Source organism: Cinclus cinclus, chromosome 11, assembly GCF_963662255.1.
Source record: "Cinclus cinclus chromosome 11, bCinCin1.1, whole genome shotgun sequence".
NCBI lineage: Eukaryota > Metazoa > Chordata > Aves > Passeriformes > Cinclidae > Cinclus > Cinclus cinclus.
This window is the reverse complement of record NC_085056.1, coordinates 13,724,805-13,782,863: the sequence shown is the minus strand read 5'-3', so window position 1 is coordinate 13,782,863 and position 58,059 is coordinate 13,724,805. Positions and strand designations below refer to the sequence as shown.

General features: G+C 41.2%; 5 protein-coding genes across 10 annotated transcripts in view; 3 read left to right on the top strand and 2 right to left on the bottom strand.

The window, feature by feature from the left end:
- Positions 1 to 5,216, bottom strand: part of C11H16orf87 (chromosome 11 C16orf87 homolog) — a 12,073-nt gene extending 6,857 nt beyond the window's left edge. For all 3 annotated transcript variants that reach the window (XM_062499832.1, XM_062499833.1, XM_062499831.1), the window contains exons 1-2: positions 5,078 to 5,216; positions 1,377 to 1,473 (exon numbers count right to left, since the gene is read on the bottom strand). In XM_062499832.1, the coding sequence (XP_062355816.1) occupies positions 1,377 to 1,473; positions 5,078 to 5,143 (163 nt within the window). In that variant the 5' untranslated portion in view covers positions 5,144 to 5,216. The remainder of the gene's footprint in view (positions 1 to 1,376; positions 1,474 to 5,077) is intronic.
- On the top strand, positions 5,142 to 6,239 carry LOC134048138 (uncharacterized). Its single transcript, XM_062499737.1, has 2 exons — positions 5,142 to 5,502; positions 5,915 to 6,239. Exons 1-2 carry the CDS (start codon positions 5,142 to 5,144, stop codon positions 6,157 to 6,159), a joined length of 606 nt encoding a protein of 201 aa, XP_062355721.1. The 3' UTR covers positions 6,160 to 6,239.
- A 6,192-nt stretch (positions 6,240 to 12,431) lies between these two features.
- Positions 12,432 to 36,114, top strand: GPT2 (glutamic--pyruvic transaminase 2). The gene is made up of 11 exons (XM_062500129.1): positions 12,432 to 12,758; positions 22,828 to 22,917; positions 24,382 to 24,490; positions 28,088 to 28,221; positions 30,156 to 30,399; positions 31,098 to 31,177; positions 31,733 to 31,869; positions 32,591 to 32,765; positions 33,541 to 33,696; positions 34,713 to 34,825; positions 36,024 to 36,114. Exons 1-11 carry the CDS (start codon positions 12,432 to 12,434, stop codon positions 36,112 to 36,114), a joined length of 1,656 nt encoding a protein of 551 aa, XP_062356113.1.
- A 4,647-nt stretch (positions 36,115 to 40,761) lies between these two features.
- LOC134048312 (borealin-2-like) lies at positions 40,762 to 48,257 on the top strand. Of its 3 annotated transcripts, none has more exons than XM_062500017.1 (10): positions 40,762 to 41,028; positions 41,465 to 41,593; positions 42,555 to 42,595; positions 42,955 to 43,015; positions 43,636 to 43,703; positions 44,524 to 44,591; positions 45,248 to 45,286; positions 46,333 to 46,465; positions 46,658 to 46,744; positions 48,018 to 48,257. In XM_062500017.1, the coding sequence occupies exons 1-10, from the start codon at positions 40,869 to 40,871 to the stop codon at positions 48,099 to 48,101; spliced, it is 870 nt and encodes a 289-aa protein (XP_062356001.1). In that variant the 5' UTR covers positions 40,762 to 40,868; the 3' UTR covers positions 48,102 to 48,257. The 3 variants fall into 3 exon arrangements, with proteins under 3 accessions (XP_062356001.1, XP_062356004.1, XP_062356003.1); XM_062500019.1 differs by lacking the exon at positions 48,018 to 48,257 and adding an exon at positions 47,511 to 47,686 and having other exon boundaries at positions 40,766 to 41,028; XM_062500020.1 differs by lacking the exon at positions 45,248 to 45,286 and having other exon boundaries at positions 40,763 to 41,028; positions 48,018 to 48,255.
- A 946-nt stretch (positions 48,258 to 49,203) lies between these two features.
- The window catches only part of DNAJA2 (DnaJ heat shock protein family (Hsp40) member A2), a 10,416-nt gene continuing 1,560 nt past the window's right edge, over positions 49,204 to 58,059 (bottom strand). For both annotated transcript variants that reach the window (XM_062499706.1, XM_062499707.1), the window contains exons 2-9: positions 56,673 to 56,732; positions 55,469 to 55,689; positions 54,140 to 54,220; positions 53,684 to 53,817; positions 52,310 to 52,506; positions 50,787 to 50,931; positions 50,487 to 50,614; positions 49,204 to 49,979 (exon numbers count right to left, since the gene is read on the bottom strand). In XM_062499706.1, coding sequence (XP_062355690.1) covers positions 49,791 to 49,979; positions 50,487 to 50,614; positions 50,787 to 50,931; positions 52,310 to 52,506; positions 53,684 to 53,817; positions 54,140 to 54,220; positions 55,469 to 55,689; positions 56,673 to 56,732 — 1,155 coding nt within the window. In that variant the 3' untranslated portion in view covers positions 49,204 to 49,790. The remainder of the gene's footprint in view (positions 49,980 to 50,486; positions 50,615 to 50,786; positions 50,932 to 52,309; positions 52,507 to 53,683; positions 53,818 to 54,139; positions 54,221 to 55,468; positions 55,690 to 56,672; positions 56,733 to 58,059) is intronic.

Here is a 58,059-nt window from a genome sequence, read left to right as displayed (position 1 = left end):
AGAAGTTGTGGTTACGTTAGGACACAATACAGACACACACAGTCTCCTACTGTATCTCTCTGGGGAGCTGGTTTCCTTTGGCTGTAGTTGTCCCATTAATCTTGTACAGACACAGAGTACAAGCTGGACAGCAGACTGCAGTCACTAATCCTCATACAGAACCTGCATTTCAGTGTCACAGCCAGGGTGAGGTAACAGGGGAACCTCTTCAGACCCTGTCTAACCCCTGCTCACGCAGGGCCACCAAGAGCCAGCTGCCCAGGACCACGTCCAGAAGGCTTTAGAGTACCTCCAAGGATGGAGACTCAACCTCTTGGACAACCTTTACCAGTGCTTGGTCACACTCACAGTAGAAAGCCCTTTCCAGAGCTGCTTTCCAGCAGGATGGCCCCCACATATATTCATTTTGCCTCCCCTGGTGCATTTCCTCTGTACAAAGCTGAATTGTACAACCAGATTATAGCCTTCAGTTTCATTTGGTAACAACTTTATCAAAAAAAGAGGAAAGAAAATTGACCAACACTTCCAATCTACCACAGACATTTCTTAACCTCCTCCACCTTGAAAGTTCAGTTCATAAATGCATAATGTCACCTAATTCCTACAAATGGTAATCTAGAGCTATCCTTCAAAACACTGATACAAAACATCAAATAGCTGACTTCCATTTTGTAGGTCTGGTAGATGATTTTAAAAAATATATATTATAGATCAGATATTTGTTGGGTTTGGGTCATGTTTTTTTGTTTTTATTTTTAGTATATACCTTCCCTGTCAGGCTATTTTTCTGACTAATTTCTGCTGCTGGAGGAAGTGATATAAATGAACACAAGGAGAATGTTATTCATGCCAGAAAGTACATTCAACTGACTTCTTACTGTGTCCATCAACAAATAACACGCAAGTCAGGCACAAAAAAAAGCACTATTTAATTTCATCATGGAGAGAAGCAAGATCCACCCAGTTTTAGATTAAACATCATGACCAAATTTTTATTTTCAGAAAACCTGGCTTCAATCAGTATGTGCTTTAAAATCAGATCCTTTTGGGACCTCTACACATTCAGCTTCAAAACAGGATTAACACAAAGCATTCTGTAAGGGGTTATTTTGCATAGTGATCAGTGTGTGCAGCTAGAACATACACAGAATAAATGCCAACATCACGAGTACAAAGGAAGACTGAAAACACCAGCTTTCCTCCTCTCCTCAAAATTCAAGAAAAATTAACTTATTCGAAGCCCACCATGCACAAATTCAAGGGAAAGTGAACTAACAACAGTCAATTTACACAGAGAAGTAAATCACTATCTTTTGCCTCCAGGGAATAAGGGGAAGGACTGTTGCTTCCTTCTCCCCCCCTGTTGTAAGCATTACCTGTGATGGGTGGTGATCTCTCAGCACGTTTAGCATGCAAGAGTTTTCGACTGATAAATATGTAGCCACAGGGACATGATTTGCATGCAACAGGAACCTGGGAAAACAAAACACATTTTTTCAGATAATTTCAAATTATGACGAAACTCCTGTCCCATGAAGAAAAAAAACACATTTAGTAACTCACATTTGGTCCTCAGAGATAACTCTTCAAACTCAGTCTGTACTGCAAACTATGTCCTGTTACTGTATTTACACGTAATAAAACCAGATTCTGCTGTAAATCACTCACCAAGCCTTTTCTTTATGCAGTTGTTAAAAATCAAGCTTGAAATGTACAGCTGTTGTGATTGCTTTGCACTACTTTTCCCCAGACTGACAGGAAGGGGGTGGGGGGAAAGTAGAGCATTAAAGGAAGGCTGAATTAAAACAGAATTACAATTTCTCTTCAGAGCTCTCAAATATCAGCAGTCAAATCAGTCATACATTTCCAGTTTTGCTTCCTCTACTTGAAAAAAAAAACCATTATGAGTTAAAACCGTCAGTAGGTTGTGAATGCATTCACTTTCAGCAGCATTTGAAAGCAGCTCCTTTAGAGAGGAGCAGCTTCAGAGGCACAATAGAGCCTGAAGCAAAACAGATGCATTTGTAGCACACTCTGCTCCAGCTCTGCAGACAAGGCCGGGTGGGTACAGAAGGACCTCGTTAATTCAAAATGCAAATAACCCAGCCCAGCCAGGCAAGAACCGACTGAAGGCCCAGGAGTTTGAGAGAACACAGTGCCTCTGATCAGCTAAGCAGACAGCAGCAGAATGCTCCCCCAGAAAATAACAATGTCAAACAAGAAATGCCATATTTAATATGAAAAATAAAAATCCACGCAGAGCAATTTAAAAAAAGCAACACGGCCAAATTACAATACTCATTACCATAGTGCCAAGATCTGTTGAGATCTTTTAGAGCAGTAAGGAATGCACCATGTTGCTTAGATTAGGTTTAAGACTGAAAACACAAATCAAAGCAAGTTTAGGCAGAGATCTGGAAGAGATTAAAAAACACACATTAAAGTGGAGTCATGCTGAAGCCTGACAGTGGTGGGAGAAAGGCAGTAGGTAATTTCTCAAATGTAATTCTTTAAAACAGGTCACTACAAGTTTGCCAATGTCCACTGAAAACAGACAGGAGCACTGAAGCCCAACTGCCTCCTCAATTTAACCAGACGTGGAGAAGAACCCAGTTCCAAAGTTCTACTGACTCAAAAAACCCTGCCAAATTAGAAGGTGAATTTGCAAATGGGAACTTAACTGCTACTGAGAATAAACAAATTATTTTGCTTTCTGCTGCACATCTGAACTCCTGCACTTCACCGACAAAAAGCTTACAGATAGACTTTGATACAGGTTTTGCATAAGTAGAGATTTTAATTCCCTTTATGAAGACAGTCACATAATAAAAATTAGTCCAAGAGAGGTTTATTGAACTTTAAAGGTCAGAATTTAGCAGCCTCATGTGCACGTTTGTCTCCTTGCTCATGTGTCAGTGTAACAGTCCTAAAGCTCCTCTATCTATCTATCTGCTATATTAGCTGGCTATGCTATCTATTAGCAGGTAATTTGTGTGTTCCTAAGGCCATACCGAATTCCAGCTAAATCCATTTCTGAACACTTGGGTTTCTCCAATAATTACCTTTCCAGGCTTGGCAAAAAAAAAAAAAAAAAAACAAAAAAAAAAAAAAAAAAAAAAAAAAAACAAAAAAAACCCCACTTTGGCAAAGCCACCCAAGGGGATTGGAACAGAGTCAGTATTTTTCAAGGAACTCAAGTGCGTTTAGCAGAACAATACTGTTCTCGTGTTACAGGTTTAGCACGAAGGGGTGTGCACCATTTGAGGGTGGGGGGCCTGGGGGAAGGGGTTTATCACTGAAACCTATCACTTAGCCTTTGAAGACCCACACTGATAAACATCCTGCAACATAATTAAGGCAACAGAGTCCTAAACACTATTTTGCACTGCTCAACATTTTCGCAACAGAAATTTTCTCATAGAAGATATTTTACCTGATGCTAAATTAAGAAGTGATAATTATTCTTCAGAGTACTTCAAACTCCCCTGGTTTAATGGAGCTGTGCTTGGATTGTGAAAATACTGAAATATGATATATTATCTAAATTACAACAGAAAAATGTTTTGAAGTCTAAGAAGTGTTACTCAATATTTCGCTCCAATAATTGTGGCTAAATATTTCCATGCATGCCACTTCTACTGAAAAAAATCTGAAACAAATGCTAAGCCCTTGCTTATGAAAGAATTTAAGAAAGACCAGTACAGGACACAGTTAAGAATTATATGAGAGTTTCCTCAAAATCTGCAAAGGGTTGACTTGTATTGTAGGCCTTAGCTCCTCGCTCCCTCAAATATTTGGCAGTGGAAAACAAGATCCTATGAGGAATGTGTGCCAGGACAGGACATATAAGCACATAAAATCCATGTAACCCACAGAAGAGTTGCTAAAAGAAAATCTATAATGACAAAAACTTGAACCCATGATATGCCTGTAAGTGCAGAACAAAGTGACAGTTTTCACCTCAGCTTAAAAAGACTACAATATTTGCTTACTTATTGTTGGTAGTTTGACATTCATTACATTTATTTTAAAAACTCAAAACAAACAAATACAGCAGCACTCTCATAGATGACTTCTCCCTCGTTTTCGTTTCTCCTTTCACCATCTGAATAACCAGAACTTGGCACACGATTTCTTTCTCAGAAATAGTATTTCAGTGACGTGCTTAACGTGCATTTGCAGCGGTTGATGTGTTGGTTAAAACACGAAAGGACGCCCACACACAGCTCAGCACTCCCAAATGCGCCAGGATGAGTAGGAATACTGTAAAAGCTATGCAAGTCAGAATAAAAAATGTGGGGTTTTTTTAAGCTGTGCAAGTAGAGAACAATTATATGATGCTATTTATTTTTTTTCCTAAGTATGGCTAAACCAGTGTCTAGGGGTGACTTCCCCGGTCACACCGAGCGCCCATGTCCCCGGGAGTGCCTGCGGCAGGCGCTGCCCCTCGGCCGAGCCCCAGCGCAGGGCCGGGCCATTGTTCGGAGCCCCGCTGGAACCAAATCGCCTGCTTCCAACACTCGCATCATCCCCCGTAAAGGGAGAGAAAGAAGCTCCTGACACGGCAGCGGTGCGGAGCAGCCGTGTGCGAGTGTGAGCAGCTCCATTTTGTGCACACCAGGAGCCCGCAGAGGGACACGAACAGAGGGACACGAACAGAGGGACACGAACACTCGGGAACCGGGCAGGAATTGCACCAAACGTCTGGATTCCGCTGCTTCCGAACCAGCCCGCGAAACAACACCACCTCTGAGCCCTCTCCCACCCAGCCCTGGGCACATCAGCCATCCGAAGGGCAAACCGCATTATATAAATCACCCGGTTCATTATGTTTCTGACAGATCACACACTAACTAAACAACAGCAGCACATAAACCAGACGTTCTGCAGCCGCGCAGAAAGCCCTCAGCACAATACTACTCCTCCACCGCCCTGCCAGAGGGACGCGGTGTTCAGCCCACATTCCGTGCAGAAGCTGCAAAGGCAACAACCATTTAATTCACACAAACACCGACTCGCAGCCGCACGGAGCCCGCTCCGCCCTCCGCAGCCCGGCGCTCCGCCGGCAGCCGCTCACCTGCTGGTCGCACTCGGGGCAGGACTTGGTGGCCATCTTCACTTTCTTGGCCCTACTGGAGGACATGCTCGCTGCTGCCGTGGCTGGGCTGACACGGCCACGGCCGGAGCGCCCGCCCCGGGAGGAGCCGGCGGGAGGAGCGGGAGAAAGGAGGTGGAGTGAGGAGCCAGAGAGAGGAGCGGGAGGAGGCGGCCAGAGGAGCAGGGGGAGGCGGTCAGAGGAGCGGGAGGAGGAGGTCAGAGGAGGAAAGAGGCGGCCAGAGGAGCGGGAGGAGGCGGTCAGAGGAGGAAAGAGGCGGTCAGAGGAGCGGGAGGAGGCGGTCAGAGGAGGAAAGAGGCGGTCAGAGGAGCGGGAGGAGGCGGTCAGAGGAGGAAAGAGGCGGTCAGAGGAGCGGGAGGAGGCGGTCAGAGGAGCGGGAGGAGGAGGTCAGAGGAGGAAAGAGGCGGCCAGAGGAGCGGGAGGAGGCGGTCAGAGGAGGAAAGAGGCGGCCAGAGGAGCGGGAGGAGGCGGTCAGAGGAGGAAAGAGGCGGTCAGAGGAGCGGGAGGAGGCGGTCAGAGGAGCGGGAGGAGCAGGAGGAGCCCCGCGCGTCCCCGACAGAACAAGACACGCCCACCCCCGCGCGCGAGCGGCCGGCCCCGCCCACGCCACCGGATTGGCTGCGCGAGGGCGGCACTCGGAGCCCCCTGGCGGCCGCGCTGGGAACGGCCCGGGGAGTTGGAGGAACGGGAATGGGGAGGGGAACGGGAATGGGGAGGGGAACGGGAATGGGGGAGCCCAACTGAAATGTCCGTGCTGTCAGGAAGCAGCAAACACCACTGCTCCAGTCTCCCTCTCAGGACAGAGAACACAGGCCAGAAGACAGGCCTGCAGCACCGGGGGTGTTCATGGCCTGCTGCACCGCTGCCTTTGGGAGCCTGGCGCCTGTCCGACCGTGCCTCTCCGTGGGTTACTGTCACTAATGGGATGTTCTCGAGTACAATGTCCTCGGACAACTGTGTGCTGCTGCCAGACCGCTATCAGGAGCAGGGCCAGAGCAACAGGAACAGCTCTCTCAGCAGGGCCTGAATTTTCTGACACATAAATTGCATTTATGTGCTAGCGAGTATCCTCCAGATTGTCATGCCAGCCCTCTCCATCCTTACTATCAATGTAGTATGATGAATAAAGAGTCAAGCATCATTTGCAATGTCCTCTCCTGTGGCAGTACAACCTACCGAATTTTTTCTTCCTCTTCCACGAGTCTCTGCCTTGAGCCTGGCTCCCACACAGGGCACGAGAACGTCCTGCTCCGTCCTTGCGAGCACTGGGCTCCACGTGTGTGTTGTGGTTTCTGGTTGTGTACACAGTTACTAGACTGGCTCATTTGCCCTTTTCCTTTCCTCCTCAGCATTTAAGTTATGACTCAGAGAGTGGATTTGTTTCCCTGTTCTCACTGAATATTTTTTCCAGCCTACTCCATTGGCACAGGTGTTTCTCCAGAGATACACAAAGACAAGACAGGTTTATTTTCCATATAAACCGTGACTTCTGCCAAAATGCAAACGTGTTCTATGTAGGCACAATATCCAGATTTCATTCCTGAATCCAGAAAAAATCCATGCACCCGGCTCCTTGAGCTTGCATTTGGATTTTTAATCTTTTTCCTTAATTTTTAAGGTCCTGACATAGCAAAACATAGAAAGGTATGTGAGGAGGATTTATAACAGCAGGGGGCTCCGCTGAGTATAGTAACACTGCCTAGTAAATTAATGAATATTAGAAGACAACACCCTGCTTTTCTTTATAGAGCAAATTAAGTAGTCAGGGACAGCTGTTCAACTACTCCATAAAAACAAAAATGTTTTACTTACTGAATCCAAACAAGATTGTTCCTAGCTAGAAAACTGGTTTACCAGACATGTATTTTTCATGTTATTCTAATTTTTAACACATTAGTTTTGAGTTCTGAAAGTCCAAGACTACTTCTTTTACATAATTTCAGAGCTTTAATCCAGCACCGAGATAAAAACAACAAATACCATTTAAAGGGTACAGATACTTTCTCTCTTAACAGTCGAGGCACTTTGCAGGACCAAGCCTTATTCAAAATGTGTTTTATACAAATATAAAATAGAAAATAACAAAACTATGTAATTTTTCTATCTTATGAAAAGCTACACATGACTTTGTAAGTGCCTGATGGCTTCTTTTCTTTGCTGTTGTCACCACAGGCTCCAGCTGAGCTGAATGGCCTGAGATGTTTCCACTGCCTGATACATCAACCGCCTGCACATGGCAGTGTTTTGGTGTGCAGCTATAATTTTACAAGGAAACAAAAACTCCAGAGTAGGAACAATTCACACATCTAATCCACCTTAGAGTGGGAGAGAGGAGTACTCCTGAGTTGTATTTCTGCTCAGCACTCCAGGCAGTTTGGAAGCATCCTACTCTCCTGCAGCGTCCCCTGGGAGAGCTGGCACCCTTGGCCCTGTCAGCCCTGTCAGCCCCAATGTCTTGATGGAACACAGCAAATTGAGAAATTAAATTCCTAAAATGCTGTGCAACCTTATGTCAAAATGTTATAAAATACATCCTGGTTAAGCAACAACTTCCTAATTAGTCACCTATTGTCACCAGGGGTATTATTCTTTCCACAGCCAAAGTACTATCCAGAGAATTCTTAAGTTATATCTAAAATACAAGATTAGGATGCATGACAGCAAAATTACAAATAATAGGAAGGGCTAGATGATAATATTTGCAATGTTACCATGAAGGAATTTAAGTTGTAATGTGACAATATTCAACTGGAAAGAAGAAAGTACTGCATAAAAATACACTGATTATGCAGACAAGCTTCAATCCTATTTCATTATTCTGATTTGGTAATTTTGAGAAAGACAATGATTTGTGGTACTTAATATAATGTTATTGTGCTTCTCACCAGTAGGTTTCAGGGCAGTTGTAATCTGAGTCCCCTCTGAGTCCTTTCATAGGGAATCAAAGTCGTGCCTAACAAGTCCTTTGAGATCCCATTACTCTGATTTTGAGCAAGACCAACACTTAAGTGGCACAAATGTTGGCTTTGTTCTCCAAGTACAGCTACATATCGAGTGTTTCCCAATTACAGAGCATTTTTTAATTCACAATGTTGTTAAGCGTTGATGCCTCTTGGTTTCAGGAAGCCCAGGCTTACGATGGCTCCTGCCTCTGGCTCAGCTGGGCACATTAAAACTTGCTTAAGAAAAAAAGACCACAGCCTCAGATTTTAAAAAGAATAATTTCTTAAAATATCAGTAATTTAAATTATTTAACAGCAATAGCACATTCTGTTCCCTAAAAAATTTTCATTCAGCATTGTTTCAATTAGTTGTTATGAAGAGAATTTGATAGATTACACATTGCATCTGAGTTTGGTTTTTGGGTAGGAGGTTGGGCTTTTTTTGTTTTGTTTTTTTTTTGGGGGGGGGGGTTTGGTTGTTTTTTTGGTGGGAGGGGTTGTTTTTTGGGGTTTTTTTGTGTTGGGGTTTTTTTGTTTGTTTGGGGTTTTTTGTTTGTTTGTTTTGGGGGTTTTTTTTGTTTTGTTTTGTTTTGTTTTTGTGTGTGTTTTTGTTTTACCATGAGATAATGAGAGTTGTTAAATATTAAGGTTTAAGTCACTTAACTGGCACTTTTGCGGTTGATTGCATTGAACCTTGCACCAAATCTTAAAGTTTTATGTTCAGTTCGAAGAACAGTAGAAACAATAATTTCTCTGAAGGTGCTCCTTATATTCTGAACTGCTGCTATGAGCAGTAGTCCACAGGAAAAAAACATCCTCCTTACTTGTACAACCCAGATTACAGAAAACCTTGCTCTTCTTGTTTGAATAAATCTGGTTTCCATAGTGTGGTTTCCACTTACTTAGTGTGCTCAAAGATTCCTAAATATCGTTTAAAACACTTTGGCACTTTAAGCCATTGAGAGCAGTTTTCTATCCAGTGTCTTCATTTCAATGAAATGGCAGCAGCAGAATGAATGCCCAGTTACCACATGTCATTATTGTGATCATGGGGTTTAAACCACGCAACTATTCATGGCAGAGCAGCTCGCTGGAGGTCTGTCAGAACGGAAACATGTGAGAGCAGCAGTTACCTCTGTTAATCACCCTTATTCTCCAAGCCCCCATCTACCTTTCTATGTATTTATGCATTTGCTGCTGTTCTGTATCTAGCTCGGCACCATCAACATGAAATTTATTATTTTAGCTTCTTATAACTTCAAGAAAAGCAGCCTGTGCCTCTGTGACTAGAAGTGGAATGCTGCAAGGAGATCAAAGAACCTTGGTAAGCAGCACTGTCCACCTTCAGTGTCTGCTTTGTCTGAAACTTGTGTTCATATGATTTGCACATGCATTTAGGAACAACTTTACCTCAACATTGCAAGTTCATCCTACACTATTTACTTTCAGGAAAGCACCCGTATTAAAATAACCTTTGGAGATACATTTACCACAGATAAAGAGAGATACTTTCCTCTAGCACCACTTCATACTGCATTTACTGTGGAAAGGCTTTGTTTCATCCCATTTACTTCCTGTGTGCATTTCTAAGAAATTACCCAGACTATTGAATCCCACTTTTCCATATATTTATTCCAATGTTTTTTTACTAAAACCATTTTGGCTTGTGCCAAGTGCATTTGCAGGTGCCCAGCCTCATTCCAAGGCTGCCCTGTGTTACACACTAACCAGGTGCCTTGCAAGCGAGGTCACCAGTGCAGAACCAGAGGTGCCAGGGGATCTGAACCTTTCCTTGTGGGTGACCAACCGGGGACACGGGGCACTGCTGGCTGGACACTTTCTGCTACGCCAGCTCTTTCTGGGGGGTGGATTGGGGGTGGAACAGCAGTGTGAGGACCAAGAGCAAAGGTTAACTTATGTTCTTCCCCCAGCAAAATTAAGTGTTTCCAAATTACAATCCAAATATTGATCTTTAATAGCCTGGCTAGCATTTCAACCTTGATTTCTAAGGAACCATGAAATACACTTGAATTAAGATACCTGGGAAGTCTACTTGTATTCACTGAATGTAAATTTTAGAATTTAAAATAATTTGAACATTTCAGGTAATGATAAAAGCTTATTATAAAATCCAGTCTGGTTTTGTGGTAAATCCAACCTTGACATGTTTTACCACAGCTTGAAATATTTTCTTCTGAGCTACTTTTTATCAAACCTGGAGAAAAGGCACCATGACACTGTTAATTATCAAACTTCCAGATTCAGAGAACACTTGGCTTTCCAGATACATGATTGATGACAACTTTAAAAGCAAAGTGTCAAAACATACAGGCTCCACAACCTGGCATTTTAGAAGTTGAAAAGGCTTAAAATATGGGGGAAAAAAATCAGATGCAATGTCCTGGAACAGTTGCTGCAGCTTCAAGTAAACAAAAATGGACTTCTTGGAACTTGAATTTCTAACAGAGCACTCTATTGGGTCATTCTGTGGGCAGAATTTTGGAGGGAGGACAAGCAGGGCCAGAAACACTCCACGTGGCCTTCACAAACCGAACAGTAAACAAGAAATGGCTCTTGGTAAAATCAGTACAATGACTGGAAACAAAAAACAAATGAGTTTTCTACACCACCTCAAGAATGTTCCCTCAGCACAAAAAAAATTGTCCCATCTCTGTTACTTTGTTAACTATGAATTGATTAAAATCCTCAAGCAGCAATTATTTTTAAATTGGCACAAAGCAAGTGATGAAAAATATTACACTTTAAATAGAATAAGGACTAGAGCAAATTACTAGTGAAACAAAACACTATGGCAAGCAGAAGTTTGGTAGAAAGAAGAAATAGTAAAGACAGAAAAAAAGGATCAATACATAATTGTATGTAATGAAATAAAATCAAACACAGCAAAAGCAGCTTCCTTGTGCTTCATCAGCAGAGAAAAACACCAAAACAGAACAGAACCCAAGTCTCAAACCATCTAATTTAGGCACCTAAAATTAGGAAGCTGGTTTGCCATACAAGTGGCGAAAGAGAAAGTAAAAAAGAAGGTTCTAAAAAAACAATTCACAAATAAGGCTGATTTACAGCCCATGCTCCTACTCAGGGAGGTAACATTAGGTCATAGGAATATTCCTGAGTGAATGATCCCTTATTCCACTCTCTGAGCACAAACAAGGAGGCTCTTCTGGGCACCCAGGACGGGTAAAAAGGGCCTTCTTCTCCCCACGGGCAGCAAGAGGAGAGAGTTTTACCTCTCTCTCCCCTGAATTCTGCCGCTGTTGTATTTCATGGCAAACCTCCAGTCATTCGCTATGAAAGCTGAACTGAACCCGAGAGATAAAAACATTTTCATCATCTGGAAACAATGAGGAAACTGTGAAAGAGGACCGGCTTGTTCCTGCGGGAGGCAAGGATCAGGAGCAAATGCTCCCCTGGCAGAGTGACAGGGTGAGGGACGAGGCTCTGGCGCTCATTCAGCCTCGCTGCCCGCCCGACTCTAGAGCCGCTCTCCAGCAGCCCCGCAACAGGTGACCCACCGCAACCCCCACCGCAGCCCCCACCGCGCATCCCGCATTCCCAGCGCCAGCCAGGCTGCCCAAACAGAGCAGGCGGCCTTTTCCCCACGGACAGAGCGGGGGCAGCGTAGGCAACCCTGCGCTTCTCACGCCCAGGGCAGAAAAGCACACCCAGACAAAGGGAGCGCCCTGTCGGCGGGCGGGCGGCGGCACGGCGGGCTCCGAGGGCAGCGAAGCGCTCCCTAGCACAGAGAACACTTGGCTTTGCCGTTCCCTTAGGAGCATCCCCCGGACTTGCCCTGACCCCGGTTCCCCCCGCATCTCCAGCAGCGGCAGCGCGCCCCGCCCTGCAGACAATGCGGGAGCGGCCCGGGGAGGCCTCTGGGTGCGGTAGTTCCCTGCCCATCACCTGATGCCGTGGGCAGGCGCAGCCGGGACTACAGCCCCCGCCAGGCAGCGCGCCCGCAGCGCGGCTGGTGCAATCACACCTTAGCACGCCCCGGGGCCGGGGCCAGCGCCGGCTGGGAGAAGGATGGGTTTGCCCGGGACTCTTCCAGAGCACTAGCGCGGGCACTTCTGTCGGGGCCAGAGGGCTGCTAGCGCTGTTCGGATGCAATGGTGGGATTTAGTGCTCCCGCGGTGGCATCGCAACACTGCAAGATCTGTTGTATCCATTGCAATTAAGTTTGCGGGATCTGGACATGAGAGGATCGAGCGCGTACGTGTAACTGTGCCAGCTCTTCGGCATTTCTCCTGACTGCACCTCCTGCTCGCGTGCATCTGACTAGCGCCCGGTTCCGACTACAAAACACACCGATCCTCAGCACTCGTATCCTTAATCTGGCTTTGGGAACGACCATGCATCGGTTTGTCTTGGTTGCCAGGCAAGCTGCGGCAAGGCTGTGCGGCCGCGGGCCGGGGGGCAGCCGGGGCGGAAGGACGGACATGGCTCTGCGCTGCGCCGCTTCGCTGGCGGCCGGCCGCCAGCCGCGGGGTCCCCGGCCGGAGGGGACGGTGCGCTGGAGCAGCGCTGCCAAGGCCTCCGCCGTGAAAATCAACGAGAAGGCGAGCAGGGAGAAGATCCTGACGCTGGAGTCAATGAACCCGCAAGTGAAGGCGGTGGAATACGCGGTGCGCGGCCCCATCGTTCTGAAAGCCGGGGAGATCGAGAAGGAGCTGCGGAAGGTGAGGCAGGGGCGGCGGGGCGGGGCGGGGTGGGGCAGGGCAGGGCAGGGCGCGCTCCTCGCAGCCGACCCGGCTCTGCCCCGGCCGCTCCTCCGCCGCCGCTCCTGGCTGGGATGTCGCGGGGCTCGGCGGGGACGTGACACCCCGCGGGGCTGAGACGTGACCCTGTGGAAGCCTCGGGAAAGCGGGAGGCAGCACGAGTGCCGCTGCAGTGCCTCTTACCAAGTTAAAAACTCTGGGAGCACAGCAGCCTTTTTCCCCATCCCTGTGCTGGCCCGAGCCGTGGCCGGACGCGCTCTGCGCCTCCCGCCCCTGCCCCTTCCCACGGGAGGCTGCAGAGGCACGGAACAAAGGAACCCGCGGGCCGGCTACTGTTTATGTGCTGTCACTGGCTGCCTAAGGCAGATACGGGACACCCCCATAAAGCAGGGTTTACATTTCTCCGGCCACTTTGACCCTTTGCTGCAATCCCGTGTCCTTTGTGTTATACAAGGGGGTGAGTGACCAGCTTTCGTCATACTGATAGAGCGTTTCAGTTGTTCATGAGGATTTTAGAGATACTGCCTTGGCCGGGGCAGGGAGGCACCGGGCTCCTGCCAGGTGAGCTGGCCCGGCTCTCCCAGGCACTGCTCCGCAGCCTCACCCAGCGCTGCTCTGGGTCGGCCAAGGAGATCTCAGATAATGTGCTCCCTTTTTTTCAGTTGCAGAAGTTGAGGTGCCCGAGGACCAACCTGCAGAGCACAAACACTCAGTAACTGCCCAAAGTTGTAGGTGGTTGGTACTCTGTGGCAGATCAGATAATAAAGCAGCTCCTAAGGGTCTGGGCCAGTATGTGCTAAATAAAGCATCCAAATCAGTCAATGCTTGTTATTTGCTTCTTCATATTTCCTTCTTATTCCTTGAGTATTGAATAAAATATTGAAAACCCTTAGCAATACAGACATGGCTTTTTGCTTCTACTGTTCAAACCACAACTCCCCCTCTCATCACAAGGACTCATTTTTTTTTGAATAAAGCATCTGGCAGAGTAGTTTTTCTGTAATTTTAGATGTTATTCACTGCTATCACTGCTTTAGAGAGTCTTTCTAATATCTTATTACAGGTACTGCAAGACCATTTTCATTAGTTCATGTAAAGTGCTTTGAACAAAAAAGTGTTACAGCAGTTATAACCATAAGAGATTAATTCTCAGGTCTTCATGTTACTTGGTTCCCCTTGTTTTAAACGGTGAAGCATGTTTTTAGTTCACTGTAGTATATGCATCAACTATTTATGTCTAACTCAATAATTATTACAAACAGCTTATTTTTAATTGTTTTTTATTTTTTTAATAATTTCACTTTAAAACTCCAGAGTGGTGATGTAGGATTAATTTTGGAATATCTGTTTTGATTTTTGCCTTAAAACTTGTTTATAAAGGTGTCATTGCATTTATGCAACTAGGTTCCCTAGTGGATGCATTTTCCAGAGTATAAAATCTTCCAGTGTTCTCACTAAGTATATTTGTTTTCAAGTTAACATCACAGGGCAGGAGACATTACTTGACAAAACAAATATAAAAAACCCTTCGTGAACTCCTCCCAGCTCTCCTGCTTACTCCAGTTACCAGCTGAATCACTAGCAGAGAGAATAATTTACAGTGCACTTTTGAATAAATATAACAGCAAATCATTGTCAATCATTTTATTAAAAGATTCTTATGTCAGTTTTGTGTTGTGCCTACTTATGTGGCATTTTCCATTTATTTTTTTTTTCCTGGAACCAGTCTCATGAAATAATGTTTGCTATTGATAATGGCTACCAGCATTCCTAGAGGTGACTATGCTTTAACACAGGTAAAGCAAACAAACCTCCCAGCTGGCAGGGAAAGAGGACAAAATTATTGCAAAAGTTGAGTGTATCTGCAGAGAACACTAATCAACTTAAGTACAAATACTTTACTTGCTTCCACATTTCTCAAGTTACTTACTTGTCTTTGCTTTTCCAATAGAAATGCTGTTATTCATTCTCTTGTTTAGTCAAGCTGTCTGCTAAAGTATACAGTGTTGAGTAATACCTAGGTTCCTTATAAGTGAAATATTATAGGTTATCTAATTGTCTATTTTTTGTGCATGTGTGTGTCTGAAATTTAATTCTGTGTGCTCTCACGTCAGTGGCACTTCTTTGCTTCCTTTTTATTAAGTTGTACAGCTTTTTCCATCTCTCTCAATCTCTAGCTCACAGAGTCAGGCCAAGCATTGCCAGCAGAATTAACACTGCTGGATAAAGGGAAGAGGCTGAAGTGGTCGACAGAGGAAAGGCATGTCCCACAGCATCTTTAGATCCACAGCCACTCTTCACTAACAGCAAGAATTGCCCCATAACAACTCTTCTACATCTGATGGGGAAGGAGCTTTGCACAGGCAGGAAAGCTCAGGCTCCCCACTATGAGCTAGAAGCCCTGCAGTGGCTGGGAGTAACAAGAACAGGCAGGGGTGAAGCAATGGCAGTAAATCTGCATTAATCCTGTTCTGCCCAGATGCCTTTAGGTAATTTGTTTCTAAACTAAAAGCACCCTAAATGCAGTCATTGTCTAATCAGATGCGATAGAGGCTCTCATGATTAAACTTGGTTCCATTTGGTTACTCTTCATACTTGTGTAACTCATACAGCTGTTATGGAGACTGTAAAACAGCTACTTGAAGCTGTTTGCACAGTGTAAGCTTTCATCTTCCTTGAGGTTTGTTCTGCTGTCTCAGATCCCAAAGAGCAGCTCCTCTGTTATTTTCTCTGGCACTTGCTGCTTCTCTATATTCACTGCAAATGATCACAACAGGAGCTGTAACTCCACAGTGCACACAGAAATGAGGACTCAATGTTACTCAAGAAGTCTCTGACTGGAAAACTGAAGGGATATCCCTTAAAAGAATAAATAAAAGTGAGGCATTAGTTTTAGCTCGTGTGCCTGGGAGTAAGCCAATGTAAGTGACAAGTAAAATACTCAATCAAAGCAGATTAAGATTGATTGCCCAATTCAGGTGGGGCGTGCTGTACCTGGATTTCACAAGTTTTGTTGGCTTGTGACCTGTATTCATCTAGGTGGAAAATCAGGGGTTTGATCTACATTAAGGCTTTCAAGATGAAAATCTTCATGCAAAATCAGTGATTGAATTACCTTCCTGAACCTTTTTTTCATAATTTTGAAATTGTGTCATGCTTCAAAAGCAAAAATCCTTTTTCTCTTCCTCTTTGCTATTGGTAGCAATCAGCTGATTCTGGCTTACTAAAATGACAGAAAGAACTGATTCCAACCATTTTCGTTGGTGTTTCTGGCAACTTTTTAAAGCAAGCTAGGGCACAGGCGTATTTTAATAAATGGTTACACCCTAAATAGAACTCAATCAAGTAAGACCTTTTTCTATCCCCTTTTTGTAGACTTGCCAACAGATGGCCATGATATCAAGTATTGACTTTAACTACATTTCAGACTAGAAAATTGCTCCTGAATACAAATTCAATGCAAGAATAATGCAATCTCTGAGAAGAGCCCTTCTCTTTACCTAATCAGTAATAACAAGCTAACTTAAAACTTAACCCAGGCAGGACACATACCTGATTTGTTGCCTTGTATTCATGCTAATTTTAACTGACCTTGTTATGGAAAAATCTCTTCATATCTGTTACTCTGACATTTCCCTTATACTCTCCTTTTCTCCCCAGCTCCTGATTGGGTTTTACATCATGTCAAGTCCTGTGTTAGATTAAGTTGCCTTACATCTCCTTTGCAAAGTGTGTGCATATTAAACAGCATTTCAGGATCCACAAGTCAGCTCAGGTAACACTGGAAGCAGTGCCTGGCTCAATGGAAGGCACACAAGGTCCTTCCAAACTTTCAAGCTACTGAAAGAGAATTGTAGGGTGGAGAGGGGGAAAGGGATGGTGTGCAGGGATATATTGGTAGCATGTAGGAAGTTCCTTCAGATAGCACAGGTGGGTAACACATCCCAACCCTGGGCCTGGAGCCATGGGCCTTCAGTGGCATTGTACAGTTTCTATACACTGAAGCCCTTATTTTTCTTTTGCCATTACAGTGAAAGGGTTGTACATTCAACTCCTGTGCCCACGCTTTTCATTTGCATAACTATTGCAAATAGGTTCCTGTTTCATGTTTATTCAAGCCACTTGTTCACTCCCTACATTGCTGTTTAGACAATAAAACTACCAAAATCCTTCTACTTTGGTAGCTGAAATCTCAGGCAGCTTCTGCTAAAGTATTTTGGTTAAAATACTGTAGAGGTCTTTTTTCCCCCCTCACTAATTCATTAGGCTTTTAAACTGAACAGAAAAAATCTGACTTAGAATCCAGTCTTAATTGTAAATGTGAGTTGACTGTGTCTCTGGGAGTTTTGGAAAGATAAAACACAATTTAGACAATGACATGCAGAAATATAATTTAACATGCCAAGAAAAAGATACAAGATTGACTGGTACACCCAGTAATGAAAGATGTTAAGCTTAAATTACCATCCTATAATTTTCTGCTTTGAATACGTGACTGTGTGCACATGAAGAAAGTATCTTCCAGGCAAGAGCATCTGACCTCATTAAGACAGAACTGTTGTTCCTCAGTTGCCTGTACATGTTGCATACATAAGTGAATCTGTAGTAAAACTCATGGTTTTTAAGAGGGCAAAAAGCTCCTGCCGATTAAGGTGAAAGAAACCTGCTTTCAAGAGTACAATTATCAAAATCATGTGTTCTGAAGCTCACAACCCACAGAATCCAGTTTTTTCTATTTCTGATTGAACACATTAGCAAAATTTATTCTAAAATAGATCTTTTCCAATAACTCTTCAAGTTAAGATGGTCTTAATGTCTAATCACTTTCTAATGAGCATTATTTTAATTCTGTAATTTAATTCTGTTATGAAATCTAGTGCTTTATCTATATAGGCAAAAATTCTGAATGCAAATCCACTTTGATCAATGTGTCAGGCAAAAGTAACTTGAGGACAAGTCCTCAAATTCTGTAATCTCTGAAGCAGATCTGCCAATTAATGGTCAGCCCCACCGATTTTCTCATGTGATATGAGGGGGCAGGCAAGTCATCACTGCCATTTTAAGTCAAAATCCAGAATTTGCCTTCTCCTTCCTCCCCAAAACAGCTCATGTCAGCTTGAATTACACAAGCATAATACAAACTCAAAGCCTTACTCCATGGTAAGCAGGTCAGGTTTATTTTTCTGCTGTGAACTTTTTTAATAAAAAGATTGGAATGCTAATTCAGGTCTTCAGGTCTCTATTAGTTAAGGGCCTCTGGGCAGTGGTTTCTTGGCCTCTCGAGAGCAGGAGAGAAAAAAGCAAGCAAGCAACTTGGCTGCTACAGAATAGATCTCAGCTATGCTGAAATGTTTGGGTTTGCCAGCTCTGATTGTATAGCTTGTTTGTGCAAGTCACAGCAGAAGCAGTCTCAAGGAAATAGTACAGTGTTCCACAGTGTGATGTTACTGCCTGATAATTAACTGGAGGCACAAAGCAGTGGTGATGAAAATGAAACAATCCGGAGAAGCCAGGAACAGGCAAATTCTGAAATTCAGAAATAGCTGTAATACCAAGGCTCTCTTCTGGGATTAAAGACAGCTCAGATTTTTGTGGCCTCTTCAATAACTCTTTTCAGTTATTTCCTATTGCCATTCCCAAATCCACACATGCTCTCTCCAGACTGATGGTTTTCCTTTGAAATTTGCTGAAGATTTAACAAAGACAGTGTCAGGTCAGTTTGCACCCTTCCTTGCTCTTTCTGGGCACAGTGATTTTTTGCAGTTTGCCAGCACTGTCAGATGGTACCTTTGCAGGTACACTAAAACTCCTAAGAGACAAAGCAAGTCCTGGCAGGGCATTTCCCTCATGGTAGTTCTTTGGGGTGGTGTATGTTCTGGCATCACATTGCTTCTTTGACCAAGTAATTTCTCCCTGACTTCTTGCATCATGACTCTCTCCTTGAGAGACAGCTCATCATTTCATACTGTTCTCCTTTCCTGATGGGCTTCCTGAGGCTCTGGGGATGTCTAGGGGAAGAGGAAACTTCTCCAAACCTGGTTAACTGCATGAAGGTTTGTACTGACTTTGCACCAATGTATTCTAGTTCATGTATAAAAATCCCTTCTCCCAACTTTGTGTGGTATTTAGATACAGTTGTTAGAATATTTGTGTCTGGCTTGCTTCAGGTTTCATCAGGTTTCTTAAAAGATTAATTTCCTCTAAAAAGAGCAGAGAGACATAAGTAACTGTTGAACGAAGTAACTTCAAAAGAGCATATTCCAAATCCTGGAAAATTCTTTTATTCTATTAAAAGGATTCTATTAAAATCCTTTCATTTTCCAGAAGATGGCTACTAAAAGAAAGTACATTTTCATATTTTCTCTTCTTACATGTGGAAGTGAAAGATGGCTTCTACAGCTTTAAAAAAGAAGATTCTGTTTGCTAACATTGTCAGAAGAGTGGCAGGAGCCTGGCTTTGTTCTGAGCTGAAGCTGAATCACGTTATGAGCACAGTGTGAGGTGCCGCCAAAGGCAGGAGGCTGGAGCAGAGCTTCTTTTGTAGGGCTGGCCATTGCTGTGCCCTTGATGTGGTTTATGCCCTCTTCACAAGGCAGGACAATCAATCTGGAACTTGCTGCTCATGAGTTTGTTATTAGAGCTCCTGTTAGGCAAGCTTCCCTTTTGCAAAGCTGTGCCTGCTTCAATCCAGCCTGGCTGCCTCTGGAGCACACTTTGCAAGCCTGCCTGCACCCAGGGAGAGGGAGGGGATGAGACACAGGCAAGTGTGTCGGGGGATCCCTGGAGGAGAACAAAACAACTCCAGGGGCCCAGTTCCTGCTGCCCCTGTGTTGCCTCCTTGGTTTGCAGGGACATAACTTGGCTCAGGTGTGCTGCTGACATGGTGAAAGACTGCTTAGCCTTCTGCAGTGAAATAAATCTATGACCTGTTGTAGCCCCTTTTCCTGCTGCTCTATAATTTGATATTGAGGTTATCAACATCATAGTCACATTTTCTCCTTTCATACAGATCTTTCCACAGACCTTCCAAAAAGTATTTGGCATAACCCTCCCCTTGGATACCCATACCCATCACCATAGGAGAAACCTTGACACAAGTAGCCATGACTGATGCTGCTCTGTCTGAAGGATCTGAACAGAATTCTGCCTTGAACCCATCTGCACAGGCACAGTCAAGACTTCTCTTGCTGCCAGCTTCTGATATCCCTGCTTTGAGACTTTGACCCATTAACATTCAACACTTGTTCTTGCCTGTTGTTGTTTTCTGTTCCTTCTTTTTGAAACAGTAAGATGAAACTTTTGGTTCTAAAGAACATTTTTAGATTTTTTTTAAGAACTTGTTTAGAACTTTTTGTTCTAAACTAAATCTGAACAACTTCCGATGCTTTTTTTTTTTTCCATAGAGAGACTGGAAATCAAGTAATAGAAAAATACTAAGTGGACATAGCAATTTTTGCATAGATTTCCCTAGGAGAGGATGTAGCAAGTCTCATGAAGACGGTTCTGAAGAATTGCTGATATTAACTCGTTGTCAGGGGAGGAAAAGGCTCCAGTTATTTAAAAGCATTTATATTTTAAAAGACAAAAAAAAAACAGTTCTTGTAGCTGAGACCAAGAAATACAAATTAGTCAAGTGAACCATGGGCCTTTAAGCCCATGTAGGAATTGTGTGTACCACACAGAAAATGCAGCATTCCTTCTCTAACAAGATTTTATGATGAGACAACTATTGTGTATGGTTTGCTATTTGTTCCAGATCCATCATTTGAGAAGCAAAGAAAGTGTGGAGTTTGTGGTGTAGGTGATGATTCTGTACTTGCAGTGATGGCAAAAACACTGAGTTTAGCCCTAGTAAAGATATAAATGGCATCAATGCTAATAAAGTACATTATTTATGATAAACCTGACATAGGTACCGAAAAGGTCTGTTACCTTTGTTTTAAAAGCTGTGCCACTATAAAAACTCCAAAAGTACATTATGAAATGCCAGGTACCTTTCAACATTTCACCAACAAAAGAAGCAGCTATTTTCTATTGCTGAACACAATAGTAATTGTGAGCAAAAAAATCTAGTTAGTCTAATGTATTTCTATTATTAGGGAGTTGGTTTGTTTTGATTTTAATCTGAAAAATCAGAATATTTCTATTTCATGTTGCTGTGTTTTCAGACTGCCTAACTTAAGGCAAAGAAAGTATCATCCATATTCCTTAACAGATTTGTATTACTTTGCAGATCTAGTGAACAGATTCAATTTTCTGTAAGGACAAAATGCAACCAAAACATGTGGGAATTTTTATTTATTTCAAGCAAATGGAATTTGTTCTTCTTCTACATACAGCCTTCTCTTCCAATTTATTTGTAATTAGAATGAGACAGTGTTGTGCTGTCAGTGGACCCCAGATAGCTTGAAGAGAACACATTTTTAGCTGTTTACATTACTCATAAATTACTAAGCTTCAGTCTCAGATAAGTGTAATGTCTATATGGCATCCCCATTTCTAAGTCTTTATTTAAAGCTGAAATGCTGCTCTTGGTTTGGGGGCACACTTAGATCAACAAGCATAAAAGCAAATGACTTGATGGACTCAGTGTGTCACTTTCAATTTTTTTAAGTGAGCTTTTTTTTTTGTCAGTTGTTGCTAAATGAAAGGCCATATAAAATTGACCCTTTTCAATCAGGATCGTGTAAGCCCAATTGTCTGGTCCCAGTGCCATTTCCATTTCTAACTACATATTTAATTTTATTAAAAAAAACACAAACAAACAAAAACAAACGCAAAGGCTCTCAGATATAGGATGGACTGGATCCATCCAGTGGGGTAGTGGGGATTGTGCAGCCTTAAACCTCCAGATCTTGGCATAGCTGGGAATCTGTATCCCTGGTGATAACCTGTATTATTGCTATTTGCACATCTGGCTTCTGGTCTTTCATTGAAATACAACACCATAGTCCATGGTGAAAAAGCAAAAATTAGTTAAGGCTTGCCAGCCACATATTCTATATCCAAATCCAGTAATTGGCTGTAAATACATGGATCAGGAAGAGGCTTTCTGAGTCCACACCCAGAGCAAATTGTTATAGGTAATTTTCTGCAGAAAATTAATCAGTCTGATTTTGCAGTTCCTTAGTCCACATGACAATTCTGTCACTGTTAGGATGCCTCCCTACTTTCTCTGAAATATGCATTAGAACAACTCTAAATTTATCATTGCCTCTCTCACTTATTCATCTTGTAATGTTGGCCTTTACTTTCAGTTAATCTTTTTTATTTAAACCACCGGTGGTTTTTTCAACCACGTCAGTTCCTTGCCTTTTTTATGCCCTTATTTTATTTTGGTTTTTAAAGAGCTGTGACTGTTCATTAACTTCTTTCCCTGTGTTCTCATGTTGTATTCAATTTCTCACAGGAAAAATGGCTGGCTGTTCAGATTTTGGAGGCTCAGAAGCTGTTAAATATCTGTGGTGATTATTTAGCACTTCTTCTGTTTATCATACAGAGCTTCACTATGATATATTTTGTGAAAGACCTCTACATGAAAAAGTGGGGTCATCATACAAGGAATACTTAATCTAAGTATAAAATAAATGAGGAGTATCTTTACTGTTTTTACTCTAAAAGACCTAAAGGTCTTGAGGTTTCTTTTGTTGGTGGTTTCTCAAATATCCTCAAGTCTTTTTAGCTTCTTGACTGATCTATCCCTCCCTTAGGTATCTCAAAGAAGTTGCTCTAATCCTAACTATTCAAAAGGCCTTTTTTTCATCTTTTCTACTTCAGTGTGTAGTTTCCAGCCAAGTCAGTCACTTACTTGCAGCTAGCAGAAAAATAAAAGCCAGCTTATCATTAAAAATGTGTCACAGTCAACACAATTTCTGTAAACCATTTAAGATTTACTGGCAGTATTGTATAAGAAACGCATTAAGCTTTACATTAAACACTGTAGCTGTTCTGACATGAGGCACATGACAGATACTAAACAAGAATCTTCTACTTCGGCCCTAACAAAACACTCTGAATGATCCCTTTCTAGGGAATCAAAAAACCTTTTACTGAAGTGATTAAAGCCAACATTGGAGATGCACATGCAATGGGACAGAGACCAATCACCTTCCTCCGTCAGGTAAGACTACTATAAAATATTATTATTCATTTTTTATTAGAGCCCCTTAAAGCTGTCTGATCTAGGTATTAGTATAAATGATCCCCTAGATGCAATTAGACTTAAAATAGTTCTTTTGTAAAGAATTAAAATGTTCATTTTTGAGCTGAAGTCCCATTGTTTGCTGATTGTCCTCTTTTAACACGGTAGCATTCCTTAGTTTCCATATCATTCCCCACCCATACTTTTTCCTGCCACTTCTATGTTATCAGTCAGCACATTCATTGTCAATAATGTTCTTCAAAATAGGAAGTGGTTCTCTTTAACGAAAAAAACAAATGCCTTTCTTCATCTGAGAGAATACTTTGAAATCTGCACGTAGCTGGGTTCAACTGCTTGTACTGTATCTCATTTTGCACATTTTACCTCTGGGCAAGCTAATTGGTAGGTTAACTTTCAGGAAAGATTACAATGGAATTAATATTTGTATATTATTCCTAAAACACAAATAAGGTTAAAATGAGTATTATCTCATTTACTGAGCATCCCTCACACCCTCATGTAAAGTCCGTCTATAATAATGTAAATTCAGAGTTCTAGGACAAACTAAAGCCTTATCAAACTGAGGATCCAGGTGATGAGATTATAAAATTGAGCTATGCAGCAAACTAAGGAGACCTGAGCTTCTTATAAATTATTCAAATGTAGTACATGTTATTCCAATGTTATTAAATAAAAAAAGGAAATAATTTCTCCCCATGACTGTGTGCACACATGGATTAATTCATTCTCATTGTCCCACAAGATGACAACAGCCTATTGATATTGCACCATGTAACAATAAAAATGAGACTGGAATAAATTAAGATGATCTCAGGAGAGACCTCTCAATTCTTCATGTTTACATTCTTTTATTAACTTAATTCTGCTGGGTTGTGTTTCTACTTTTACTATGTTCTATATCACCACTTCTTTTTTTTAATTAAATATTTCACATGAATTCAAATCAGTAAGAACTAGAAGTTATTTTGGGGAAGGATCATTAGAACATGCCACTATGGCTTCAAAATTTGATTGTATTTCTCAGTTCTGCTCCATATTGAGGGTCTTGATTTCTTGCCAGTAAAAGTGGGCTAGTAATACACAAAGAGTGGAGGATAGAGCTGCTTGGAGATAACATAGGAGTAAATAACTGTGCTTTACTGTATTTGCACTATGCTTAGCTCACCTGGAATCTTCACTGTCTGTAATACAAATAGTTAATAATTCTAGAACTGTTTGTATCATCGTAACTTGTAACCTGATAAGATTTTTTTCTCTTCTGTGAGCACAACCCATAAAAAAAACAACTGCAAACTCATCAATAACCTGTGTTTTAAATTAGCCAGTACTGGTGATCTTCATTTCCAAGGGAAGTTAACATCATATCATCAATTTAAAATACCCATTGAAAAGTGGCTAATTGGAATTTTCTTGGCACTGCAGGTGGTGGCCCTGTGTACATACCCAAACCTGTTGGACAGCCCGAGCTTTCCAGAAGATGCCAAGAAGCGCGCCAGGCGGATCTTGCAGGGCTGTGGAGGAAACAGCTTAGGTAAGGCTCTGTTCCAGTTGCTCCTGTTGGTGCTAGAAACAACAAAGGTGGTTTCAATTTCAGCTGGTGGGGGCAGGTTTGCAGTGTGACCTGCGGGTGGTGACCAGTGGTGCAAATTTTTAGCAGGACTTGTCACAGAGGAAAAAGTGAGGGTTATACATCTATGTAGCCCTTGCCACAATGACATCTAGGCATAACTCTAAATGCAATGCTGAGATTTTTCTGTACCAGGAAAGTGGCACAGAATACTAATGAGGCTCTGTTCTGTTAGTATGACATCTCTTAATCTGGGGCCCTGTGTCTCCTGCTAAGACTGGATGGAGGGTCTTACAGTTTTACCTTCTCCAGCTGTTTCTCTGCCAAGGAGTCCACTCTCCCTATAATGCTGGTGTCAACAAACAATATATGTCCATCTCATCTGATCCAGTGCACACTCCTGGGTCTTAATTTTGAACCATCAGTTCAAGTATGTTTTCTAAGGTATCAGAAACTCAGGTACCAAGGTGATGATCCTCTGCAAAAGGAAAGCTACACTGCTGAAAGGTGGTAGTGTTTTACCTAGCTGAGATCATTTTAACTGAAGGTGCCAAAGCTCTATTTCTCCAAGGTAAAATAACTCTTGAAAGAACTACAGAGTTCTGTTCTTCAACCACTGTTCCTACAAGAGTACACATCATATCCACATAAGTACCAACTTTGCATATTCAGTAGAAAGGAAATTGAAGAGACAGTTTCTTTTTCATCTAGTGATTGTGCTGCCTACCTGTACCTGGAAATGCCATGAGAATTTCTACTCTGCAGATACTGCTACAGCTGCTGAGTGCAGCAAAGGATCTGGCACACTTACCTTCTTTCAAGTAGGCAAACGGTGATATTTCAGAGGATTTATTACAGTAATTGGCATATTTCTTAATCTTTGTGATTGCAGTGCCTATTTGCACTGGTATATTTTGAGAGTAGGTGCTGTGAAACTTAATAAAATAAAACATAATAAAATAAACAAAACAAACAGTGATTGCATTAGGCATATTTCAAGCTTGGCATATTCCTAACAACACAGCCTAATACAAAATGTATTTTATCTTCCACCTTCTTTGTATAGGTTTGTCTTTTAATGTAGACCATTAAAAATACATTTATCAAAACTGAAGGTTTTAAAAAATAAGTTCTTTTAGCTCAATGAATCCCTTTCCTGTCTTACTTTGGAACAATAAATCCATATAGTACTGTTGGCACGTAGGAGTTACTGTGGATTCATTTGAATTTTGACTCAGTCTTTCTTTGTAGTGATTCTCAGATTCAGGGACATGGAAGGAGTTCTCAGAATAATTAGTCTTGACCCTTGTGCTCCCTTCCCCTTAAGGGCATGGTGGCGTGGGACACCACAGCCCCATGTTGGAGTAATATTTCATATTGCATAATATTTCAGAAATTTGTTCCTATTTTTCAGAAGATCACACATTTCCCATAATTTCTGAAGAAATTATGAGGAATAGATTCTGAGGAAGTAGGCCTGAAACAGTTGCAAACAAGATGTTAATTCCGAACACCCTGTTAATTTTAGTGGATAAATTGAGGTTCTTTAAGTAATGGGAGTCTAAATGTTTTTTAATCTTGAAGTTATTTATGCTAAGTACAACTGTACCTCTAAATTCCTGACAACTAAAACCACTGCAGACGTGCTGTACTGTTTTCTGCCTCCTCTCCACCCTCCCTGTCTCCAGTACTGTGTATCAACCCCTTCTTTTGCCTCTGGAGCTCATCAGCCTTTGTACAGCATCCCAAAACACGCAGTCAGAGGCACAGGGACGTGCAGCTGAATCAAAGTCACCCCTGTCACTTTGTTGGTAGTCTGACAACTTACTGCTGTTCTCTTCATGGCTGAGAAGGAGAAATTGCCTTTCTTGTGGAGGAAAAAAAAATATATTAAAAACTGGCCCCACTGTGTTGTGTTCAAAACCTTATTTTTCAACAAATTTGTCAATCCAACACCAAGGTGAAATCATTACGTATGGTCAAAGCCATTTGAAGTGTCACACCCATATTGATACCAGCCTATTTAAATGTATTAATTGTAAAGTTAATATTAATGTATTTTCCTCTGGAAATCAACTACAACCCTCACTTCCAATGAACATTAATTTGGCAAAACCCTACTCATGGTTTTGAGTCTTACTACTCCCAGGCCATGTATGAAGGCTCAGATGTATCCTCAACTTCTCCTTTGTCCAAACACTCTGGGATTCTACTGACATCACTTACTTTGCTCGTGGGATGACTGGAAAATCTTTCCAGGCATTTGAGACATTTACCCCTCTTCTATATAAATATACATAATATATGCAGCTTTTTTGGATTGGGTTTATTTACTTGGATCCCACAGTGCAAACACACGGGTTCTAGTCAAAGCCATCAACTGAGTACAATTAAGTGTAGGAGTACAGGGCAATTAAGTATTCTGTGTATCCTCAGAGTGGTAGGACTCAGCACCCAGTGGAGACAAGACAGAATGAAAACTGAGGTTTGTTCTCCTCCTTTAACAGCATCCTCCTGGCTCTGGTCAAAGACCCATGTAGAGACCCAATATAACTTCTAGTCCTGTAAAAGTAAACGTTTAGGACATCAGGGAACTTTGTGCTCTGAATCACCATTTTGTCCCATGCAATTGTGCAGTACTTGCAAAGGTTCTTTGTCTTTTTAAATCGTGCTTTCACAGAAGTCCTACCAGGCAGACTACTAGCAGATAACTGAGTTAAGATAAGAGTTAAGTCAGGCATAATTATTCCACTTCACCCAACAAGCAAAGAAGATTCTGCAGCTTCCTGACAGTGTTCTAAAATAGATGTACACTTGTCACTTCTTTGACCATCAGTCTTAGGTTTCATAGCTTGAATTCATTCCTCACCTTGACCTAGGCTTATTTTTATTCTTTATTTGCTGCACATTCTCAGCAGTGATGCACACAGGCATCTAACATCTCCTTTTATTTATGATTATTAGTTGTACTCTAAACTGCACATGAGATTGGGGGATTCTAGACATTTCTGCTGAAAAGTGGTTGTGGGAGATGCTGTGGGGGAAGGAGAGAAGCAGTTCAGGATTCTTTTAGTTTCAGACTGTGGGAGAAAATGATATATTCTTTTCATGTTGCAAATAAACCCCTTATATTTATCATGGATCAAAAGAAGTTGCTTTCTATTGCACATGCTACCTTTGTACTTTAATAGGAGTTGGTTTACATTCAGGAGTGCTTACAGCATAAAGAAAGCAACTGAAAGATAGTAAAAATGGGATTGCTGTTCCATCTTGCAGATTAGGATTGAAACCATGCTTTTTACCAATCCAGTATGTTATTTTTATATTTTAGTGATACTTATTGTATTTGTCTACTTCCAAATTAATTCTTTTGCTCTATGAACAAACCAGCTCCCTTTCCTCCCCCATGGGAAAAAAAGCAAACTTGTCCTGGGGATCCATACAAATATGGTTCACATATACAAACTATTCCATACAATACTAGCTCTGGAGTTCTGCTAGCAAACAGAAAATCTGGTGTACTTTGCACTCAATTCTCATCTCATTCTGTATTTTTCACAGGATCCTACACTGCCAGTCAAGGTATAAATTGCATCCGTGAAGATGTTGCTTCATATATTGAAAGAAGAGATGGAGGGGTTCCTGCAGATCCAGATAACATTTATCTCACCACTGGGGCAAGTGATGGCATTTCTGTAAGTGTTAAAATGAAACCTGTCCCTTCTTGGTACAAACTGTAGCTTATCAGTTACCTCTGCAAATACAGATCCCTGTTGAACCTCTGGTCTCACAGAGTCCTGTGAGTTTGGGCTGGCAGATACTGAAGCCACATTCAATGGATATCCAGTACTGTGAACAAACCAGTGAACTCCCTGTGTGAATGTCAGGAGCCAGCTTCGAAGCATGTGCAAAGTCTCTTAGTATACATTAAATTGCACCTTTCTGTAAAGGTAATGTGAAATTAACTACAGGTGCATAAACATAAATTTAGAAGATTCCGTGCATTCAGACTAAATAATAGTTGTTCTCAGAGGTTAAGACACGTAAACATTGAAGATTAGAGGGTATCAGTCAGTGGCAGAGGGAAGAGGGTATTAACTCAGAGATGAAAAGTCTCAGCTCTTCTTCCAAGTAAACTCTGCTAGTGCAGATCAATGCCAGTGAAAATCCCAAAGATTTATTTCTGTTTGTGTATTTTAGTTTGTTTGAGAAAAAGTTCAGGTTTTGTGTTCCAGCCAGGTTCAGAGATGGTCCTCAGTTAAGACAGGAATACCCGTCTCTATCAGACTGCTCCTTTACACAGACGGTTTTACTGAGAGTACAGCAGCAGTTTGGCTTTAACGAAGGCAGCCTTTGACAATGTGTTGGTGAAGGTGGTTTCTTAAAGGACATCTAGTGGCAGAGCTCAGAATGACAGCGCTCCGGCAGGAGCAGCAGAGGTCTCCAGTCTCCGGAGTTTCTGACACTGGCAGCTTGTCAGAAATGGCAGCACAGCACATCTGATCTGCACCATGCTGATTTGATTTCACCGCTGATGTAAAGTCAGCACTACAATGAGTCTCAATCTTTGGCGCTTCTAAAGATAAAACAACTATTGTTTCACACCTCAGGGGAATGAGGGTGTTGAGGAGTTTTTAAAATATGCGTTTGGTCCTCATTATATGTTTTGGATGCTTGGTATTTTTAAACTAGTGGTGGGTACAAAATTATGTTGATTATAAATCATTAGCTTAGCAGCTGAGTATGTGATGAGAGGCACAGAACAGCAGATTTTGTACTAGAACCACAAAAAACCTAAAGGATACTGCTGCTGCAAGAAAATGTATTTTTGGGTTTAGATGCCAATTACATGCTGATAGGGATGCTTGCTTTGATTGCACCTGTACTTCAGAGTTCTCCTGTGGTTATAAAGGCAAAAAATCTCTCTGCTTCCTGCCCCTCGTGTGCCGTTTTATTTAATTCTCATGTGAAAAGCCTCCACAGCACACAACCATTGGGTACAAGGAAATTGTCTGCATTGACCTTAGCTCAATCTTTACCTTTCTGCCTGTATCTTCTGGGCATAAGCTACACATGACTCTATTTCTATCCCAAGACATGCAGACTTTGGTCTGTTCTGTTACTTGAAAATGGAAACATAATTGCTCCTAATGTAAAACAGATTTCTCTGTTCCAAGGGAGAATCTGCACAGGCCCCAGTTCTAATTTCTGGTTTTATTTATTGGTCTCTTGTGGTTAATGAGATAAAATGAATGGAAGGCAATGAACAAGAACTAGCTAAAGCTTCTTTGCTTACAACAGGGCACAGCAGAAAAACAATGATCTTTATATTCCTGTTTCCATCTTGCCCTCTAGCCTTATGCTCAGAATGTTTTTCCTAAGTTTTGCAGTTGATCAGGCACAATCTTTGGAAGTTATGACATGAGAGGATTCCATTAAGCTTAGAGCATCCTCACTCACCCAGTAACAAATTGAAATAAATAATTCTCTTTGACTATCTGCTTCTAGGACAGAAATCTATCTTAACATTACACTTTTTTAGGAAGGAAGTTTGGTAACTAATCCAGAGTATATTATTAATTCTGGTGCATGACCTTTTTTATTTTTTTAATCCCTACTTTTTCCCCAGGCAATTTTAAAGATCCTGATCTCAGGAGGTGGCAAATCCCGAACAGGAGTGATGATTCCTATACCCCAGTATCCCTTATACTCAGCAGCCATCTCTGAACTGGATGCTATCCAAGTGAACTACTATTTGGATGAAGAAAATTGCTGGGCTCTAAATGTGAATGAACTTCGCCGTGCCTTGAATGAAGCTAAGTCATATTGCAATCCAAAAGTGCTCTGCATCATCAACCCTGGAAATCCCACAGGTCCGTAGGAATTTTGTTTAATTAAGGGGTTTTAAGACCATTTTCTTTCCTTTTTCATTCATTTGACATTGCAGGCAAATCCTAAGTACAGTATTCCAGAGATCAGTGCTCTAAGTAGGACAGTATGCTTTACTTTGAGAAATGTATGTTCAGTATTGTGGAACTCCAGAAAGGAGGGAGCAGATTCAGTTCACTGGATCCCATTTGAAGCCTGCTTCCACTGAAGTTTTCCAGACTTTCAGTCACTTTTGGTCTTTAGGAAAGATCTTGCCTCTGGCATGGCCTGTAGCCTCTTGGCTTCTGAGAAGCAATGACTGTAATAACTCAGCACTCAGTGGCAAGCCTCCCTCAGAATTTAGCTTTTTGAGTAGTTGAGGTTGATTGGTGAGAAGCTAGCTCCCACCTATCCATCATGCATGTGAGCATTTACAATGATTAGCTATACACAGAAGTCCTTGATTGATTACTGTATCTCATGCTCCCTTTCCTTGAGATGGACTGAGTTACCTTGTACCACAATTCTTCCAAAAACGCTCCTTAATTTCATACTTAGTGAACTGAATTCTAAAGGTCAGTAGCACTTTTCTAGGGAGGGGAATATCCTCTTGAAAAGTTGGCAATCTGAGTAAATGTGGGTGAAAAGATTGATATGTGAACAGTCCACTAACTTTCTTCTTGCTTTAAAAATCAAACTACAGGACAGGTGCAGAACAGAAAGTGCATTGAAGATGTGATACACTTTGCTTGGGAAGAGAAGCTTTTTCTTCTGGCTGATGAGGTAATGGAATAATCTGTTCTCTCAGAAGCACAGCTAAGAGTACTCATATGAGGTATAATTTTGTACCATGCGTGGTATTGGTATTTTTTAAGTACAGGGAACAGACTCTCTGTTATCCTATTGCAACATGAACAGACATACAAGATTGTTAATATCAAAGGATCAATATAACAGGTGGCTTGATCTGGGTTTGAACTAGAGAGAAAGTGTAGGGGACACAAGGAAGAACTGTGCTGAAACAGTGAGACCTATGTGGTGATCAAACCACTTCAAATGGAAGAAACAGAAGGAAAATCATTTTAAACTCACAAGTGAAGGTTAAATCATACAAAGAAGCTCACTGTTCTTCTAAAGGCTGAGCTTTTAAATGTGGTCACATCAGATAAAAAGTATAATTACAGTAACTATTACTTAACAAAGAACCTTGTGTCTTCTAACAGCTTTTAAGTTTTGAGTGTAAGCACTATTTCTTCAGTTCAGATCTGCCTCTCTAAAAGGCCATGTTTTATCCTTAGTTGGGGGAACAGAGCACATTAATGTCTTCTGACTGTTCAGGTTTACCAGGACAATGTGTACTCTGAAGGATGCCAGTTTCATTCTTTCAAAAAGATTCTGTATGAGATGGGACCCGAGTACTATAACAATGTTGAGCTGGCCTCTTTTCACTCCACCTCTAAGGGATACATGGGCGAGTAAGTCTGATTTAGTTTTTTTTTTATTTCATCTTCCTCATTAATCTGGTTGGACAGCCCTTTCATATTACTGACCTGAAGGTAATCCACCATAATTAATCCTCTATTAATTTTAACTGAAGACTATTAAGAAAAGGAAAATAATTACAGAGTAATGGATTAACTCAGTGGTTTTCAAAGTACCAAATAATAAGCGTATTTATTTCAGACACCTAATGCCTCAGTCCCACAAAGGTGAAATCCTACAGTCCCAATCTGGACCTGTGATAAAGGAAAATTGGCCTCCAACATTCAAGGGAACAGCTCAGTAATCGCTGGGATATTACAAATGTTTGGGTTTGGTTGTTTTGGGGAGAAGGAGATGGAAGAAAGTGAATTTTTTGATTAAATGTATGCTGCTATAGCCATATGCTCTTGTTCTGAAGATTAAAGATCCATGTTAATTGTTAACTTGCCTACCAGGGAAGCTGCATGTCCACCTTTATCTCTGTATGGGATATTAGGACTTAATGACATGTCATGCAGCTGATACTAGGACTTAATGACATGTCATGCAGCTCCATCTTAAACCATTATCAGTGTGGCAGCTGTTTCAACAAGCTGTATCTTATCTATTGTGAGATTCTCATCAATTGTATTTCCACTTCTGCAGTCATTTTCATTGTTTTGTTGTATTTATAGACATGAAGTTAACCAATCTCTTCTGTTCACTTTGTCACAGATGTGGCTACAGAGGAGGTTACATGGAGGTCATAAACTTGCACCCAGAAATTAAAGGACAGCTCGTTAAGCTGCTTTCTGTTCGCCTTTGCCCTCCAGTCTCAGGACAAGCAGCCATGGATATTGTGGTGAATCCTCCAGTACCTGGAGAAGAATCTTATGCACAGTTCATAAAGGTCAGCAATAATATGCTTGTTCTTTTGTGCATTTCCCAAACCTATCCTAAGCACTGGGAACTCAAATTATACACAGAGACCAAAGAGTTTTCTTTCCTTTCTCCTTGGACCATCTGGTATTAACATCAATTTACAGAACTATGCAATGTATTGAAAATTAACTCAGTATGGCACTTCAAAACACTAGGAAGACATTATCAAATCAGCTTTCTTACTGATAAATTCAACATTTTTCCTGTGTTTAATATGACAGAAGGTTTACTAAATAAGATTTGCTGTTAGTAAAATCTGAACAAGAATATAAGTTTAAGTAAAGTTGTAAAATCAATCTTTTTCTTAAATATCCCGTGCCTCTATATACTGAGCAACATGAAAATCTATATTGAAGTATACATATAATTTCTCACTTGTAAAAATGAAGCTAAGTCTGTGTTAAGATACATTATCAAGTCAAATCAAAGGTTCAATTAACATGGTCTCTAAAAATAGCCAGGAATGGATGCTGAGGAAGAAGACTGTTAAAAGAGGGCACACAGACAGAGACTTCTGCAGGTCATTGTCTGTCTGCAACACTGTAATTGTACCCTCCTAAAGCCTTTTAGCGCTGCAGTTTTTAAGAGCACAACTGGAAATTGGAACATGGTTTTGCTCTAACAGCTCAGCAAAGCCCCACCAGTGTTTCATTTGGGGAAGGCCCTTTGAAACATCATCATTTCTCCTGGTGTTTTTATTGCTACTTGAAATGTGTTCAACTGAAAACCTTGCTTTTAAACAGGAGAAGGAATCTGTTTTGAACAATCTTGCCAAAAAAGCCAAACTAACAGAAGACATGTTTAACAAGATCCCAGGAGTTCACTGCAACCCCCTTCAAGGAGCTATGTACGCTTTCCCACGGATCTTTATTCCTTCCAAAGCCATTGAGGAGGCAAAGGTCAGTCAGTCATTCTTATCCCAATCCATTTTAACCTCCTCACCTGTGCCTGCCACTTGTAATGATGAACTTTGATTCCAGAGATGGAGTACAAAATCAGTGTTTCATGGGCTAGGTATGATCTTAAATACAACATGACCTTTATTTGAAAAGAGGAAAACAGAACAGATCATTTCATCCCAGTGCTAAGGCTCCCAGGCTGAGAGTGTCCCCAAGGACATTGGTGTTTAAGTCCCACAGGTAGCTGGCCCTGTGCAGTTCCAAATTGCTGCCTGTGCCTGGGTTAAGGAGACCAGCATGAGTGAGTGGCAGTGTGCTACTGACCTTACCAGAGAAGTCCCATTCACCAGGAATGAGAAAGAGGGCTGGAGTTTCCTTACAAATTTCACCTTTTTGCCTTTGGGACAGTAACCTATGTTAATAAATGATAGGTCTTTCTGTTCCTAAGTAGAGCTCTGAAACCTAATTTGTACTATTCACTTTGTGAAGGGAATTTTATTAGCACAGCTGAGAACAAAAATAGGGCTGCTTTTCAGCTGCTTATTTGATTAGGTATATAACCTGTACATATTTAAGAACTTTTCACAGTTATTAATCAGAGGACTTCCTAGGCAGCAGATGAGGGGGGAAAAATAGTAACTGCCAACAGAACTGGAACACACAGTTCTCAAATTAATTTAATCTTATCAAATGTCAGTGCCTTAGATTTTTCGAAGTACAACTTTCAGACTTTTGACAAAAGTTACAAGCAAGTCAAGGGGAATAACAAAATTACCTAAACCCTTTCTTTTGAAGTGAGTTTTTGTGTAAGTTCTTCAGCCCTGTTCCTCTATGAAGTACTGTTATTTAATTCAGCGTGAACTGCCCCATTAGCAATTGTTCCTCATCTTCTTTAGTAAACTGAATAACAAACTAATCATGTAACATTAGGTTTCAGGGGTGGGGAAAGCAATCATGAATTTCTGTGTATTAGGAATATTTTGACTTCAATAATTCCGAGGCATCTATTCCCTTAGGCTCATAAAATGGCACCTGATATGTTCTATTGCATGAAACTTCTGGAAGAGACTGGAATATGTGTTGTACCTGGAAGTGGATTTGGCCAGAGAGAAGGAACCTACCATTTCAGGTACAGTTTCTGTTTGTTTAAAAGCAAATCAGCAACAGTAAGCAAAGTATCATCTCAGTTCTTTCTCTTCTCATTAACTACAAGGATTTTATTTCAGTTTATGTTGTACCAGTTTCTACTGAACAGTTTCTGTGGACTGACAGCAAGGTCAAAGACCTGGTCTGCTAGATGAGCCACACAAGTTTCTGGGGTGTTTTCACAGCTTGTTGGCATGATTTTATTCTATTTTTACATACTGGGATTTGAAATGCCTTCGCCAGGAATACAAACAGTAGCAATAGTTTAGACTTTAAAGTTAGGTCTGGAATTACAAAAATTGCCCTGCATTCTTTTTGGGGGAAGAGGGGGTTAAACTGTATTTCCATATGGAAAAACTGCATGAAAAATTCAGTATCTTCCCTATAAATCTGCTCCTTAAACACACCGTATAACTTTACCAAAACAAGATGTTGAACTAAATATTCTCATACCAAAGCTGTTGCTTTTGCTTCCAGTAAGCAGAACTTTGCTCCATCCAAACCACTGACAGCTAGAATTTATCAGGGAATTAAGTCTTGCTCAGTCTGAAACAACACAGCAGAGGGTATCTTTAGCTTTGACAGTTCTGCACACAGCCAGCTGGGTCAGATCCCTGGGTGCACACAACTCCAGGAAAAACCTAGAGTCCATTCCTGCACCACTGTGGGAAAACCATTGTGTTCTGTGGGTCTTGCACACAGGCTGGCATCCACACCCCATGGCGTTTCAGGGTATGCAGAAGAAGGGAAAAAGGGACTAAAACCTGCAGAATTGGATGTTGCATTGTTTTAATGTTTCTGAACTCAGTTTTCAGTTGAAGAAAAAATAAACATATACTTGTAACTGACAACTGTTAAAGCTCAAAAAACTGGGTATAATTTGGCATAACTGCCCAGCGGTGGAAACTGAGTTGCAGTTATTTCTTACTGATAATCTTCTACACCACTCAGAAGAAAATAACAGTTCCTGAATTCCTGTATTCTAATCAACAGAAAAAAATTGCTCTAATTTAATAGTCTAGTTAAATTAAAATAGAAATGCAAAAGAAGAGAAAGATGTTGAACTTAACATGTTACTTGCTGTGCCTTTAGATTAATCAAAACGTGTAAATATGATAGTTTAGTTGGTTCTGAAGATTATATGGGTTCGTTTTTTTATTTCTTTAAATATTATTTTTCAGAATCACCATTCTTCCTCCAGTAGAGAAGCTGAAGATCCTACTGGAGAAAGTGAAAGACTTCCACATAAAGTTTCTTGAAAAATATGCATGAAACTACTGTGGCTTTTCCCCCCTCATCCCCTTCCCTTCAAGGCAAATGCAGACAATGAACAATGATGTGCTGAGAATGTGCTGTTTATCTAATTTAAGTAAATTCAAAATAGATAGAACCAGACTCAGATACTGCTACAACTTAATGGACTATTAAAGTTATGTCTGGTGTAGAAGACATTGTTACACCAAGTTTTTTTTTAAGAGGAAGAATGTGATGAAAGCAGTGAGAAGAAAGAATCAGTAAATGTTTTTGTGCCTTGATTGAAAGCTACATTTGTGAACTTTTGACTCAATAGGTTGAGGAAGGGAATTGCTCATTAAAATTACTACTGTCGTGGGTTTTTTTACAAAACAGAAATGCCAAGTTCAATTTTTTTAGATAGGAATATGTTTCCCTTCTTAAAATTCTAAGAAACAAAAATCCAAACTCCTACATTATAGGTATTGCTTGGTTTAATTTTTGTTGGTTTTATTGTTAAGTGTGTTCTCTAAACCTGATCACAAATGTAGGGACAGTTTGCTTATTTAAAAAAATCTTCAGCAGATATGTGCAGATACCTTTGAAATTTTGCTGAAAAGAAATCCTGCCATCCCAGCACAGTTAGAATGGATTATATAGTTTTGATCAGAGGAGAGAACATGGTGTCTGCTTGAAACATATTTTTATGAAACTGAAACATAACGAGGAATACAATCTTCTTCCTGTGCTATTCAACACATGATCCCAGCATAAGAGCACTGAACATTTCCTGCCATAACAACTCCAGGAGTCTCCTGTTAGCCCACATCTTTTATACACACAGAACAGAGTAAGTTACTGTCTCAATGCAGATGGGAGTACAGTCAATCCTTTCAAGTAGGGTAAAACACAACCCTTTCAGAACCACTCTGTCTGTGGGGAACATTTGTTTGGAAACATCACACAGCCCCTCTAGCTGGCCAAAATCCAGCTGGAACTTGAAAGGACTGACACATTGTTACCAGGAGAAATGCTGGGGTTGATTTCTAATGAAGAGGAAGGTATTTAAAGGAAAATGTCATGTACCAAGCATAAAGATAATGCTAATACAGCTGACACTTAAATCTTCCACAGTCCTACTGCTGGCTGAATGATCCTGAGTGCTTCTCAAAGGCCAGCTTGAACAAGGTGGCTGTCTAGGAGTACAGCTGAGTGACTCCACTAATCTCTGCCAGCTTCCCTGCAAAACAAATGACAGCTTCTGTTTCTCTAGAGCAGGAAGCTGGACACCTTCTGCTAGCTCTCATAAAGGGCTAAAGGCTTTCAGTATTCAGATATGAAAGCATTAGCATTTGTCAGGCTTAGGCTCAGCATTTACAGAGTTCATCCATCCGGAGTATCGTATTGGATCTAGTCATTCATTTAAAGTTATTATTTAGAAGTAAACTCATTTTAATATCTACTGGCACTTTGTGAGGCTGCTGCTGTAGCTGGTTCAACACCCTGTGCTAATCCAGCCTACTGAAGCCAAGGGCTAGAGAAAGCCCATCCAGATAAACCTGTGCCAATGTGTCATGTGAGGAAGGCGACGTGTTGCCCGTAACTGTCCTTGCCACAGCAGCCCCAGTCTGTGACCCAGCATTAGCAGTGAGCTTCTCACCGTTCCTTACTGAGGCCTGTGTGAAGAATTTATTCCCCTCAATCACCTGCCAGGGGTCACAGGTTATGGATGGAAATGGCATGGCTGCTACACAAAGCTGCTGTGGAGGATTGGAGAAAAAAAACTACATTTTTCTCCTTAGAGCAGCGCACTTCTGGAAGGAAAGCACAGTGAGAACACTTATGCTGCTACCATCCACTGAAAATTACAACCTGTCAGCACTCTCCACTTGGCATCCTTAATATGCACTAATAAAACAAACCCAGAAAGCAAAACCGTGGGAGGAGGTCAGAATAATGATGTGAAAATAAGACAAACAGCACTTTCCTACTCTAGGAATGTGTCCAAATCAGATCTGGCTTTGGACTCTTAATGCAGTGTAGGTTGAAACTAAGATCTAACAATGGGAGTTAGAATATTTTTTATATTTTTGTAACTACAGCTTTTTCATGGGGTAGTATTTGTAATCTAATAAGTCTATAGATTTTATATTTGCCTTGCATTTGCACCTGATACTTCTGGAAAAAATGTAAAGGTTTACAAGTTTATAATGATAATTTACAGGTGTGAAAGGCTTTTTGTTTTAAATCAAGACAGCAGTTCTTACACTTTTGAATCAAAATACAATGGCATAAACTGAGTTTTTTCTAAACATTCTATTATGGTGCCTTTTCTGTTTCTGACATTATAAGGGATAACAATTTATTGATGCATCTCATGTGGAAGGGTGGTGATTTCTATTGTCCATCCACAATATTTGTATGTATTGTGATAAGGTAAATGTGCATTTTTGTGGAACAATCCTGTAAACCTAAGACAAAAGGCTCGTTTTCCATGTCTTTGAAATATTTCATTTACAGACAATCCTTCCTTTCAAATGCATGCTTCTAGGTTTGATCTTCCTCCAGGTGCTCCTTATAACAGTACTTCAGATGTATGAGACTTCCAAGTAATAAAGCACATGTTAAAAGAAATGGTAATACTTCTCCATTTTCTGTGTCAGTGGAGCAACACCAGTTGGATTGCACTATGACACATTTAATCCCATGTTCAAACCAGTATTTACTAATATTTAGTGCCCATGCACCTGATCATTGATTTCTGCATCACTCCTGTTTATGGACTTGATATTTGTCTAACTTACTACCACAAAACTATTCCTTACCAGTGCAGAACTGTAAATAGAGATGGTCGTAGGCAAGTTCATACTCATAATTAATCCTATAATGTAAGGAGTTGCAACCAGGAGTCAAGCAAGCCAGACTTCTTTCTTCAGAGAGAGGGTCAGCCAGACAGCTGAGGCTGATCAACTGTGTCCTGAAAGCTTTGGTGCCGAGTTTTTTTGGTGTTGTCAGTTCCCTTTTTTTAAAAATTCTTACATGGCTTGTAGGAAATAAAACTTACAGAGCAACACTATCTTGTTCTTTTGGAGTGACACCTCAGAATTATTTCAGTGGTGTTTGTTTGGTAATTTCAAAGAAAAAATTTAGGGAAAGAGAAACTAGTCCTGCTTCCATAAACATATATGCATATGCCAGAACCACCAAAACCAGAATATTATTTTCTTTATATCAGGATTTTGGGTGTTTTCTGGAACAGAAACCTCTGTTTGTCTGGAAGGGGTTTTTTTGGGGGGTGTGGGTAGTGGGGTATGTGGTTTGTTTTACTAACAAGAACATGGTCTAATACAAAACGCTTATATTATGAATTGTCAGTCAGATTTTTTACAACTCTTTTTGAGTGACATATTCTGTCCCATCTGGCTCAGGAGATGTGCTAGATCCATATGATACAGAAAAAACTACTCACATCAGAGAGCTTGCAGCATCCGTATGCACCATGTGAAAACCACTAGTGTTTTAAAGCATAATCTAAATGCCTTTTTATGCACAGTTCCTTGCTCAAATTTGTACAAAACCCAATACTCATACCTCTGGTATTATTTTGTTTAGATACATGCAAGATAAGTTTCTTTGAGGAATTCTAATTTAATGATATGGATTTGAATGGTTTTATATACTGAACACTTGGTGTAGCCATGCCTTTCTAATGTTCCGTGTTACAACGTGTTTATTAAATCCCATCTTTACCTGATCAGAATTTGCACAAGCTGTAACCAAACCCTTTGAACTGGAACAGAGCAGGTTATCCCCTTGTTCAGCTCTGAAACCCTGCATGTTCTGCACACTGAACAACAGTAATTTAGTTAAACCCAAAGCTGAGCTCTGAAACAGGGCCGTTCCTATGGAGCACAGGGGCTTCTCAGCACCTGTGGAAGCCCTTGCAGCACAAGCACCACCTGTCCCAGCCCTGGGCACCCGGCTCAGGTCACAGTCCCCAGGGGTGGAAACACTCACCTGCTCCAGCGCAGCTCCTGCGTGCCCGGGGCCGCTCTGAACAGGGAACAAAACAGCGCAGTTCATTTGTGCTGCCAGGAACAACTGTTTGTGTGTGTGTTTGTGTGTGTGTGTGTGTGTGTGTGTGTGTGTGTGTGTGTGTGTGTTTGTGAGTTTGTATGTGTGTGTATGTCTGTGTGTCTGTGTGTATGTCTGTGTGTCTGTGTGTGTGTGAGTTTGTATGTGTGTGTATGTCTGTGTGTGTGTCTGTGTTTGTGTGTGTGTGTGTGTGTGTGTGTGTGTGTCTGTCTGTCTGTCTGTCTGCCCAGCTCCTGCCAGGGCATAAGGATTATAATCGTAGAATCACGGAATGTTGAACGGCTGGAACGGACCTTAAATAGCAGCTTGTCCCAACCCCTGCCTGGACAGGGACAGCTCCCACACGGCCAGGTCGCTCAAGGCCTTATCCAGCGTGGCCTTGAGCACTGCCAGGGTTGTGCCATCCAAAACCTCCCTGGCTTCCAGTGTCTCACCACCCTCACAGTAAATAATTTCTCTCTATTATCTAATCTCTCAATTTGTACCCATTTCTCCTTGTCCTGTCACTACAGGTGCCAACGCGTGCGGCACCTCCGAGACGGGGCACTCCCGCCCCCCCCTCCCCTCACGCCGTTCCCTCCCTTGTGACCGAGCAGGGACCGCGGCCTTCGCTCGCCGCTCGCCCCGGCGGCTCCTGCCCGTCCGGGGGTGTGTCCGGCCAGGCCCGCTGCGGGCACGGCTCGGGCCGGCTGGTGGCCATGGCCCCGGGAAAGGCCCCGGGCCGGCGGCGCAGCAGCGACTCGGGCGTGGAGCCGGACCGCGGGCCGCTGCTCCGGGACAGGGACCAGCTCACCGCGCTCTCCCAGAAGAAGAAGGAGCAGCGCATCGCGCTCTTCCTCAGCGACTTCGACCAGCAGGGTAGGGCTGGGGCTGCCCAGGGCGAGGAGGGAACGGCAGAGCCCCGGGCCGGCAGAGCCCCGGGCCGGGACAGCCCCGGGCCGAGACAGCCCCGGGCCGAGACAGCCCCGGGCCGGGACAGCCCCGGGCCGAGACAGCCCCGGGCCGAGACAGCCCCGGGCCGGGACAGCCCCGGGCCGAGACAGCCCCGGGCCGGGACAGCCCCGGGCCGGCAGAGCCCCGGGCCGAGACAGCCCCGGGCCGGGTTCGAGCCCTCGGGCAGGGCCTCCTGCCCCGCGCCCCGCGTTGGCGGCTGATGCGGGCTCCAGGCGCTCCGACTCCCGGGTCGAATTTCTCCGGATAAATCGCTGTTTTTAACTTTATAGCGCGGTCTTGCAGTGCTTATACTTGGAAACATGTGACACGCACGGCAATAAAAGCGTGTTTTGTTTTAAAGCCAAGGAGCACATCCAGGAGATGAAGAAAGAGCTCGATTCGCTTTTGCAGACAGCGGAGAAGGCGTTTGCGGTGGAGCTGCTGACGATGCCGGCTGCCGTCAGGAAGATGAAAAGGAAAGAGGTGCTCGGTGAGAGTGCGGGGCTCTCCCTGTGCTCGGGGTGCGGGCAGCGATGTGCCCGGGGCTACAGCAGAAAACCTGGGGATTTGGTGGCTTTCATGAAAAGGTTTGCTTTGTCTGCCCTGTGTTTTAAGCAGATCAGCAGTGCTGTTACCCAGCAGATGCTCGCTGAGCGTTCATGTTCAAGCAGACTGACCTCTGTAACACAGGAGATAGAATTAGTTGGTGACTAGTGTGTTATGTGTGCCCTTAAGTAATCTTAGTTGTCTGAAGATACAAGAAATAATTACAAACCTAGTGTTTTCTGTGTGTAAAAACAAGCATTTTTTCATCTAAATGTTCCTCCTTAGCCACAGAGATTATTTTCCCTTTGTCAGTTTGAACTCTCCTGAGCCATTCTAATCTAGTCATATACCTATGATAATAGGCAAACAAGTTTAATTTTAACTCCCGTTGATGCAGAGGTTTAAGACGTGTACAGAGCATCAGATGTATATTCTGGTGAGAACTGATGTTTCTGGAATCTACCTTACAGATGGAAATTGTAGGGGCCACACAGAGGTCAAATCTGAACCTCTTGAAGAACTTGAGTTTGCTGTAAGCCTGAGTGTATATTTTGGTGTCCTATTGGAGAAGCTTCTGCCTAAAAGCATTAGCTGTTTGCAGTGCAATGTGTGCACCTGGTGATTCTTTGAGCTCGGGGGATACCCTGTTGTGACTATACTCAGGATTCTTTCAAGGATTAAACACTGAAATGGCCTTAGATTTTTGTTGTTGTTTTGTAGGAGTTACTGTCCTACAAGACTGGAATCTTGTTCAGATGTAACACATACACTGACTTAAGATTACCTATTTAACCACTGTAATCCTGAATTACTTGTTTGGCTTCAGAGCCCATAAGATAATAATCTGAAAATAAATATTATGCAAATAATAGTATATAAATAAGTTATAATTTCTTGAGTTACAGATTTGCAAGGACAGGAAGAAGTGGCTCTTGCTGCTGCAGTGGTAAGTGTGTGTTTTCAAATTTTATCACAGTTTACACAGAATTATCACAGAATGGAATTCTTCTCTCCCTGCTGCAGATGCTTCAGACAAATGATTTTGTTTGGCTGTGTGTTTGAATAGAAGATATGAAAAGACTAGACAGCCAGCCACAGTGCAGTTATGAACATTACCTGAAGTTTTAGAGTCATCTGCTGGCAGAAATTCAGATGTGTCAAAGAAAAAACCCTGGTGTTTGGCCAGTCCCACTTCCTGTTAGTTGCTTTCGTGCCCTTTTAATTCACTGCCTTTTGTAACATAATATGCATATACTGGGAAAAATCTGATGACCTTCCCTTTTTGGATAAATGCTTTTTTTTTAGAATGACTGCTCTCTAGAAGACATGCCAAATCCCAAACTTGTGAAGACCAACAGCAAAAAAGGCAGGTCAACTCATTAATATATAGCCTGTGGTTCTTGCATTTTCTTTTTTTTTTTTACTGGTTTGAACTGAGCATTTGTAAAATGAATGTTAAGCCTGAAGTATACAAGAGGGAAAAGTGCATAACAGACCCCCCAGCATTCAGTGTGGAGGATCATGAGCTATGCTGCTGTAGAGGTACTTTAAATCATGAGATGGGAGCTTCTGTCCTTTGTATTTATCATGGAGAATGGAGAGAAGAGACAGGTTTAAGGCTTTACAGTATAGGAGGAAAGTCACACCTCTTTTCTTAGTTTTCCCTTGACATTCTGCCCATTGAGCTTTGTAAGAAAAATACCATATCCCCAGATATGCAATTTGGAGGACACTAACAGTGGGCTGTAATTCTGTTTTGTCTGTGGGCTGAGGGATTATCTGGGGTCTCTTAACTGTCCTGTGTGTCCCAGTGCCAGTGATGAACACACAGTTTGCTTTGACCTGTGTCCCAGGTGAATGACATTGGATAGCAGAAGGGGACAAAGCTGTCCATAGGGGGAAATAAGCTTCAAACACGAGGCTGAAGTGGTGTTTTGTGCTCTTCATGAGATCTTTATTTTCCTTGTCTTGCTAATACATTTCTAGTTAAGGTAACTACAATTGTTGAATATGAAGATTCCAAGCACAGTTCTGCAAAGAAAATAACTAAAAAAGTAAGTTTATTCTGTTTTTATTCAAAAAACATTAAGGATTTACTCAGTTCTGAACTGCCACAAACCCTGCTAGATCCATGACCAGGAAGGCCAGTGCTCTGCTGTATGTTGAAAAGTCAGGTTATTTAAAATGTAACATATTTGAAGTTAAGCAAGGCTAAACAGTAAATTATTTTCATAATGAAATATGGTATCTGCACTTCTAGTGACTAATTAATACAGGCTGGCAAGTACTGGCATAGTCATTCTCTCTTGACTTGCCAGAAAGTCTTGATGGTTTGAGGAACCATACTTTTTTTTTTTTTTAATCAACCCCATGTTTAATCCATATTTTTCTATAACTGAGTAGTGTATTCTTGTCCCTAAACCAAATCAAGTGTTTTAGTTTTGCCACCTCAGTCTGTCTGTGCAGTGTAGCTCCTCAGCCAGACACTGATGTAGCAAGATGGTAACAAATATAAAAAAGATTCTGTGCAGTTACAGACTTTTACTGTAAAAAGGCTTAGAAGTTGGAAGGGTGTATATTAGACAGGTGGTTGCTTATACAGAACTTCAGTAGGAGTAAATATGTCATGGCATTGTGAAACCTCTTTTAGAATGCATATTTGGTATTTTATATATATATATATATATATATATATATATATATATATATATATATATATATATATATAAATATATATGTAAAAGGCAGCACTATGGGACTTAACTACCCTTTTTCAACAGGAATGTTTGCAGTATTGTTTCCTGCAAATACCTATCATTTTGCTTTCAAATGCCACCCTTTTTAACTGCCATCTTTACATATATAAATTTTCAGATTTCCAAAACCAGGTCGCTGGTTTCATTGGCCTCTGGTTTAAGTGGCAAACTGAACTCTCTTTCTAGGTAAGACTGATCTTTGATGGCTTATTTGACTCACCTGAATTTGTGAGTGCTGAACACTTTCAAATATAGTAGCTGAGATTTGAGCCCAGTGGGAATACATCTGATAAGGATTCTTCCATAACCTGACTGAAATGAACTGTGGTGATGTGAACCTGAACATAAAAGCACCTGCAGCTGATGAAGGCATAATGGTGCACAGTTCTGAACTTAGGGGAGCAGTACAGATTCCCAAACAATGGAAGAGAGCATGTGAGGAAAACATCTTTGCTCTGCTAGTACTACTGAATTGTTCTGTAGTAAACACCTAACTCAGCTACTGCAGCCCTTCCTTGCCCAGTAGCATAAATTATTATTTTGTTCTTGTATGGTTTTAGGTCCCACTCTGTCATGTTTACCTCAGGAGGGCTTTTTCACATGTGTTTTCCACACTAGATCTCTGTCATGGAGCACTTCAACATTCTCTAATCCACTGTCTGTCTACCTTCATCCTAGCTAAAACTCTATAGTAGATGAGGAGGAAATAAATAAAAATAACAAACCAACAAAATAAAACCCCCAACAAAACACAAAACCAATGCCTACTTTTTATTTTAGTATCTGTTTACTCTTCTGCTAGTGTGGCTTGCAGAAGGATGTTAAGTCTCTTTTCATTGCAGTGCCACAAATCTCAAAGCCACTCCAAAGGGAGCTAAAAGGTAAGGGTCTCTTAGTTCATTCTTAATAAATAATTTTGTTCAATACCAAGACACTGTATGTCTATATTATTATCAATCTGGATATAACACATCTTTGTGGTCTGCCACTAAATGTGACAGCAGGGATGCCAAACCAGTTACACCCGTTTTGGGTGTGGGTGTTAACTTACATTCTCATGGAGGCACAGGATTTGATGTCCTAAGTAAGTCAGTTTAAAAATATGTATTTATAGTATAAGTTCTGTTCTCACTCACTATTTACAGACTTAAATCTTAAACTTGTTCTCAGAGCCCAGCCTGGATTAAAACACCACCAATACTGCTTTGATAGTAGAAAAATAAACCAATACCCAAAAGCCCCTCAACCAAGTACAGTGATAATTAGTTCTTGGCATCTTGAATAGTCAAGATTTTCAGTTAGTATCATTTTCCATACACTACAGAGTTTGCTTTTGGCACAAGCTGAAGTGAGGGGGTGAACTTAAATGGGTCCTGAAACCAACAGTTTCACCTTGGCCTGCTATAAATGTCAGAGGCTTGTTTCCATGCAGAACACATCCAAATCTTCTATTTTTTAGTAGAATAAGAACAATTGTATAATGAAAACTTAGAAATTCTTCATGGCAAAAGGCATGCCCTGTGCCTCTGAGAGGTATCAGCTTTGCTGTCTCCTGCTGTAGTAGACAGATACAGCACTTGTCTTATCTTAAGCCCCGAGGCATGAAGTTTCCTCTTTCCAAAATTGTAAACATTCACTGCTGATACTGGAGGGTGGATATTCTTGTTACTGAGTGGCCAAAATGTCATCTTGTGTCACAGGCCTACAAGGTTACTGCAGTGGCAGGGTCGTGAAACGTTACCCCGTAGTGCCCCTAAGTGCTGTTCATGGTTGGATTTCTGTAGTCTCCTGGCAGAACTGGAAAAATTTAAACATGACTGCCTCTCTCCTAGGTGTCTTTCCTACTATTGGCATTTGCTTCATGCTTGAAAATTTCCAGCAGGGCATAGAAGGTTGACCTCACTGTTACATTTTCATTGTATTCTAGTGTTGGATTACAACAGACTGTCTCAAGAACTTTACCTGCCAGCGGAAGAGTTCAAGGCATGTTAAAAAGAAGTAAATCAGTACCCCAACATAAAAGTGTTCCATTTGTCAACATTCCCCTGGCTGATGGACAGGTATTTTTTTTTTTTTAACATTTTCAACTTAGTTGATCAATGCAAATGGTCTGACCGTTCTTGCTATTCCTACATGAGATGCTGCTAAACAATAGGAAAAACATTTTGCAGTGTACAGGGGAACACATGAGTCTCAGAGAAGCTGGGCATGCAAGAAAAATCTTTTAATCTTGTAATTGTTTCTCTTCACAGACACTGTGTACAGCTGGGGGAGACCTCCGTAATATTGATGTGCAGCTCCTAAATCAGGATACAGTACAGCACATTCATAACCTGGTGGTAAGCTTGATCTAGGGGGTTTGCAGATCTGTGTATTCAGACACCTGGTCCCAAGCTTTCATGTCAGATTCTGTCACGAATGCAAGTTTAAACTCTTCGGAGTTTAAGCCTAAACTGGGGTTGGCATCAGTTGGAGGGAGGAAGAGGGAGGGGAGAACTGCTGCACAGGGATCACGTGTAAAAGTAACTGCACTTACATAAGCATGTGCAGTTTGGTGACAGCTTGGGGGACCACAGGAGCTTAAACTCTTCCTTCTGCAGTGCTCTGGTGGCTGCGCTACCATGTGAGTAAACTGCCATTCTCTTATCTCTCATTCACAAAGGCTGACAAAGCTATGGCTCAGTTTGGTTCTTCTTAGAATCCATTATTCTGTGTCCCTTCCCGAGTAAGGATTATACACCTGTTAATTCTCTGCTGCAGTTGAACAGGAACTGCCTTAATGGTTGTGAAGCAAAATAAAGTGGAACTTTATAGAACTCTGTAGCACACACTGCCCACCACTCCTGAGGGTACCTGGGCTATTGCTTGAAGGAACAGGAATCTATGCAGACATGAGAGATATTAACCAGCTTACAGTTGTGCAGGTGTAGAGACCAGTGCAGCTGAGTCAAGCTAACAGTCTGAGAGCTGGTCTGTGGGTTTTATTATGGCCCTGCCTCTGTAGTGGGGAACTAAGTGCTCCTTGCTTGCTTTAACAGTAGGGACCTTTCTTCTTTCACGTTCTTTTGGGTAGCTTGAGCTATAATGAATTTTTCCCCCCCTCAGAGTGAGCTGACTGTACTATGTGGAAAAGTAACACCTAAACCAAGTTAATGGAACTGTCCTGTGACTACAGAACATTGGTGACTGCTCTTGCCTGCTGCCTCCAAAGTGTTGAAATTATGTCTGTTATGTCTTAATAAAGCTGCATACTGCCCAGTAAATGCTTTTATAAGCTTTTATATCATGTGATGTCTTATTAAGTTCCTGTTATGAAGGATTCCAAAGCAGAAGAAAATGCTACTTTTTCTTCATAAAAGGCTTGGGTTAGATTTTAACTAAGTTCACAGCAAAATGAACAGTAAGAAGCTGTATATAGGAAATAAGTTTCTCTAATATTCAACTCACAAACTGAAATACAAAGTACTAAATTTTTGAACAGCTTTAAGACACTAATTCCAGTTATGCAGTAGCATATATGAATCTAACACAGGAATAAAATTTATTTCCAGTCTTGTATGTGACATGACAGTAATGTGCAAGATGACAGGTAAAATTAGAATTTGTTACCAGGTGCTGCTGGCAGGAGCCCAAAATGAAGCAGAACTGCCCTACAGTGATCAGCTCTTCCTCTACCTCTTCACTTCCGCTATCTGAAAAGTTACCATGAATCCTTTCCTCTCTTCCCCTTCAAAAAAACCAATCTGAATGGGACTAAAGGTTGAGTATTACTCTATTTTGCTATGACCTACAAGCAGAAGACAGGTGTTGTAATTGTTTAAGCAGTGCAGGTTACACAAACTAACTCCTTGGTGAGATCAATCAGGAGAAAGGATCAGCATGTAACCATGGCTTCACAAAAAGCAACTCCAGGTTTTCGTAAATGAAAATAAAAGACCCACTAGAGAATGCCACATAAGTCAATACTGAAATACAGATCAAACAGTATTTATTTTTGCTTCATTTTTAGAGTCTATAACAAGGATGTTCAGCAACACTCAAATGCCAATGCCTACCCAAGCACATTGAAACCCTTGGAGTTTGTCCCTCCAACCTCATCAATAAAGTGTCAACAACTATCAGAAAAATAACTAAACAAGTCACACTTCAGATGTGTAAAGAAAAGTAGAGCTTCAACTTTCTCACTTAAACAGGAGAGAAACACCTTGCTATAGAGGCAGCTTACCAACCCAACACTGTTCAAGCACAACAATTCCTTAGTTAAGGTCACATTTTTGCTTTGTTCTGGCATTTTTGCCAATTAATAGTAGTAGAACTGCAGCTGGAGATCTTAATATCTTCATACTTAAACCAAAGTGCAAACTACTAGAAAAGTAACAAAACCATGTACATTTATTATGTTTCCAGGTTATTTATTTATTTAACTGGAAACACTTCTCTAGGAAGTGAGGCTGAATCAGACTTTGAACAGGATTCAAAGGCTAAGAGAAAGACACCATTATTTCAGAATTTAATCATTTCCCATTTAAGGGGTTTGTTACCTTTACACTGAAATGAGATATCCTTGTGTTTTGTTCACACAAAGAGGACATGGCTGCAGCCTTCCCTGTGCCCATTTAATCATCTCTCATTTCAGGAAGGTACTTGAACATGGCACACAATTGTTACCTAACCTTCACCTAGTCTTAAAACAGCTTCAGCCTCCCTGTGTTTATAAAGTATCTATCATCTACATAGTCTCTTCATACACAGACTAGTTAAAGCCACTGGAAAAGTAAGAGTTACAAGGCAAAAGAAATATATTATACACCAACTGCTTTTATTTAATTTCAGAAACCGTTCACAAGATGGTAGAAAAAAAAACTTACAACCACTTCTAATTTAGTCTTTCATTGTTCCCAGTCAGCTCTAAACCCATTATGTGCAAAGCCCATTTACCATGCATCTAGATGATAGATACAGGCTATGAAATTCTTGATTCTACTTGTAGCAGCTTATGCATGTGCAGCCAAATACCAAGCCTCAGGACAAATTGTACACAAACTTTACAATGTAGAATTTGAATTTAAAATATGAAACTTAAAATCTACACAAAACTGATAAAAATCAAGCACAGATACGAGGACAAACTTAAAACCCATGTGAAAAGGAGTCTCGTCTTCCTTTCAAGTGCTTTATTCTGCTACACAGTCAAAATGAAGATGTAAGCCTGTGGTTAGTTTAAATTACACTCTGTAGATACTATAGACCAATTTAAAAGTTACACATACAGCAATAGATGTCCATTGGTTCATCTGGATTACTTACACAATCCATCTGGATTGTTGAAAACAAGTCAGGCAAAATTTGAAAGAAAAATCCTTGTGCAACTTTTTAGACAAATGTTTACTGGTGGGCACACTGTACCCCAGGTCCATGATGGCTGCTTTCTTCATCAGAACTATCATTATAAGCTTCACGTCTCTGGCCACCACCTGAACCACGAGTGGTATCAAATTCTTGAAGATCTACCTCTTCTGCATCACCAATTACATTGGGAAATTCTGGTCTAGCTGGCAGAAGATCTTCGAGTTCCTGCCCCAAAAAGAAGAAATGCATTCAGTATTGCAGCTAAAACTTCCAAATAAAGTGACAAGTTTCCCACAGCTTCAGGACACCTCCAAGAGCAAGTCTGGCTTAGAAGTCTATGCTGATGAAAGTTCTGAACTGCAGAGTCACTTAGAAGAATTTGTATCAACTGGAAGACACCATTTCAAGAACACCAAAAAACAGCTCCACATATCATCAACCAAAAGTGCAATCGGTAAATACAGTTGCACTCTGTAAACTTATCACACAGCAACAAAAAGATTCTCCTCCTGCCCTCATCTGTGTACCATCTGCACAGCTCTTAAATACAGCTTCCATAAACTCATATTTCAAGGGGTATTTCCAAGTAACACATGGCCCATACAAGAGGTTAAAAGAACTTCACTTGCATCTAAATTTAAGCACTTGAAAGCAAGCCCATGAGGTACAACATAGGCTCTTTGCGCACACTGTCAAGTAAGACACCACATTTATGCTTGAAAAACTACTTACTGAAAGCTTTTCTGGGCTAATCCAGTTATTTTCAGGAAACTGAACATCAAATTTAATGTAGAGATCCCCCTTCTCAAAAGGATTACGATACTGTGGCATTCCTTCACCTCTGACTACACGAACACAACCTGGAATTGAAAGAGAAGTGAAGTGATCAGGAGGCTGCTACTGCAGAGCCATTCTCTCTCCATACAGTTCTCTGTTTCCCCAGCCTAGGTCCAGTTAACAGGACAACAAGGGTGGCGTTAAGTGCTGAAGAATCACAAAAGCATAAAGAAATCCTTATCAGGTCAAGCCTACCTGGTTCAATTACTTTTCCAGGAGGATATTTGACCACAATCTGACGTCCATCAAGGTGCTTAAATGTGAACTGAAATCCACACAGTGCTTCAACAAGTCCAATCTTGTGTGTCATATGCAAATCATTCACATCCCGCTGGAACACCTGGAAAACAAAGGAGATATCCTTTCTAGTACTAGAATCACAACTCCACCAGACTCATTATGGTGAGTTCATTATTATTTATCCTTAAAATTCAATGTCAGAGCAACAGCTTCGTATGAAGTGAACTTGATTCTATTAATTCAGATGGCTTAACATGCTTGGGAAGTTTGTGCCTGACCAAGTATCATCTAAAATAAGCCAAACCACACCACATATCAAGGCAAGACAGAAATTAAACCAGGCCTGTACAGGAACACTGCTCTTTCACCCCCAACATCTTCCACACAAGCAATCTATAAACAGAACTGACAACAGTTTGACACTATTTCCCCTGCACTGGAATACATAAACCACACCTTTGTTTTTCAACTCTTGTCCTCTGCTTTAGCTACCTTGACCTACAGCAGGACTTGGATCACTTATTCCACAACTGTCAGAAGAGATCTTTAGGCCACATAACTCAGGTTTCTTCATCAGAGAAAATCTTAAAATTTGTCCACTGGCAGAACCATGAGTCCACATCAAGGGAAATTTTAAAAGCACAAAGTCTTTTTAGTTTTACACACTAGGACAAAGTACAGACTGGCAGATTAGCAGTCCTTGAAACAGCTCTGAAAAGCTTACAAAATACCTAATTAGCAGATAACCAACATTATATCCTTAATATATGAATGGAGTTTAAATTTGTACCTCATGCTAGTCTGTCACAACTGAAAGTCCCTCCTCAAGTGCAACACACAAACTATTTCTTATTTCATCATAGCTATACCTGGCATTTTTTAACAATTAAAAAAGGAGCAGTCACCTCAACTCTGCCTCACATGAGTTTTAACAGGGGAAGGTAAATTGCAAAATTTAATTCCGAAGTGCAGTGTAATCCAGAATACACTGAACATAAGTCTTACCAAACCAGTATAAAACAATGTGTGTTTTTTTTATGTGAATCAGTGACATCACTATTTTCTATTATTTCCAGAACCACAGTGGCAGAAAAGCATCTGGGGGTTTTATCAGGAGTTCCCTGCCATGTCACAAGACATGGAAAAAAGCCACACTTAGAATTTTGTGTCATGAGCAAAGCAGATTGAAGTTAACATTATGAATGGTTTTTCACTGCATCTACTGTATCAAAGTCTCAGAAAGCTACCTCTTACTAGCATTAGGAGGCACCAGAAGCTGCTTGTCCTCTGGCTAAGGACTTGGCCAGTTTTTTCTGGCTCACCATGAAAGCCATGTTACACACTATAAACCTATGAAAGGCTATTCACCATCTCTCCCAGAGCTGCAACTGTATCAATTACTTTAAATGAATGGCCATCTATATTACTTAAATATTAACTAGAATAAAAGGCATTTAAAAGAAACTCAAAAGCATTACCTCATTCTCCTTCTCTTGCAGTAAAAGGACAATATCGCCTGGTTCGACACCGGGAGCCTGATCTGCTTCTCCACTGAATGTAATTCTTTGCCCATGTTTCATGCCTTTATCTACATGGACTTCAAGTATTTTTACCTCTTTGATCACCTTCTTCCCTTCACATTTTTTACAGCGGTCTTTTTCATTAATTACTTCACCTAAATAAAGACAAATTTTGAGTTCAGAGACCTTGGCACAGTTCACATCCAATTCCTAAGAAAAACTATTTGAAAGCAAGCTGAAGAATTTCTGCAACACAAGTAGTGATTTAGGTGCTGCTCTATGAATACCTCACAAGAGGAAATCCAGGCTTCATTTACCCTAGCTGGGGTAGGGGGAAGGAAGGGAAAGAAATAAAAAAGTTCCCTGACTGCTCCATCTCCCAGAATATCCCCACAAGACAGTTCCAAGTAAATGCAACCAGCAGAACTAGAGTCTTGCATACAAAAACAGGGAAAGAGAGCTGGTCACATCAGATTCACCCCTACAGAGGTAATTACTGTTCCCAACAAACTGAAGGTTGACAACCCAAAACTGCTTCAATGCTCTGTTCTACCTCACCTTTATTTTTCCAGTGAGCTCTTGTCTCTATACACAGTAACCAAAGCATTAGGGCACATGGACTGTAAAATTTCGGTACTAAGTACCACAAGCAGATGCACTTGACTTAAAATATTAAGCTTCTCACCTTAAACCACCTTTCTGTGAAACAAAGCATAACATTATGATGCAGTTGAAACTACAAAATATGTAGGTTAGGCATATGAAACGTTAAAGACAACATCATTTATAAAATGTTTTAACAAGTCACAAAATGCAACTCTTTGTAGTTTGAGTGTTGTGACAAGATAAATCATCCACAAGGTGATGCTACTACTCTGCCAACTGCAGAAGGCATAAAAAGAAATCATATGAAGTGCTGAACTCGTTACCCCCAAACAGAACCAATTCAAAGATATCTTAATTTGAAGAAATTAAAATTTCAACTTTAGGTTCCCATTTTTAACCTGTGACTGTCCTTAGGTATCACGAGACACAAAAAGACACATAGCTCCTAAAGCAGCAACATCTTAGGCTTTTACTTCAACACAGGAGTAACAGCAGTAAGCAATATTCACATCTAAGTGTTTCTGAAGATGATCAATCCCTGCTGCTTGAGCTTCTAGGCTACTTTTCAGTACTTTAAACATTGTAAGTCTTGCTGCTGCTCTGAGCGAAATGATTTCTCCAGGCTGACTGGGTAAGGGCAGAAGTGTCCTGGATAAATTCCTCCTGAGATTCGGGCAGGAGGCTGGATCGAAGCAAGCACATTTAGTAACAGAGAGCCTGGCCTACCTTCTCCATTGCAGTCAGAGCACACAGACTGCATCTGCTGCACCATTCCCGGGGCCAGCTGCCGGATCATGATGCGCACGCCCCGGCCCCGGCAGGCGTTGCACTTCTGAACGGAGCCAGCCTTCCCTCCCTGCCTGCAGCACAAAGCACCAGTTGCATGAAAAGGAAGTGCTTCAGAAAGAAACCAGAAACCCCCTCCAGCAGCAGGTTAACATGCCTACATGCCCAACCGCGCTGCCAGTTACAGTTCGGTTCTCTGCTCTCCCACCCTTCCCCCACACAAAGCCCTTGAATAGTTCCAGTTCCATCAACAGCATCATTCAAGCTCAACAATTTGCTGGTCTGAAAGCAGGCTCCAGTAAGTCAAATACTGATAAAGATCTGACACAGAAGAGCCTTCATTACACTATCTGCCAACAAAGCAATCAGAGAACTCAAAAATACAAACAAACTTACCCATTACATGCACTACAAAGGACATTCTTGCTAAGTTGTAGTTTAGTTGTCTTTCCATTATACAGATCTTCTAAAGAGACTCTACAAAATAAAGTATTTCTCCTGGGTTATCATTTAACAACTTCCTTTGCCCATGTAATTAAAATACTTGAGTAGGACAAAAAATAGAAAAACAACCTAGATATTCCTAACAAGACTAAATCTGCTATCAAAATAAGATTTTAAAGCACCACTTGGCCTTCCCCAAAGTTACTGGAAAATAATTCCATACGTATCAATATACACTTGTGCATCTGAACACAGCTTCAGAGAAAAGCTGTAATTTCATAAGAAGAAACCAGATAAGCTTGTTTCCTATGGAGAAACACAACCAATCCTATCTAGAATTTTAGGTGCTGTCATACAGTCATAATTACCTTCAATTTTACCAGGCTGGTGAGAAACAAACCTCTGTAAACACTCCTGACAATAATATTGTCTATTGCATAAATACATAAGAACACATATAGAATACTTACTACTGTACTGGGTTTTCTACACAAGAGAGTTTAGTGGGGAGGGGTTAGCATGTCCCCAAGGCCACTTAACCTTTTAGTATTTCTCCCAAAAGAGTTTGTTAGTGGATAGAAATTTCAACTCAATGTAATGAGAACAGGTTGCCTACCATCAGTATTTACAAATAACAAAAATCAAAGCTTATAAATAATATACCATGGAGTACGAGCTACTAAACTAAGCAAGCATGTTAAGTTAGACACTTCAAGCATGGTTTACCAACCACAGGGAAGATGTTGCTTAATTCTTAAAAGGGACCTGCTCAGCAGGGAAAAAGCCAGCCATGACTGCAAGAAGAGATCTCCAAAACACAGATGTGATATTCAAGAATGGCTTTGACAAAATAAACAAGATCAAAACCAAAGCCACCACACACACTTCCATTAATTATGAGGTTCAACCACAGTTCCAGCTGGCATTGCCCTAGAAATTCAGGCCCTTCCAGAGCACCTCCACTTTCCCAAGAATCTGCCTGGTGAGTAATACTTGGCTGTTGAAGGCTTTTCCAGATTAGAACTACCAGACAATTAAGGAGCAAAACAAAATAAAACTAGCAAAGTACATAATTCAAATAACCCGGCAAAGTAGTCTCCAGATTAACCAACCCAGGAGAGTAACTCCAGATGACTGGCCCTGCTCTACACACAACATGCAGCTCCGAAGAGTAGTGCAGACTGCAGAGGATCTCAAGCGAGAAGTGTATCAATAGAAACCAGCAGAGTTTCAATGGTCAGGAAAGCTTCAAAACACAAGTTGCAGCATCAAGGTACTCACTTGAGGGGATGCATCATATCTTCTCCTCTTCTTCTACCATTGCGACTTCTACTTTGGCCTCCCATGAAATTGAACAATCCACCACCAAAGATATGGGAGAAAATATCGTCCATTCCACTGCTTCCACTCCCTTCTCGGAGCCCCTGCTCTCCATATCTATCATACAGCTCACGTTTCTCAGGATTTGACAATACTTCATAGGCAAAGCTTATTTCTTTGAACTAGAAGAGAACAGAGTCAAACCAGTGAATGATAATTTCGAACTTCAAGGCAGCATTTTACGAGTTTCTCCCCTTGCATGAACACCTATCGATTAAGAAGGTACATGGCAAAACACTTGTCCAGCCTCATTTTAACCAATTTATTCTTATCAAGACTTTAAAGTCAGACTTGGGCTTAGTTTTGTTATATCTCACCATAAGATATTTCACTAAAAAATTTGGCTGGCTTTGTTCTTTACTAGCATAAAACAGATTTCTTACAAATAAAAAAAAAAAAAAAATCAAACTAAAGAAATCCCCCCCGCCCCCCCCAAAGAACACAATAGTGCAGAAGCCAAAAGGCACAATACCCAACAGTTACATACTAACAGCAAAAGCAAAGGCTTCAAGATGTTGGGCATTTAAAATACACTAACAATTAAGTAGCTTACTGAAATGTATATTAGTGTATTTGGCAAATTAGTATCTTTTCACAGTCATCTCTGCTCACCTCCAAGCAGCCATCAGAACTTCAATTTGGTTAAAGATAATCAGCTGAGTCAACTTAATTGACAATTTTAAAATTGCTTTCAGCATAACAAATCTAATTCAACCTTCCCACATATGTAATTTGTTTTATGCTGCAGCAGCTTTAAGAATCTCTACACATACATTTTTCCATGTTGGAAAAATGTGAAAAACTGACAATCCTTTTCAAATTCCTACGTAGACGCCAATGCCAGCTGACATTATCTCAGCAAATGAGAAGCAGTTTTTTCCTCAGCATTACCTTCTCAACCAGTTTGAGACAGCCAACTGCTGCCATTTTGTCACGAGGCACACTGGCAGATTTTGAGATTGGGGAGAAGTTAACCAGACAATGCTCCCTCTCACAGGGCTGTTTAACAACTTAAACAGCAAGGCCCCAACACCAATATTCAGTTCCTTAGATGATGTTGTAATAGCAAACTTAAGATATTTTTAAAAAGATTAGTCTTTCTTACTTTGTCCCCTGCATTTGGATTCTTATCAGGATGATATTCCTTGGCCAGTTTTCTGTATGCCTAGTTGAAAGAGGTAGAAAATAAGTTAAAATTTCCATTAATCAGTTCTTTTCCAAGAAACTCAAGTAGTGCCCCCAGGAAGAAAAAAAATCCTAATAAAGCAAAGTGAAAATGTAACAGTGTTTCAAAGTCACTCATATATTGATATGACCTAAACAAATTTAACATCACCGCATGCACACATTAACAAGACTTGCATTTAAACACAGCTACTGCACACAATAGCTAGAACTAGTTTTCCTTCTTATCCTCATTAACTTAGAGGGAGAATCCCATTTGATTTTCATTAACATCACTTACTCTTTAGAACCCACTCAAACCCTACACCACAACAGTAAATTTGAACCTGTTTGTCTTCACCCTCAATCACAGCAGTACACTAACAACAAAATGGCTGCCTCAGCTTCCCATTCAACCCTACAACCATTCCTCACAACAATCATTAATTTACTTCTTCCCTACCTATCACTAATGGAAGAGTTCACCTCACTGAGGCCAGTACATGAGTTACATGTGCAGAAATGTACACAGCACTGCTTTTATTTAACTTCATTGTTGTAAATCAGTAGGAGGAATAAGTACAGCCAAATCCCCAGAAGGGACTTCCCAGATTGCTTTTTTCTGACCAGCACTTTGACACGTGGGACCATCACTGGTTCTGCAGCAGCACTTCATCTGTTCTGCTTGCACTTGAGAGGATCAAAGCAAACAACAATGCAGGCAGAGACTTTTCCTGCCACTGGAGCTAATGACAGCAGAAACTCCAGCCCTTCCTCTACTCCACCTCAACACCCCTCAGGAACAATCATGGGACAGATATTAAATTAGATCACGCACAGTCTTTTATTTTTCAAATTACACCTATTAAAACAACTCCAGTGATGCAACTGCGAAAAACTGAAGTATCAATTACTGGAGAGGACTTTTCCAAACACTTTTTCTGAATAACTGAGTACCTAAACTAACTCTTTAGAACTACAATGTTAAGAGCTTTACACACAAAGCTCTACAGAAACCACAACTTCTGAACAAACAAATTTCCTTTTTTTATATCCATACAGTTATTTCTCATTACTGATTTTATCTTGAAACACTCTGTATTTTTGCATACAATCAAGACCTGATAAAGAAATAATAAAATAAAAACAATGTTGATATTACAAGCCTAATATTCTAAAGCACAGTAAGTTTAAAAACCAAAACTCCTACATCTTATTGGACAGACCACTCATCAGGAACAAAGTATAATGTTCCACAAACCTGTGTATTCTGTTATAATGGATGTTCCCCATATATTTTAAGTACTATAACCAAGGAAAAAAACCAC

Bases quoted from the DNA above. Each gene is read 5' to 3' on its own strand.
- GPT2 (XM_062500129.1), top strand. From the start codon at position 12,432: ATGCATCGGTTTGTCTTGGTTGCCAGGCAAGCTGCGGCAAGGCTGTGC. The intron at 31,870-32,590 runs GTAAGTCTGATT...ACTTTGTCACAG, and splicing joins TCTAAGGGATACATGGGCGA to ATGTGGCTACAGAGGAGGTT. The intron at 34,826-36,023 runs GTACAGTTTCTG...ATTATTTTTCAG, and splicing joins GAAGGAACCTACCATTTCAG to AATCACCATTCTTCCTCCAG.
- LOC134048312 (XM_062500017.1), top strand. From the start codon at position 40,869: ATGGCCCCGGGAAAGGCCCCGGGCCGGCGGCGCAGCAGCGACTCGGGC. The intron at 41,029-41,464 runs GTAGGGCTGGGG...TTTGTTTTAAAG, and splicing joins CAGCGACTTCGACCAGCAGG to CCAAGGAGCACATCCAGGAG. The intron at 46,745-48,017 runs GTAAGCTTGATC...ATTTGTTACCAG, and splicing joins AGCACATTCATAACCTGGTG to GTGCTGCTGGCAGGAGCCCA.
- LOC134048138 (XM_062499737.1), top strand. From the start codon at position 5,142: ATGCTCGCTGCTGCCGTGGCTGGGCTGACACGGCCACGGCCGGAGCGC. The intron at 5,503-5,914 runs GTCAGAGGAGGA...TCTCCCTCTCAG, and splicing joins CAGAGGAGCGGGAGGAGGAG to GACAGAGAACACAGGCCAGA.